This window comes from Podarcis liolepis, assembly GCF_965112155.1.
Source record: "Podarcis liolepis genome assembly, chromosome: 2".
Lineage (NCBI taxonomy): Eukaryota > Metazoa > Chordata > Lepidosauria > Squamata > Lacertidae > Podarcis > Podarcis liolepis.
Genome location: NC_139555.1, coordinates 55,648,916 through 55,709,863, shown reverse-complemented (window position 1 = coordinate 55,709,863; position 60,948 = coordinate 55,648,916). Strand labels below are relative to the sequence as shown.

The window sequence follows — 60,948 nt, the reverse complement described above, 5'->3', positions numbered from 1 at the left end:
AAGCTTCTGTTGTATGGACAGCTACAAAGGACTTCAATGTGTCAGAAGCACATTTTAATTTAGGCTACATCTTTCCATCATCGGTCTTTTAGAGGAAGCTAAAGTAGTTTAAACCAATCTTATTTTTTGTACTGTTTATCATGTTTTTCTATGCAAGACATTAAATAGCTGTTAAGCAAACACACTTTGCTATGTGCCTTATATGCCAGCTAAAAGGGAAAGCCAGTCTGGGAAGATACCCTGGAAGTACTCTGAGCAAAGCTGCAACTATGGACCTTTACCATTCTACAGGAGCTAAGGGTATGATATAGGTTTCCCCCCATTAAATCCTCAAGCAATTATTCAACGCTGGTAAATCAAAAAAAGCATAAGAGCTATAAGCACCTCAGTACCACAATTGATGCCATCTCTTTTCCAATGTTTGTGTTTCAAACTTTAATTGTGTGGTGGGGAATGATGTAACTGGCTTAATAGTAAGGAATTGGTAATTATGTGCATATTGAAAACATAAGAGTTTTCCCCACTTGGAACATATGGGAGCAGCATACCACTCTGCCCACTCATCCTCAAACAGAACAATTCTTTCTGAACCAATGTGTAATGCTCTTGTAGAAAGGTCCATACAAAAGGATTAATTCAAGCACAGTGCTTATAAAGTTTAATACAGAAAATCTATTTGATATTTATTAAACTTAGTTTCTCCAGTTACAGTTTTGCATTGTACAAAGCATTTTAATGACACAGTAGTTAAAAAGATCTTTACAAATTGAAATGTGATACCCTTTTCTCCAAATATTTAATTGCCATAAATTTGTTTAAAAATACACATTAAACGCATATTTCAGACACTAAACTTTCTATAATCTCAATACCACAAAATACATAGATATACTATACAGATGTGGGGGGGAAATCTAGTTAGTATATAATACTTTGCTCACCATTAACATACGTGAAATGCACATACTGACTTAGAAATCCTAATTTGGAGCCCCAAAGTACCCTTTTGAAATTTCAAATATATTGCAAAGTAAAGGGGGGGATCACAGTTTTGTTTTAAAAGTTTAGTTTTGGTTGAAAACAGATGACTAATACATTGATAAGTAACAAAATGTTTAAGACATGGACATGTCATGTACAAAGCATACAACAGAGAGCCATCCTGCCAATCGTGTTCAGTACCAAGCTGCATGCTCAAGAAGGGATTTTTAAAATATTTTTTAATTGATAAGCCAAAGGTTAAAAACAACTTCCCCCTCCCAACACATTTGCCCCCAAAAGGAAAAGAAAAGCCACCTTTACCAAGTAATTTCAAATATGATAAAGGATCTTTAATAAATATATAAGCACTTTATCCTCCATATACAAAACTTCTTAAAACCATTTAAAAATGGAACCAGATACATATGCCAGCAACTGTGCTTGCAGAGGCTTTTGGCCTGGCTCATGAAGCCAAGTTCTATGTTATTTTAGTGCAACCATCTTGGAATGTTGGCTGCCAATACTGATGTGATCTATGAACTAGGAGAAGGAAAACGTCTGAGCCCAATTTGCCAGCACCAGTTCTGTTCAGTTACATTACCAGAAACAAATGTGTGGTCAATGCATCTACACATGGAATTGGGAAGACAAGCCAAAATTAGATCCACTTTGACAATTAATCTGAGCGGGAAGCAACAAAAGGTCTTCGGCTGAGTTTGCCTAAAGCCTCGATGAATCGGGAGAAGCCATTTTTGTAAAAACACTCGGGTTTCTACAAAAGTCTTGACTCCAGTGAGAATGTTACAATCAACCCATTTCCCATAACTGCTATTTTTAAAATGCCGTAAGCACCCCAGTACCCACCCAAAATAGTGAAACTGATTTCTCATACTCTGTACAGTTAACCTGCATTTTCTAGGTCTTGGGGGAAAGGGGGAGCACACTAGTAAAAGCTTTGGCTACACTCTGTTGAAAGATCTCCAACATTAACTTAGCTACCAAAACCCCAAACTTCCCACAATACTGATTTCCCCTCAATTTAACGCCATTCTGTCCTTGACGCAAATATTTATGAAATATTTGCCATTCTGGACTCTGCCATGTGGTCTGGTTGTTGCTTACTTCTTGTATGGGTAAAATGTATTCAGACTTGATTTGCTCAGGTCCATCGAAACCCCCTTAATAAAAAATACTGCAAAGTTTACAGTGCAGGGAAATGTTACTATATATAGCAAAAGTAGTCTTTCCCGATATTTGCCAGATTTGGCAAGCTTCGTGGTTATCTGCCTACAGCTATGTCTTACTTGCCTTTGGCAATCCCTCCATTATATCCAGACTCCCTACCTGCTGTGGCTGCTTATAACACACACTACAGGGTTTCTCGTGTATAAAATCACAGCAATCAAGCTTCAATAATCTAAAAGAAACTGATAGCACTCCAGCATAATATGCAAAGTTTATCACCATCACCAAAATGAGGATGGCTCAGCACTCAATAAATATATTGATATAGTCAGCTGTACTATAACCTAACACAAGTATAACAAACTTTGGACAGACTTGAGTTCATTCATTTATATATGTATGTAGATATATGTATTAGAAACATGTATATTACAAATTGCATACTGCTGTCAAAGGTCAAGAGCCACTTGCTCTGCTTTACAGCCAAGAGATTTAAATCATATTGAACTGAACACGCTGGGTCATCTTAGTCTGGTACCCTGAATGTTCATTTAAGATACAAAATGAAGTAGCTAAGTGTCAACAAGGTCAGTGTTTCCTAGGCATTTTATTAAGGGGATCTGCCATCAGAATGGATCTATAGTTTGGGGACGTGCTAGTCAGAATCGACTGATGAAGTGAAACGTTTGTAGCTTCTAATGCTACAGTGTCTCACCCACTCACTGCCAGCAGGCTGGTGAAACACCTAAAGAATTCCACTGGTGGATCTCGTGCCACCATTCATGAATTGCTCTCCTATGACCCTGCAACTTTTGAGAGAAAATTCAGAATTACTTGAACACCTGAGCAAGCCTAGTCCGACTATTAAGCAGTTCTAAAAGGCTCATCACTGGGATACACAGCAACATTGATATGTGTAAATACACAACCATAGAACCCCTTATTCCAGAGTTTCCACACAAAGACAACAGCACAATGCCAGTGCTCAAAATATACACATAATGCATCTTAAGGGCAGATGTTAAGCTTGCTTTTGCTCTTTGAGAAGAGAAGGAAAAGCTCATGATGTGTTTGCATTTAACAATTAACTTTGGCAAATTACTCATGCACTTCAGAGACAAAGGAATTCCAAGTTCGATGGCCTTTTGAAATTTTGTCTACTCCTAATTTAACTGGTTGGAAACTGCTAAACAGTTTGCATTCATGAAGGAAAATAACTGCGCATATTTAGGAAATACAAATAATACCTCTGGGAGGCATATATTACAAAAGATAATGCTTGCTAGCTTAGGTATACATTTAAAACTACAGAGGCCTTGCTAAATTATTAAACATACAAATGTCTAGGATTCATCTGAAGAAGCTTCTTTTTAAAAAATCCAATCTGATATAGAGTATTCTACTTCTGAAAACAATGTTTTTTTAAAAAAACGAGAGATTTTCCCACTGGCAGTTATGGTAACTGGGTACAAAACCAAGCCAAATCACCCTGCTGATCACTGCAGCACGACACAGCAAGTGAGCTTGTAATCCAACTCCTGCTAACAGTGTAGAGGCTTCGGTATGATAAGTGTGCCAGGCACTTCTGAATGTTAAGGAAAAACCTACCCATTGGATCTGAGTTAGCATCTGTGCTGTACCTCTTGGGACCAAAGCACATGAAAACGTGCCTGCTTTAAAACTGCTTCACGAGACTGGTACCTCTACACAAGCAGCTCACATGAAATGGACCACAGAAACCATTTCTTTATAAAAAAATAATCTGAAACTCTCTTAGTCTGTGTGCCGGGCACATACACAATAAACTGCTTGCCAAGGAAGCGGTTTAAATAAGGTTCCATACGACAGCAGTTGTATTTGCACTGGCCAAACAGCGACACCAAAAGAATATGTAGCCATTTAATACATCATCACCCATTACTGCTTAACTGAAATTCAGTTTGCCCACAGTAAATCATCCTAGGCTGCATCATTTTCTCAAATATTGTTTGATTTATCATCTTTTCTATGCATGGGTGCGACTTCGTATTTTTCCCTCCACTCTTACAATGCATTCTTGTGGATAAGAGTGCAACAGTAAACAGCATTAATGATTGTGAATACAGAACCAAGGGATAGTTGATTTCATCGGAAACAATTCAAAGTATCAAGGTAAGAGAACCTGTGCATTCCTTGAAGTACAAAACATCCGAACACAAGGCTCCGTTGACTATGCAAGCTATAGTTTAGTGACTATAATTTATGAAGTTTCTCAACGTCCCAAGGACACACTGCAGTACTAATCAATGTAGAATTCTATTCCTTCTTTCAACGTTCGCCATCATTTTGGCACATAGCTATACAGCTAGACATAAATTTAGTGCAATCATTTTCTTGAACATGCACATTTACATCTGGGGTAGGGTTCAGGGACAAGGGCAGGTAAAGCAGCATTCCACAACCCCACACTGAGAGGGGTTCAGAGTTTGACTCTAACGAACAACCAATGTGTGTATTCTCAACAAATGACAGCCACTAGTTATCAGGAAAAGGAAGTGGAATTTTACCAAAGTACTGCAGGAGACCAACTGGATACAGTATACCAGGTCCTATGTGTAAAACCTCTTGTAAACAGTATTCAAAATCTTCGTCTAAAAAGGCATAAGGCACACCAGACATGTTAGGGATGCTAAGCAGTATTCTTTTCGTCAGGCAGGCACCTCCTATGGAAAGGTGCTCTGGTTAGTAACCTTAAAGCAGTCACTTAGAATTCCACGCATGATTTTTGCTGATCACAGTTATTTCCTTGAAAATTAAAGATTCTGTTCCCATCACAAACACTTAACATTAAGGAAGGTGTCATAAAATGGGGTAAAATCAAGGTTTTAAATCAACTGGACGCTAACAGTTTAAAATGTCCCTGTAATCATAGGTCTACTCTCAACCCCATGTTGCCAACTGCGTACACCTAACCATGAGAAACCCAAGGGTGTTTAGTTACTGCTCACATTTTCTGACTTACCACTGGAAATGGACAAGCATCACTTCCATGTAGGAGTGAGTTAGTGGCTTCAGTGTCTAATAAAGACAAGCAAGGAAACAGAGGCTGCACCAAAGCACAAGATTGTCCATTTGAAACCATTTCTGGTCTACACCTGCAGACTGAAGCTCAATTGTGAGACCCACATCACTTTGATATTGCATTAAATGCAACTTCCTGGAAGGTTTTCATATTATTAGTGTTAAGACATGTGTTTTGAAGCTAAGTGTCCATAGAGATAATTTTTTTTTTTACATCTCACTTAAATAAAATGGCTTAATGTATAGAACAACATCCTTGGAACTTAGTACAATAATAAACCTGTGGCTGTCATTTAGGGGTTTAACTGAGATATTCATGAAAATATGTCCCTACACTTTAGAATCTATCAACCCTGACTTTCTCTTACAAGCTCTACCACCACAAGACATTACAGAATAACAAAGCTCACAAAATACTTAAATAAAGTGTCTACATTTTATCTTCACTAAGTACTTGATCAGGTAAAATTTATAGGAAAAATTGCTAAATCTTAAAAAAGCCCAAAAATAGAGCTTTCAAAAACAAATTAAAATAAATATGTTTTAAAACAGATTTGTTAGGCATAATTACTAGAATTCCAATCCAATTGCAGCTCAATGAATCCATCTTACATTAAAACGTTGCAGAGTTTAAACTATTTTTTAAATACCTTAAAAATGGAACAACTGAAAAAGTTCATTAACATGATGGTTGGGAGGTTCTCAAACACATGATGCTGGGAGACACATGAAAGCATTCCTTAATCTCAGTGTCCACTAAGCAATGCATTATGGCAGTCTTCCTTATTTTTTTATGACACAGTGTTGAAAAAAAATCAGAGGCAGCAAGAAAAGTATCTTCTATGCTTTAGATTTCTTCAGTCCAGTTATCACTTGGCATCCAAACGCAACCAATGCAGTCCCTGTCTGGTGTAACGTACTAGGTCTGTCATGACACTTGCATTAAAGATCAGAGGGCCCATCACTTTATCCAGTTCAGCAAAGAATTCTGCAGAAAAGAAGAAGCAACCAGATTGACATACACCTTTATGCAACATATTCCCCAAGATTAAAACGATGGAAAATTCACATTAAAATTGTATTTTTTCTGACTGCAATGCTAAACAAAATAAAAAAGCAAGGAATGGGAACTTTGATTCTCTGAATCTCTTAACTACTCTTGCAGGGATTATGCTCAGTCAGAGAACCTTTCCGGGCTCTGAGCAACTGCTAACTGATTTGTATGTTGGGGCATCTGAATCAGATGTTTATTTAGTGATAGTAGGGTAGAAATCTTTCAAGTACAGATAACTGAAGGTTTGTATAATAAGTGTTCACAGAGTGGGATCTTAGAGTACTTTAGATAGAACAAAGTGCTTAAAGTTTCATATAACATTCAAACAATACACTCTAATATTGATCAATTTTCTCTAAGCCTCAGAACATTTCACATACTTATATAGGGGAAAAATTGGTGTGTGTGTGTGTGTGTGTGCACGCATGCGCGCGCACACACACACACACACCCTTTCAATTGAAGATCTCAGGACAGTTCACAAGATCAAAATACAGGATAAAAGCACAAATAAAATGTTAGAATACAAAACAATAAACCCACCTCCCACAAACATATTTAAAAGGCCATAGAATATTAATCAGCCAAAGGCCTGGTTGAAGCGGAACGTTTTCACCTGGTGTCTAATATATATATAATGAAGGCGCTGATGAAACTCCCCGGGGAGAGCATTCTACGAATGGGGAGCCACTGCATGAGCTGTAACAATGGGGATGGAGCTGTCTCCTAACATCCACTGGCCTTACAGGCTGGTCCTCCAGACAAGTGAGGGTCTGAAGAGGGTTTCAACTGAATGAGCTTGGAAACGCTCTCTGTGATCTGACTGGGTTCCTGCTTGTGGGAGGGTTTACAAGTGTGTTCTACTGAATGAGCTTAAAACCCACTTCTGATCTTTGTGCATCTGAAGAGCAGCTTGCACGCTTGGGGATGAATCCTGACTCTGGCACCAGCCCCCATTTTGCAGCTCAAGTGCTCCAGAAAATGCCTGAGGATGGCTTCTTAGGGGCTCAGTGTTACTGGTTTCAGTTATTTAATTTTCCTCCTCCTTTCCCCCCGGTTTTAAAGTGTATGGGCAAGGGCTGGGGAGAGGCACAGGTCTCTTGAGGTCATGGAATGTACCAACGAAAGTGCAGACATTTTACAGTCTTAAGTGAACCAGTACCAGCAATAATGTAAGTACCGATTTTTAAAAAAACTTTAATTGTCATGGTCTATGTGACTAGACCTGATGGTAGATTAATGCAGCCAAGTCTTACCCTTTTGCTCTCTAGCAAGCTGATCAGCTTGGTCCCAAATTTCAGTGGCATACAGAAAATTGGATGTAACCTGGACATAGCTGGCTGCCATCTGGTGTATCCGTTGTGGAATAGTAACTGAAGACGTGCTCCCTGAAGGGTTGGTTGACCCTGAAGAGTAATTTCCTGAATTTCCCGGAGACAACTTCGGAGAGACTGGAGACGGCATGCTGACTGGTTTGCTAATAATTAAACAGATCACAGACATTTGTTTGCCGCCATCAACATTCAGCCAAAAGAGAAGATATGTGATACTGACAAAAGTTATGTAATATTAAAACTATATTCTGACATTCACTCTATAGGGACAATTAGAACTATTAAAATTGACGTCACCCATTACTTATAGATCTAATTCAGCACATATCACATTGTGCACAGTCCAGGATGCTAGATATGGGATTAACCACCCATATAGCATCTTTTTGCATTCATACACCCTGATGCAGATGGGGCTAAATCTTCCTGGAGGTTTATGTAACACTACATACAAAAAATAATGCCAATATATTATTGCTACTAGATCCAAGTGTGCAAACTCTTATATAAACCATGTAGCACTTCCAGTAAGTGCCACGAGTAATATTAATGTTGTGATAATCTTGTCAGTTAATTATTAGTGCGTTTCCCTCTCAATTTGTGGGAGTACAGTCCTTTGAGAAATGGAACTAAATCATGAAAATCTGCATGTTTTTCTAGAAGAAAAAAAGTCTACCACATTAAAGCCTCAGAATGCAACAGTGCACAGACCCTTAGAAGAAATGAAGGAATATGAGAGAACACAGAAACCACTACTAGATTTCTCATTTTGGTTGTATCCAACAGTGCTGTTCAACTGACTGTAAGGCTTCCATCAGCAAACGGGGTGGGGGGGGGTAGTAATTTTCAGTGTTTCCTCATGCTGCTGCACCAAACCCCAAATCTGCTCCAGAAGCTTGTGTGGCTCTCCAGAGGCGACTATGGAGCACAGAATGGAGGAGTAATTGCTGAAAAATGCTTCCCTCCCTGTTCTGCTGACGGAAGCCTTTCTGAATGGCATCATTGGATACAACCTAGTATTGTGTATTAAAGAAACACTTACCTTCCCATACCAGGTGATGGTGCTTGAGAATTGTTATAGGAATTCTGTTGAGGAAAAACAACCCATTCAATAAATTGTACAATAAAATCTGGAAAATACAGCAGTCACCAAGTATGTTGATGCCAGATGTCGGGGATAATGGGAGTTATTATTCTTCATTCAATTTATTAGTCACCTAATACAAAATGTCTTTCTTACACAATTCATCAAGTTTAACTACATCGCTCCCCCCCCCCCCAAAAAAAACCCATTCCTGCATAGAGAAGCATGATGATCACAATGAATAACCCTTTGGGTTAGGCAATTTCTTTCCAAAGCTACAATGAACATGTTTTTTACCTTTAGATGTTCAGTCAATGTCTTGGAATACTTCAGGGCACTCTCCTTCTTCAGTTTGAAAAGTCTTAAGTATAACAGGGACTGGCATCTAAGACTAGAAAAAGAAATAACACCATCACTTTAATTATTATATATATAATTTTCTTGTTATGAAATTGTGCAAACAAATAAAACACGACATGACTAACCAAAAATCGGTCTGGGGGATGTAAAATACTAAATGTATTATTTTATAGTACATAATAATGAGGTGACTACAGTAAACTAATTATTACTTTGGAATATTGCCAATGGCAGTACAAATAATAACAGCTATGTGATGGGAAATGTACAGTGCACTTCTGTAACATAACCAGGAGTATTAGAACATTTGAATTCAAAGAAGATTAAAGTGATACTAAATCCCAAGTAGAAGTGTGGACTTCTCCTTGACATCTTGAAAAGCTGTTGCCAGTCAAGAACTAACAGCATTAGGCTAGATAGTAAGCTTTGGTTTTTTCCTTATCACAAAATGTATATTACACAGGTATAGTCTGCCTTCAAAGCTATTTAACTGTAATTGCTCAAACTGTACATACCACAGCACTGCTAGCCTTTTGTCTGCTGCAGTAGCATCTGGTGCTGAGTAATTCTTCAGTTTCATAGTGTACCTGCAACCAAAAAATGATGTAAGCAACTGTCACGTCAAAACATTCAGTTCTTATTCACAATTCTTTAATAAAAAATGTGAGGTTTGTGCTTTATCCTTTGTGCCAAAAAATCTGCAGTTAACCCCAAGATGAAAAATACCGAGAGTGGAATATTTTTGTTCAATGTTTTACTAAGGCACTGACACCAGAGCTCCTAATCACCATTTTTATTACAATGCTTGTTGCATGTTCTGTATCACTTACTTGATCAGCTCCACAGTTTCAGAATACATAGGGAACGGGGACTTTGATTCCTGAGCATTTTTCTCTAATGCATTCCCACATTCAATGAATGACACGACGGCATCAAGGTAGTACACAGCTTTCTCAAACCTGTCAGACTAAAGAAATACAAAGCCTTTTGACAATCAACTCATAAAAGTGAGGATTACTATTACAGTGTCAGGCAAAATAGTTGGGGTGGGGGGGAGAGAATCATGCCAACCTAGGACAATAAGCAATGCCTCTAAGTAAACAACAGTTTAGCATTTTCCTTACCAATGCATCAGCATTGTGCTTTAATTTCTTTGCTTCTTGCAAGTAGTGATCTGCTGAGTAAGTCCTGCAACATAAAATGAAAACCTATGAGACTGATAAAATCAGAGCAGTCTTACCCTTTGGTGCATTTCCCATTTATGGAGGGTTATCTAGGAGCTCTAAGCTGCTCTAGCAGCATGCAGGATACAGTGTGAGAAGCCTTAATTTCCTGGCCTGACAATGCTCACAACACACCCCTCCTGCACTGGCACAATGCATTGCATCCACACAGTGGCAGTTTGGCTTACAATGTGTTCTCACTGTACTGGAGGCAAAGGAATGACGTTTGGTTTGGTACTGGTTTGGGTCTGTGTTACTAGCTTTGCACAGCAGACATGTAGTACTGGCCTTCAATTCCACAAGAAAACATGTTTGGACTGGTGGGCATGGTTTAAGGGAAATGGCTTTGTGGGTCTTCTGGCAGGCCAAGATTGGGCTGCAGGCTGGTGGTCCCAGCCCCTGATCCCAGCCCCTGATGCAGAAGCTCTCCAGGGTTTCAGGCAGGAATCTTTCGCAGCCCTCCCTGAAGGAAATGTCTGGGATTCAACCTGGGACCCGTCTCATGCAAAGCATATGCTGTGCCCCTTCTCAGGAGAACAGTGTCTTTTTGGGAGGAGAGGGGAACTAATTCAGCTCAGAGAAGATCTGCAGGTTTGCAGAAATAGACGGCATCATGCTGCATTTCACTCCTGGCAGCTGTAACTCCTTGCAACAGATGAGCGCAAAGGTACCCAAACTATCATGTCAGAAAGACAGAGCAAAAAGACTAAAATGGACGACACACAGATGTCAGTATAAATATTCATCACACATTCTTGGTAACATAGAGACCAACTGCCTGACTTCTATCTGTTCTCACCTGTCATCAAACACTAGCTTTGCTCTCCGGGACTTCGAGTTATCTGTAGTCATGGTGGAGGCAGAAGGGCAGTTTGAAGAATTATTTAAAAGCTTCTCCTTGAAAGAAGACAGACCACAATTAGTTAAAACACTGATTTTTGGCGAACAAATATTCACTGCTTGTGCTTCACTTGCTGAGCTCAGGCTGGCTAAATGCAATCCAGATGTGTAGCATCATTCATGTTTACCACATATACAGCTTGACCGACACAGATGTTGCCATATGGACTCCAACAGATTCAAAACACAACAGGGGCACATTTCAATTAGGAACCCAATTGTTATTGTTTGCATATAATTAATTAATACAACCTATTAGGCATTTTCTAATGCTCACAGCTATACAGCTTTGTTAGGTCTCTTTCTCAGTGCTGTTCCAACCTATGCTGCAGTAGAACTATGCAGGAAGGGTCAAATTACAGTCAGATGCCTGAGCAACGGCTGAATATTGCCATTATGTAACAGTGCAGCATACAACCAAAGATATTTTACTTTCCAGACGAAGTGCAATACTTTTTTCCAAAGAAAGCCACAAGTTCCAGTGTGGCCAAAGTTCTGAAATCTAATAACTACAGCGAGCTTTTCAGATGCCCACCATTCTTATCACTGCTCCCACGTCCCCAACAGTTCTCCGTAATCACGGTTATGTCTCGCTCCTTCTTCCAACCCTCCAACAGCTGTTTCCCCTATTGAACTTGAACTTAAAATACATCACAGTAAGGCAGAGGTGCAATGGGCCAACCCCGCTCCTAGGGCTTTTAGCACCTCTCTGTTCCTCCCGTACTTTTGTGCTTGTGAGTAGAGGCGGCAGCAGAAAAGCAGTCTTTCTAGCTGTCAATCTGCCCGGGAAGGGAGGGGCCCATCTGGGAGGCTGGGGGTGTCAAGGGCTTTGAGGGCGCTGACCTGTCCCACCCTGTCAGGATTAAAGAGCCACAAGCAGCCAGCGGGGTGGGTCCTAAAGCTCACCAACAGCGAGAGACTCTGGAGGGAAGTGGAAGCAAAAAGAAGGAAACCCAGCAGAACAAACAACTGTGTGTGCTTGTAGGCACAGAGAGAGGGAAAAGGAAGGGGGGGAATGGGCTGATTGGCTGCTGGGAGAAGCAGCGGAGAGAGAGCTTGTAAGTGAGGAATGTAGAGAAAAATAGCTAGAGGCACAGAAAGGTATGGAGTTGGGGTGCGAAAGCACGCAAATTGAAAGGTTACAAGGAATGAAACCGAGAGAGAGAAACCTTGTGTGTGCACTTGAACCTGCGAGTCTGTGTGAAGGCACGGGGAAAATGAGAGTTAGGTGTAAAAGGAAGGGAAGGAGCTTCATACAACACAAGTTTAACTGGCTTGTACTTCCTCCATGAGAGGGGGAAAACCAAGGCAGGGAGTTTACAAAGGATCTCTAGTGTTAATTACGCCAATGGCAGCTGATAAACCAAGGAAACAGAGAAGCATGATGACGGAAAAAAGAAAACCCTCTAGCCTGAGACTCCTAAGAGTTCACCTAGAACCGGGTTCACAGGGGATATGGGGAGCAAGAAGCGTCACACTGCCCTTTTAACATCTGAAGGGAGTCAACAGTCTTCTTTCTATTCAACTTTAGTTTTTCTTTCAATCATCATATGTATGTTAAATCTGTTTACAAAACAGATAAACCAAATTCTGCTTCAATAATGAAACTCAGCCAACTAGGCTAATGCATTAATAGAACACATCAATACTACCCTAGCAGGAGAATTATTAAAACCCAGCAGAACTATGAGGGGATACTAATTAGCCTAATTTTAAATTGGTCCAGACATGACTCAGTGTACGCTTAAAAGAAGGGTGCCAAAAAATCTATTAAAAACCAACTCCTGCCACATACACAAGCTCTTTGGAATTTCCCCCGTGAAGGCACTGTTTAGTCCAACTCTACTTGGCTCAAAAAATCAAGACTTTTGCAGCTACATTCCTTGGTGAAGTATTTAGCCACTTGTTTACTTTCTAAGGTCCTCCCATTGTCCTAGTTTCTACAACGCTCCAGTTTTGCCTGAGGCATAAGCAAATTTACTTTCACTTACTAGTTTATCTACTACAGTGGTACCTTGCAAGACGAATGCCTCGCAAGACGAAAAACTCGCAAGACGAAAGAGTTTTTCATTTTTTGAGTTGCTTCGCAAGACGAATTTCCCTATGGGCTTGCAAGTTTGTTTCCTTTTTCTTGGGTTTGCGAAGGTAGGAGCTGTGCTGCCATTCCTATGGGAAACCGTGCTTCGCAAGATGAAAAATTCGCAAGACGAAAAAACTCGCAGAATGAATTAATTTCGTCTTGCGAGGCACCACTGTACTATGTTCCTATTAAGGAAACACTGACCACTGATGAACAGAAAACCTCTAATTCAGAGTAACATTTGCAGTCTAGGAACTACCAGCAGGCAACATACCAACTTCGTTGTCAACTTAAAGGTGTGCTCATGTCCACAAAGGTTTCTCTAACACAGGGTGGTACAACTTTTCATATCAAGTTTACTTCAGCATACAATCCACGGGCTGCATACTGCCTTGTCACGTAGGGTGGGGGGAAACAAGACCAAAATCTGATCCCCCTGCCCAACCAGCCCTTGTGCAGCCTTCCCAAATCCCAGTAAAAGGGCGCTGCACTTTAGGAAGGAGGTGTGAGGCTTTGACAGGGTCCTAGAGTCCTCATACCTCCTTCCCAAAGCTGAGAAAGCACTAACTAGGATTTGGAAAGGAGATGAGAAGACTCTAAGGACCCTGTGCTCGCTTCGGCAGCACATATACTAAAAAAGAGAAGACTCTAAGGACCCTGTCAGAGCCCTCACACCTTCTCCTTTGGAGGGGACATCAAATGTTGCCTGGGGAACACCAAAAGGCATTGCAGGTCATATACACCCCTGGGCCATGCATTGGACCACCCTGCACTAACAGGTATCTTATAAACCCCAAGCTGTCGTGTCTCAATTAGAGAACTCAAAAGCTGTGAAATTCTAGCCTTACCCAGACAAAACAGTCAAATACTCCTACAATGTCTGAGTGGAAAACAAGCCTCTCCCTCTGACGTCTAAAAGCATAAAGCATGAATGTCTGCAAAGAGGAACAGCTGTACTAACAAAGGCATCCATGCAACCTGAAATTCTACTGGTTCCAGATTACATGGATGCCTTTGCTGGTACAAGACTACACAGGAAGGTTAACTCTTGCAAACGTTTGTGATGTAGGCATGGACAAGAGGGCAGGCCAAGCTAACGTGTGTATGTCAGGTCAGTCAATGCAGCCCTGCTCCCATTTTTTGTTCAACATGTAAGGGTTTCTTCTGAAGAGGGCTTATATGCTTGGTTTTACAAAAAGTGCAAACGAAAGGTTATGGACAAGGGGAAACTATGATGGAAGTATAATCTTTTTACCTTTGCTTCCTTGGTATTACTTGAGGCCTTCCCTTCAGTCTTCTTTTGTTTAGAAGAGCTACCTTTGCTGCTGCTACTCTCCTTGTTATTGTTACTGCTCGATTTCAAGGAAGACGACTGACTGACAGTTCTCTTCCGAGACCCATGCTCTTGCTTGGAATCTTTCTGGGTGGCTGGGGTTGTGGCTGGAGACGGAAGAAGATCCTTCTCCTTAACAGCACTCTGCTTTGATGATCTGCCCCATAAAGGAAAAAAATATTAACCAGTGCAAGTTACTGCCACCATGAACCTATGCAAACCTATTCCATGGTTCAAGTACCACTAGCAAAAATATCTCATGTAAGAATGAAGAAAATATGGCAGCTCTAAAAGTACAACATTAAACAGAAAAACCCACCAATCAGGAATAGGAGCTTGTGACACCCCTGTCCCCAGATGTTGTTTGATGCAAATGGTTAGAGATGATGGGGGTTGTAGTGCAGCAACATTTGGAGGGCTACAGATGCCCCCTCCCACTCTACAGCAATGGTGGTCAACCAGTGGCCCATGGCCATTTTGGGACCGGTGCCCAAAGCATTCTCAAAATTCAAATATGCCCACTGTTTTACCCCGATCTAAAAAGGTAGAGATAACGAGCTATGATCCAAAAGGTGCCCACTTACCAAAAAAATGGAGCTCTTATAAGCTGTCTCTTCAGAATGGACAAATTGCAATTTAAACTACCAAATGTTATATGTGTGGTGGGGCATTTGACATGGCAGCTTTTTTGTAAGAAATACTTGCTAAAAGCAGGTATACATTTCCCCCCTAATTTTACCTTTGAACAAGTGCTGTGTCAACCCAAAATTGAGATTTCTTTTAAAGAAAGCAATCTGACAATTCTGCAGGGGTAACTGATCAAACAAAAACTGGAACTTTGTGTGCAAATGGATCACTTTTAAAACTGTGTGCTCTGAGCAAACTTCTGCTTCATGCATTTCGGATCTTACATAGTGTAAACAGGCACTCACTCTCTGTTACTGGAAGTTTTGTGCGCTGAAGGAGCCTTTTCTTCTAGTTTGGTTTTCTTGCTTTCAACGCCTCGGCTTTCCTCTGCATTCTATAATGAAACAACCACAAAGTTTGATGATCTCACATTAAATAAGTGCAGCTATGTTTCACAGACCACCACAATGATTTAACAAGCCACTTACAGGATTAAGATAATAATACAGCAAGTAATAAAAACATTCCCTGCAGGAACAGTACAAGATAATGTCAATAAACCTTACTGACAAAATGAACATAAGGCTGAAGTATTGTAGATGTCATACTCCTGCAATACAAGGAGATCTAAGTGTGGCTTTAATAGCTTCATGCATGCAAAAATGTGACAGCTCAGTTTACTCCCACTATAGACTGTCAAAACAGCAACTGGTCTTGTCATGCTGACACAAGAGTCTCTATACTGGATCTCACCAGCGAAAATTTATTCCTATTGACTATGCTAAGAAATGTACAATTTAAAGGCTCACTTTAATATTTAGCAAAATACACATTTACTATTTGTAAACTGCTCCTTGTAAATGCACGTTAAATCTTTCATAGCAGAAAAAATGAAACATTAAATTACTTTTTAAGGGTGTTCATTAATATGGTAAAAATATAAATGAAATAATATAAATGCGCTAGGTACTGTGCCCCTGCTCACTCCACTTACCAAGCCCCTGTCATTCCCCTCCCATTAAGACCCTAGAGCTTCCCCTTCCCCTCTATTTTGCAGAACCTTTCATTTCCTTGCTTTAACCCGTGCCTATGCTTCCTATTAGCTCCTTTTTGCCACCCCATTTTCACATTCACTCCTTTTTTCCCTTTACTCTTCCCACTTTTTCAGCTCCCTCTTGAACACAGATCACTCAATTTCCATGCCTTCTTCTCTCTCCTATTCTGCAGCTCCCTTGGAGCACACATCCCATAATGATACATGCTACTGCATCTTTTAGATTAACAGAATCATAAGGAACTAGCCTGTCAGCTTGTTTAGTGAGGGAAAGTTAAATTCAGCTGAAGGATGTTGTCCAAATATTACTATATTGAATATGGAACTTCAATAAGGCAACATGTGGTACCAAGAGTGAAATGCTTTGTGGGAAGGTACTGTGGAATACTTGAGGGATCTATATCACATGAGGCAGCTAAGGAATGGAAGAGGAAGAAGGTTAAAGCAGCCATTCTTCCCCCCTCATTGCTTCTCTCTTCTCGCTGTACTCAAACAACGGCAGAAATTTAAAGTAAAGCAGGAAAAGAGGGACACTGAAACGAAGTTTTAAACAACATCAGAGGTTTAAGTAAATCAGGAAGAAGGGCACACTGAGGTGTTTAAAAAAACCCCAACCCCTAATAGTTTTAACATGGAGAAATAGCAGATAAGGAAAAGAGAGAAGAAAACACCAAAAAGTTAATACAACAGAACCTTTCCTAGTTTCATTTTCACTGTACTCAAAACGTTTCAACCTGCCACTTTCCCATCTTAGTGTTACTCCCTGTTCACTCTACTCAAATCTCTGCCACTGTTTAAAATCACCACTTTCCCCCCTCAGTTTGGTTCCATCTCTGCTTTACTCAAACCTCTGCTGTTGTTAAAGCTTCCATTTTCCTGTGTGTCCATCTTCTACTTTCTTTTTTGCTCCTTTCCTCTATCCTGATTTCATGCAAATCCAGGATAGTGATTTCATGCAAATCGTCCCATGGAGGTTATTATTTGACTTCATGCAAATAAAGGGTTGTGATGCAGCACTACAAGTCTTCCAATATATATAATATATATAGATTTCAAGTCTGGCATGCAAAATTGGAAAATAAGCCAGATTATGCATGGGCTGGTTTAAAGTTGGCTTTTGAATCCTGTTTATTTGGATGCTATTAACCATGGCTCTCAGTTCACATATAACTGAAAACTATGATTAACTGCTTGTCTGAAGGAAAAAGTCAAGAGGCAACAAAAGAGAGAAATTGTCAATGCACCAAGGTCATACATGTCCTGATTTATTAACCCAGGATTTGGTCATGCAAACACAGCCACCGTAAGAGGGATGTGCCTGCTAATTTGCTATCTGACCTAACTTGCCCCAATGGCTCTTAATTGATTTAAATTACTCTTAAGATCTCTGCTGTTTGCTGTTCATGAAACTTGTAGGAGATTGGTGGAACCTCTGGTAATTCCCAGTCACCTCCGAGCATAGGCAATAAAAGCTGAGTACTCCTGAAGGCAAAGGGAACGCTAGCCAAGAATTGGTCCAATGTGAGTTGAAGGCTCTGGAAACACTGGCGAAGACAGAATACAGGGAGACGGGAGAAAGAATAGTTTCTGGGAACACTGCAACATGTATGTTCTGTTTTGTAACCACCACCATGAAAAAGTGGAGGGTATCTGGTGGGCCAGTGAAAAAAGGCTTGGCAGGATGGTTATGTGACACTAGTTCTAGTCCCCCTTCCCTACTTTAAAAATCACTGTTGTCTGAATTACTTTTGTCTGCAACAAATTATTAAGGTGTAGAGATATAGGAAGATGGCCACAACATAAAGTATTGGGAGATAGCGGCAATCCCTTTGGGGCTGAGCTTGATGATTTCAACATCTTTCTCTCTCTTGCTGTTTCTGGCCTGCAATGGTGCTTAGTCTCATGTAGTCTTAGAAGACTACGAAGAATCTTTTGTAGTGAGGAACAGTTGGAAGTTAGGAAGTGTTTGAACTGGAATGCAGCAATGTTCTCCTGCCTCCTTTGTTTATACCTTGGCTTATTACTCTGACATATGATGTGTATATTAACGTCATTTTGTGATAAAACGTGGCTTTTAAAAATACATACATATAATAGTATTGCTGTTAGACTGGGCTTCACAAATGACTAACAGAAAGGAATGATGCCAGTCAGTTTGTAAATTCCTGATTTTGAGAATTTTTGAGACATGCCTTAAACACCCTATAAAGATCTTATAAATTCTAATTACCCTTTAATGCAAGATTGTGCATATAGTTGCTGAGAGGATTTTGGCAACAGCTGTTACACAACTGATCCAGCTTAAATTTAGTGTGCCCCACCAACACAGTCACAATAACAAGAATAACTAGAATTATTTAATGAAGCCTTTTACACAAGAAAAATAAAAAAAGTTCACTGTTAGAATTCATATATATGAGAAGTGGAGTGTGAACACTTTGCGCACTCATTCAGTTAACATTTTGCCCCACTTTTAAAATTAAAGGCAAAAGAACTAAGTGTATTTAAATTGTTGGAAGACAATCAGAACAAGCAGCTGGCAATAGCCAGTGTTCAATATTCCCCAGGTGTGTTTTGCTACTGGCATGGGTCCAATTACGCCTACAAGGATATTCCTGGGCACCAGGTTGGTGATCACAGTTTAAAAACATCTGCCTTAGTTCACAGTTAATATCATTTCCATTTCTACTGTGTGTGTTTCTCCTTCTTGCATACTGGGACAAGTGAATTGTTGTAAGGACAGGCTACAGTCAAGCAATGCAGCTTGAATCGTAGAATCATAGAATCGTAGCATTGAAAGGGACCCCTAGAGTCATCTAGTCCAAGCCCCTGGCGAATAGACATTCCATTGCGGTGACAGCAAGCTAGGTTTAATAATACACCTGAGTTTCTTGCTAATACACCTGAGTTTCTTAGACTGACCATAGCCATCACTGCACAGTGGTCATTCTCTTATTTGGCAGGACTTCCCATTACTCCTGCAGTCTTCCCCCAGATCCCTCCCAATTTGCTCCACAGGATCCCCCAACCCCCTGGACAAGATTATGGAGGTATGCAGAAGATGTAGGGAAGGAGAATCTGGAACTTCTTCTGCCAGCAGTGCCTGCTCTGCTGTTGGACAGATGCCACTGGATTTCAGCCAAGCCTCTCAATCCTTTACTGTGCTGTTTTTTCCTTCCCAACTTTTAAGACACTTTGAGTCCTCGGAACAATAGCTAGCTTAGCTGTGGATCAACTATCAAGAGGGAATGGTTGAAATGCATGCCATTAATTCCAAACAGATGGCCATGTATTTGTTCCAAATTCAGCATAGTTTTTAACATGTATAACTTTCCTAAGACACCACCAACTCATTGGTTGTGTAGCTGCTTTACTATAGCCACTGCACAGTGACAAACTCCCAAAGTCTTATCTTGGGTCTGCAAAACATTCACAAAAGAAGAATAACCAAAGAAATTTTCAACCCAAGCCTACAAGTGTGATTAAGGCTCCCTTGCGTAACTTTCAGGCGGACACTTTTATCCATGTAAACAGGGCATCTACTGGCATGATGCCATAAAGTTGCAAAACTCTGTAATGCAAGAAATGGATAAGATCACACAAGCCCATTTTATTACCAACGCAGGACTACATGTAACAATTAAATCTTCTCAGCATGTATCTATAAACTATGTATGGGGTGTAGTTTGCCATATTTCACTACCTTCTAAACCGATTAGCTTCCAGTTTAGCACATAGATTATTGGCTAATGGAAATCTTGCTCCATTCACATTAAAGATCAAGCAAATACCAACATACATTTTAGTCGGACTGCTTACTGACTGAAGTACTACTGGCAACATTTATAACCAACCACAGAAATTTGAGGTGAACTTAAATGCAAAAATCACATTTAAAAGGCCAAGTTTGCATACTAAACAATATTTAGTGGCTTGGATCATTTGCTCAGTATTACATCCAAACAAGGAGATCATAGTAAATCAAGAACAAATCTTGGCTTCACAAGATGAAACACTAAGCCAAGGACTATGGTTTGTAGCTCCTACTAAAAAGAACAAAGCAGAAGCCATATGCATGCTCCTGGCAAACTTTTAATTATGGTTTAACAACAGGGAAAGCCAGACATTGCTGGACTACAGTTCCAATCAATCCTGACTACTGGCCATGCTGGTTGGGGTATGAGTTACACCTATTGCTAGTTTACAGCAATATGCAAATATTGCAACTGAATTATAATGTTTTCTTATTCTTTTGTTTATTTTTTTCCTTGCCTTCATGGAAGTGACCTTAAAACTTAAATTAAAAATGCTAAATCAGTTCATTACATTTTTCTACACATCTTTGATTCACAGAGGACACTAGGTTTTGAAAGACTACTCCCTTAACCCTCCATTTAGATGAGGACACTAAAACGACATACTGAAAACTGACCTGACATAACTTATGCTTCCGCTTGCCCTTGGTAGAACCTTTGTCGGAGGATGTTTTCTGGGGCTCCCTTGGATGCTTCTCGGACACATTCTTCCTCTCAACTTTTGATGGGTCTGTGTCTTTGTAAGGCTTCCCTGGTATTCTGGTTAAGAGGCTCAAGTCAATCTTCACAATAAGGGGATACCTTTCATCAGGATCGCTGAGTGGTGAAAGGAGTTCCTTCTCTTCCATAGGAGAGAACATTCGTTGCCGTAAAAAGCTGTCATCCTCCTCCATGGAGGGTTTAACAGGAGTCCTATTGCTCTCAGAATATTTGGGGGTTTGTGATGAAGGAGGCAAGCTCTCATTCTCATCAGAATCAGAGGATGAGGTATCTGTTTCTATGAATTCCTTGGATTTCTGGGAGGACTTGTTTGCAACCTTGCACTTCTTTTTCTCGGTTGTAGGCCGAGGTGAAGATTTGGGCTCCTTCTTTATGTTGGGCTTTCTAGAGCCTTTTGTGGCTGCCTTGTGTCTGTTAGAGGGTATATTTGCTGTCATGTCCACTGGAGTTTCACTTTCTATTTTCAGCCCCCCTCTGGGCTCTTCCACAGATGGTTTGTCTGTCTTTTTGGGCTGTTTTTTACCTACAGTCCTCCTTTGGGTCATACTGTCACTCTGAGCAGGTGACTTTTGTCTGCCCCGATTGCTCTCTGATCCTTTCTGGCTGGTTTTTGAATCTCTCCCAGGAGTGGAAGAAATTGATTCTTTAGATCCACTCTGATCTGCATATCCACCCCCTGTGCTCTGATCTCTACCCTCATTTTTGTAGCCTTGTGTTGATGGGATGTTACTGTCCACAGAAGAAGCTGGTGATACTTTATGTGGATTCACCTTGTTCAGCCAGTTGTCCAGCTGCCACTTGTTCGTTGGAGGTGGTTCCGGCTAAAGAACAAAAACAAGGAATCTTAAAAGTCAATACCTACATTCCCTCCATTTCCCGAGTGGCTAACAAGCTGAACCAAAGAATAAATAATAAACATTTTATTCCAAGCTTGCAAATTTGGAACGTGGCCATCCATTACTGTCAAGCTGCATGGCTGACTTAGTTAACTGTAAAACAAACAAGTAGGCCCTGCAGCAAAATGTTAAAAGGATATCCCACTCCCTGGGAACCACATTAGCGGGAGCCTTAAATAGGAATACTATGGAGGCCCCCAGCCAGCATAGAGCAGAAGCCATGTTCTGGCTGGCTGACAGTTTTATTGCTCTATAAGGTGGTAGTGGTGCCTAGAGAGTGGGAAAGGGGAAATTCATATTTTCATCTCCTTCTGCCTGAAACAAACCTGCATATGTCAGTGAAGGGACATTTTTTAACCTCACGGCACACATGCTCCCCAACACTAATCCCCCTCTCCAATATAGTTTTAAGCTGCTAGGCATGAGCCCTTTGCCTTACATTTCTCTCCAAACTGCCAATGTAATATTCCATGTTTTGACTGCAGACTAAATCATCATCATCATAATTATTTTTAATTTGTATTACATGATTCAGAGCCTGCCTAACTTCTGGTCCACTTGGCCCCTTTTTGTCCCATTCCCAAGGACGGAAGCATGAAACTGCTCACAGAAAACAATGGTGATTTGCTTCATTGTGATAGGCCAGCAAGGTGGAAACAAGAACAGGCGTTCAGTGTGAACTCAGATGATCTCCCTATAGACAATGCACTAAGCATTCCACAAGTCCCAGAAGCTCAGAGGCCATGCTGGATTGTGTTTCTATGTATACTTCTGAACACATAGGAAGTCCTGTTCCACCTTAATTCTTGGATATGATTGCTTCTAAAATGAAAGAAGATCAATGAACATTAATAAGCTGGGTATAAACAGTGCATAGTCTCTAACATTCATATTTCCCCTTTTGTCACATTACTGCTGTGCTATAGACACATATGGGAAATATGAAGACCACATGCAAGGGAGAGAAAAAAATCGTACCTCAGGAGACGCACTCTGGGATGGCTCATTTGCCTCACTGTCACTTGAACTACTTTCACTTTCAGAGTCGGAACCAGAACTGCTCTCAGATCCGCTATGGCTGCTTGAGTCATCTCTAGAATTATCGGCTCCTTCACTTGTATGCTGGGAAGGTTCAGAATTACTGGGGGGGGGGGGGGGAGGTAGAACAAAAATCAAAGGAAGCTATAGGATTTTATCCATAGTTACTTTCAAACTACAAATAAAATAATTTATGCATAAGGCTATTAAGAAATATTTTAATGTTTAACCCAACCAGTTGAAGACCCATGGCAATTCAATTGAAGATGAAATCCTAATTGGCTCTTGCTTTAAACAGATATATTAATTCCCCACAGTTAAATTGTTCTACCAGTTCAACATAGCTTTATAATGCCAGGTGTATCACCAATATTTACCTTCCAGGTGTACCTCTTGGCACAGTCTTATCAGAATCCTATAATTGAAATAAAAGATCCAAACTAGAATTAGTTTCCTTGTAACAGGTATAACACACTCAACAAGGGTACTGGAAAAACATATTTTGCTGTCTTTCACTGACATGAACATTATCCATCTATAAGAATGAAAACTAGGGAAAATACTGCATAATTGGCCAAAGTTTACAATAAACCTATGGACAAACATAATATGAGATCCATCAGCCATCCTAGCAGGGTTATACTATTTCAAATGTTGTTTGACAGGTTTTGAATGTAAATTGGCATGTTCATTTGCAAGTATTTTTCTCCCTTTCACTTGCAAAGCAGCCCAGCTAGCCCTTCCTACACTCTCAAAACTGAGAGCCAGCGTGATGTAGTTGTCCAGAGAACTGGACTAGGAACTGGGAGCCCAGGGTTCAAATTCCCACGCTATTTTAAAACAATGTATTAGTTGCTTGTTTCTATTCATTTTCAGTTTTTGCCTTTTTAAATGTTGTGCTTTGTATTACTTTATTTTGATGGTGCTTGTCAGGACTGGTCGTTGTCCTCTTCAGATCACCACACAAACGCTTCTTGTTCTTTTATAAAACTTTTTATTGCATATTAACAAAACATTCTTATAAACAGTTCTTAACTATTATTCCTCAGAGTCACTTCTTTCAGATACCTTCTGAGCTCTGCTTCTCCATGACCAGCCACTCTCAAAATGGCGAAGGCGCCTTTCCCTTCGCTTTCCCGCTCTTTTTTCTAACCTCCTGGCTAGAGCTGGCCTGTATCTCCCCTCCTCCGAATCTGAGCTAGAACTTAACCCTTGCCTTTCCTGTGAACAACCGGTCCCTCCCTGTTGTTCCTCTTGCTCCCTTCTATTAGATTCACTGCTCTCCTCCCCCCCTTGGGGAATGCTTTCTCCCTCTGATAAACTGAAAACCTCTAATTCTTCCCTGACAGTGCTGTCAGCTCCCCAGTGTAGCTTGGTAGAAAGGCAGGACAGAATTTTTTTTAAAAAAACACAAAAATCACCTGCTCGACATCACTGTCTTCGCTGCTGCTGATTTTCAAGTCATTTATAAGAACACTAGGAACAAACAGAAAAAGGAATGGTTTGGTGTGTTTTTTTACGAAATAATACCGTACTATCCTAACAATTTAACCTAATTTGTGATGATTGCCATTAATAATGGATTGACACTCCGTTGAAGAAGCATACTGAAAATCCTGAAGTGCTTACACCATTACAAGGGCAACAGAAGAAATTAAGACACTTAACATCCTTGTGGTGGGTGACAAAATGCAATGAGCAGATAGGCTCAAAAGAGCTGTTATATTAAGTAGCATAGTTGTCATGATGGAACAAGGAAAACACACAAGATATTGAATCACTGTAGGAACACTGAGTGGGGCACCATGCAAGTCACATATAGGCAGAGAAGAAGGAGAACGCTGTGGGCCTGAATAAAGCAGAATCCTATCCCAATTAACAAGGTTAGGGAACTCATAGGCACCAGTGCAATGCTGCTGCAACCACCACAACCCATTAATACTATACTGAAAATGCAGTCATCAAGTGCAAAGGCCAGTACATCACAGACAAAATGTACTTTGAAAAAAGCTAAGACTAAACTTTTAAGAGCATAGACTGTGCGTGACCACACAACACCAAAAAGGTAGGAGACAGGGAAACTAAATACAGAGTAGGCTTCATAAATTCTGGCATAAATTAATGGTAAGTCATTTTTAGTTTTACCATTTGCTTAAGAATCACTGCTATGTTTTTAAAACATAATTGAAGGATATTAACTTGAATTCTTTCATGCTTTACTATGAACTCTTCAAGAGCTGGGCTGTGAATTAACATTCTGCATATAACAAAATATGAATAAAACACTTCTTGGATTAGCAAGAATTTAAAAGCAAAACTTAACATCAGTAACAAACATAGCATCTTACTTTGTCTGGTTTGATTCACACCTGGGGGGGAAACAGAAATATGGTTAAAATTATTCAACCTTCTGGGTAGTTCTGCAGTAAAATAAAAGTTGCTTGGCAATGTTAGCTTGCTATATCTAGTTTAGCACTATTCACGCAGCTGAATGATGTTCATCTAAGGCAGTGGTTCCCAAACTGGACAGTACTGCCCCCTAAAGGGCAGTGGGATTACCAAGGGGGCACTAGGAGAAAGTTGGGCACCCCAGGTGAGTCTCTCCAAAAATGCTGATTGCTTAATATTTAATGAAATGAATTTGCAGTTGCAAGGAAATGAGGTCAGTTTTATTAAGGCCAAATATGCCATCTCTATGTTTATTTCGAATACAGGATTTTTCTAGATTGTAAGCTCCTTGAGCAAGGACTTGCCCTCTTATTCCCTGCATAGTGCTGGGTACATGGATAGTATTACCAAGAAAAACTAACTATCAGACATTATTTCCTAAGTTACGTTGTTGGATAAATTCAGGGGAGGGAGGTGTGCTAACTCTCAATACTTCTGAAGGTCAGTTAGGGGGTCTGCCATTCTGCTCAGCATGCTTTTCATCACCCTCTGAGCAAACGTGACAATAGAGGTCCCAGCTTAGAACTAGAGAGGAACTGGGGTTCATCCTCAAGTTTAGAAGAACAAGACAAAAATTGAGGTGATCTTTCAGAAGACGACTGGGGTTATCCTTTTGGTGCCGGGATACCAAAGTCCTTAGTATATCTCAACAGCCCGGTGCCCAATCAGTTCTATGTTCTCCCTCAGCTTCAGGTTTGGAGCAAAATTGGGGACAGACTGACTGCACAATTGTTCTGGGCTGCCAAGGTGATCTAACTGTTTTCAATCCCAGTGCAATTGTGGGAATACTCAATATGCCATCTATGCTCTGCCTCCATAGCTCAACACAGTAATGCTTCTGAATACCATTGCTGGAAACCATAGGAGGAAGAGTGCTCTTGTGCTCAGATCCTGCTTGTTTCCCACAGACTTCTGGTTAGCCATAGCTGGATTAGATGAGTCACTGGCCTGGGCCAGCAGGCTATTCTTATGGGAACAACCTCTGGGCTATTCTCCAGCTCCAAATCTGAAGCTGGATTGGAGGAGATGGTCTTTGACATTCAACAAAGCAATGTTATGAACAAAGGACAGATGGGGGGGTGGAGATCACAAAGCTTTGCTACTCAAGCTAAGCATATAATTGTGTAGCCTTGACCATAATAGTCCTCCTTCCTCAAGTGTAAACCACGTTCTTTTATGGCTGTGAAGTACTGAGAATTAAGTGCACCTGGATATACAAAGTTCAAGTGAAAGTGATGTCCTTGTGCAGTAAATAATCAAGAAGCACCACTCAAGATTTCATGTTGAATTACTAACATGATTAAGAAATCCCATCACTTATAAACATATACTGAAAGTGAGCATGTAAAGAGATGTTCTATGCAACTATATAGATTTTCTGTCCGTAGCAGTTCCATCTCTATGAATCAATATGGGCATTTCCATCATATATATTTTCAGAATATTACTGTAAATATTGCAAAGAAAATTATAGGACATACTTACGATTTAGACTGGTGGACATTAGATGTTTTTGATGAAGAATTGTATCTTTCTGGAGGTGAGAAAGATAAAATAATTGCTGAACACTAAGTTACAAAAACATATACATCACCCAAATGATATACATGGAGGCAAGCATGACTCAGATGTAGACTGCAAGAGTGGGCTAACCCACTGCATTCAGCAGCCCTTTCTTTTCTGACTTACATGCTAAACTTACTACTGTACTATGTACAGCTATGTCTTTACCTGGTTTCTTAAAAAAAGGAGAGTGAAAGACTAACATTAAATCAACTACTGAATTCACAGTCTAGGAAGTGATTCAATAGTTTGACTTGTTTGTTTTACAAATATAAACAAGTTCTTCCCTTAACATAATGTAGATATTATTCCAGACAAAAATGTGCTGTTTATTATTTCACACAGCTAGTTAATGATTTGGCTAGTAATGCTGTTATCTTAGCAGCAGTTTCATTATCACCCCTGCTTGCAGAAGGCGAGTAATGAACCTTTTGTTCTCAAAGGCAAAAGTAATACGCAACATTTCAAAATACCTCATCCTATCGTGTTTCCTAAAGTTAAAATATCACATGCTTCAGACCTAGTAACTATCATCATAAGCCTAACAATGTCTTTTCAGAAGTAAATCCTATTTTAATCAATTGGGTTTACTTCTAGGGAAACAGGGTTAGGACTGCAGCCCGATGTAACTTGTTTTGAGCTTCTTTGCTATCTCAATGAGAAAATGTTTACACTTTGGGGATGTTGAGTCATGCAATGGTTTGAAGAAATTGGACAATGTTAGCAATTCATTGGTCAACGCAGCAACTGTGTTGCCACCAGAAGAAGGCCTACCATTTTCAGGAATCACTTAAGTAGATGGAAGCAACTGACAACAGACCATATAAACAGAGTGGTGCTTTTTGAGACGGAGGAGAAACAAGATGCACTTGTTATGGATCAGAAAACAATGCACACATTTGTTGGAGGTTCTGATGCAAGATACAAATACTAGGTTGGGGCCCAGTGACCTTTTCAAGTTCACTTTTCCAGTAAAATTCTTCTAATAAAACAAGAAGAGCAGCAAGAGAGGCAAGACTTGAAACTGGTGCTCGAAAATGGAAATAATCAAATATTGATCATCTGCCATTCTAACTGCTGGTATAAAGTCCAGTTAATCTTAGAAATAACCATTCTGTCTGATTCAGATGTCATTCACATGTAATAAAGCAACAATTATCTCATACTATAGAACCCTGTGAGGAAGAAGGGGAAGTAGTTTGCAAGCTTACAGACGTGTGCCCAAATGCCAAACTAATGGTTTGACAATCAGCTCTGTGCCATCTAAATGGAGTCACAGTATATGAATAACTACTTATGCTTTTACAACTTAATCAATTAGTTATCCTAGTTACAGAAGACATTAAGTCAGATGTTGTGAATTAAATGGTGCAGTCCCGTTTCATTCACAGTGACTGCATTCCTAGTCATAATTATTATTTTGGAGAAAGCCAGTTCTTAAAAAGAACGGCCTTTGTTTAAAGAATGGAAGCACTCCAAGGGCAGAGAATAATAGAAATTGGCACAGTCTCACACAAGCTACAGAGGCAGGCAAGGACTGCTCTGAGTTATGTCCCAATAAGGGAAGCACAAGTAAGCTAGAGTGAAGCTGTTCTGTTACTTATCCTTCTCACCTAGAGATTACTTTAAGCTCATTCTCCAGGGTGCCTTAACCAGCTGAACTTCCTTAATTCTCACATACAGGAGTTATGAAAGCATTCAGAGCGTAATGGCAAAGATTTCTCAAAATGTGCTACAACTTTCAAAGGGAACAAAAACAACAAGCACTAATTCTCAAATCAAACCTTCCTAGTACAGTAAGCACACACACAAAAATAGATAAAATGAGAACACATTAACATTCTGATTCAGGTCTTTTATTGGGCCAGGCATCCTAGCCACGAGACCAGAAAAACTATCAATAGAACTTTTCTTCAAGTAAAGCATCCAAAAGAGAATTTTACTGTAAATTCTTTTTTTAAAAAAAACAGAGAAATAATTCAGTACATAATACAAACACACACTTACTTTGTTCTCCAGTGCCAAAATTAGATTGCTGAGTTTCCTGTAAAAATACAAAAAGGTTACTTATCTGTTTAACAGAGACTACTAAAAGAGGAAGTGCTTTAGTTGTGCTTGTGCTTGATTATTTAAATTTTAGAAAAAACTACAATTCTTTTGAAGTGTTATCCAAGCCTATCTGAATCTTCCCCAGACTTTAGAGCCAAGAGAATCCTAAAAGACGAAGCCTTCTTTCCTATGGTTTAAGGCACTGATCACATGGTAAAGTTTCTCATCCTTTTTTCTTTTTTTTTAATGAACACATACAGTGGTGTCCCCCAAACATGTTTTTAAGTGCAACCCACTGAATATGAATAAAATTTAAAATGATGATAGTTGACTATTGGAAAGGAAAAAGGAAATGCCTACTTTGCACATTAGGCTAGGGATTCTCCTGGATCAAGCTTCCACTTCTAAATTCTGAGGTTACCACTTTTGTGCTACATGACTCATGCCATGCAGTCATTTATACAAGCTAACATTTATATAATGCCAATTTACAACTACATATGACAATTTACAACTATTGCATGTAAGATAAATATCTACACTGGGCACCCACATCAGTCCAGGGCCTAGGGATTCTCTACAGAGGTCAGCTGCAGCCAGACGTGAAGGAGCAGCAAGAGATAATCAGAGGAACATCTGGAGAGCTAACGCTGCAACACCAGCCTATCCCATCTCCCAATATTTGATGTTCTCCTAACGATGAGTAAACTGCGGTGGTGCAGTCCAGAGTGTACCAAGATGCTGATTTGTCAGCTTCTAGTGGGGAGTAAGAAGACCTCATCTATACCAGCTTAAGCCCGACACTGTGTGAGTCCCAGAATGGCCAAATACAAATTACAGGCACAATTTATATGAAGGAAACAAAGAAGAATTGATTTGCTTTCTCCATTACATTTTCCAAGAGTTGTCCAGCACTGTTGTTCTGACTAGTGACTAGACAACTGAAATCCAGTTCAGATGAAAGGTCACTGGAACCCTCTGCCACAAACTGCAACAAATTCGGATACCACTCACTACGTGGGGCAGTGTAGGAGACACAACATCAGAGTGTTTTCACTCCAACCCACAGGGTTGATTCCAGAAGATGGTTTGGGGAGATGGGACTTCTGCATGAGTCCAAGGAAGTTGGTCCTAAGTAGTATCTAACATAAAAATGAAGCTGCTGGGTGAGGCACTCAAGGCAACTGTAATAAACTGAATCCAGGTAAGACGAAGATGCTATGATTGGACAGTTCTGAGGCCTAGGAATTAGGTGTTTTGGATGAGGTTGCAGGCCTCTTCAAAAGAGCAGGTCCTGCTCCTAGGGTATTCCTTGATTACACTTTACCACTTGAGTCCCAGGTGTCTACAGTGGTGTGGAGTGTATTTTTCCGCTCAGATTACTTTTCCACAAAGGATCTCTTCAGCATTCTACCATCATCATGGGGGCAGGCCTTTTCTGTTGCACACCCCAGCTTTAGAACTCCCTGCCCTTTCCAATTCAGCTTCTATGCTTCTGTCACTTAGACATCAAAACCTGGCTGCTGGCATAAACTTTTGGTAACTGATTGGTAACATATGTTCAGCTGAAAGATGCAAAAAATGCTGTGCTTTTTGTTACTTTGTTATGGTTGTTCTACTGAATAACTATTATCCATCCCGAGTTCTTTGAATTAAAAATATACATTAAAATGTACTTAAAAATAGCCAACAAACATGTACTAGTCTTGTGTGTTCTCACAGATGCCTATGTTAATCAAGTATGGTAAGTAAATGGCATGAAAGAAATAAAGTAATACAAGACACACTTTCTTCTAAATAGTCTTTCTACAAAAGTTTCCATGCCTGGAGGTGATTCATATTTGTCATAATCATGAGGGTACTACATACTGTGTTTATGCTTGATTACATGGAACCAATGAGCCTAGGACTTTCCTTTTCAAGAACAGTAGAAAGAATGCAATCATAAAACTAAGCTATTGCCATTGGTAACCGTCTAAGATGACTTTGAGAAATTCACTACTGCCAGTTCTTCATGTAGTTATATGAAAAATTGAAGTTGAATAACAGAGTCTATTAAGGACTAGCAAACACTAGGTTTATGAAATAACATATTTATGTAAGTAATAAACCTTTGCCCCAGGCACCACCAGAAACCATGTGCCAAGAATGATACAACTGTATCATGTTTGTCTCTTCAGGATACGTTAAAACATGATACTGAAAAAAATACATGCTATAATCTTTTGATGAGTTGTCAGAAAGTCTTTCAAGCAAAGGATATTAGAGTTTTCCCACAACATGATCTCTCTTAATATGGAGAGATCACTCCACAAACTAATATTTGAACTGAATAAAAATGAAAGCAAATAGCACGGTAACATTTTTTAAAATAAATGCTACAAAACAGGAGCATTTTGAAGCAGTCCGGCCTTCTTTGGATAAATTTAAAGTCCTCTTGTTTGATAATTTCTGTACATTTCTAGCCTCCAATATGCATACACTGTAGACAGCTACTGGGGTATTTGTAGGAGACAATAGTTTACCTAGGAAAAGGGTTTTCTTAAGCATCAACTCAAGTCACCTGCTCAATACAAATTGCTGTTGATAAACCTCACAAATCAACCCAGGATCACTATTGTTGAAGTGGCTGCACCAGATTTTAAGATGTCTAAAAGAACACAAAGTATTGTGTATGGAAACAGCATAGCTGGAGCTTCCTGACAGGAAGAGAATTTGAACAATTCATATGACCTAATGTTCTGAATGCATGAAATAACATGCCTGTTAAAAAGGGTATGTAAATTTGTTCTAGATGAAAGAACAGGACACAATTATAATAAGTTCAATATGAAAGGCAAACAGAGTTAAGGAAAAATAAAGCCAAAGCAGAAGTTTCAAGCAAACAATATAACATGAAGCCAATAAAAACAAAGAGTGAACAATGCTGTAAAAATTATAATTAAATGATGAAAATCTTGATCCACCAAAGGTAGCTTCCTTATCTTAGAATCAGCCAACTGCCATGTGCAATCATGATCTTTCTGTTATCCACTGACCTTTGTTGGGAATGGAAACTTTGAAGGTTCAGTTTTGCAAGGTGTATGAATAGCTGTCAATGGCGGTGGCCAAATATGGGTCATCTCCTGTTCAGAACACAAACCAAAGATTCCAGAAACCATTATACCTTTAACTTATTGCAAACCAAAAAGCACAGCTTACAAGTGTTTTAAATTAAAATAATGTGGAAAGATGCCAATTCATGTAATAAGATTTACTCTTCTCCTGCCCCCTGCAGTCTCCTGTCCCCTACTGATTGACCGGAAGATTCCCCAAATGCTCCGAAGTGGATTTTACAGGGCTGCAGGGGGCTGCGGGGAAAAGAGAAGGGGGGGTGTCCTTGCACAAGCCGAAGTATTTGCTTTACTACAACGCTATCAATGACCAATCCCAACAAAACTTTGTGATCAGAGAATTAAAAAAATAATTGTTAGCCTTGTGAACAGGGATAAATTGTACCAACTATGGGTGGAATCCAATGGATGTTGTTCTACTGACAAAAGGCATCCATCAGGAAAAGAGATGGAGACATTTTTAGCAATCGTTCCTTGCTTTCTCCCTTGGTCCCATCTAATCATGACAGTCATCACTCGTCATCACCCCGCCCCCCCCCAAAAAAATGGGGGGCTTCAAAGGAGAGAATGAATTGTCTCCCTCACTGTCCTGCTGGTATATGTCATTCTTCAGAATAGTAACACCCATGGGATTCTACTTCATTTGTACAAAGAGTCTTAAATGAAACTGCTATATTTACCAAATAACCTAAAAGCTTTAGGTTTACCAGAGAGAAATGGAAGGAATAAGTGGAGAGGAAGTTACAACATAATCTTCTTTCAAGACTGACTGTGATTAGTCTTTCAGAATTACGTCAATGTCATTTTCATGCAGGATACACAAAAATTATTTGATTGACTTAAGGAAACCTTCCAAAGAAAACAAAACATCTATTTATTTAATCCATCAGTTTTATTGCTAATTTAATATATTGATATGCTTTCCCACTATGCATATTCAATCAATTGGGGGGGGCGTAAATAACCTTTTAATTTAATATCTGAAGAGAAAATACAGTAACAAAACATACTGATTTGCATATGCAGGAAAATATTGTTTTAAAATATTTTAAGACTTTACCAAAGGAAGACTTTGGAAAAATAATCCGAAAGTATTATTAAAAATAGAGAACAAACTGGTGGATACCAATGGTACACAGAAGAGAAAAAAAGGATAATTGGTTTTTAATAAAATGTTAAGCAATATACAGGGGCAATTGATTTTGGATTTTTTCCAAAAATTCAACACATTTAAGCAAGAAAATCTCAAAAGCCAGAATAAGAGAGCAACTTACTTTTAGAATTTCATCCACACTGCTCATGTCACTGGATGCTGATGCCTAAAAATGAATGATCAGAACATAACTGGCATATTTGTAATTAAATGTTATGAAACTTCTAGAAAATTCAATTATTATAAAATTACTTAAAATGGGATTCAAATTCAGTATTAAGGTACAAAGAGCAGCTTTCATACTGCAGATGAAAAGAGACTCTACAAACATCTTTTCATAACTTGTTCACACCTTTGTAATTCTCATCAAAGTTTCCTAAAATGTACGCAGCTGAGGGAAACTACTGTTAACTTTTTAAATTTCTGAGAAAAATGATAATCTAAGCAATATAACTTTAACGTTCCTCTGTTTCATGAATGCTTCACTTACGCACTCATTGTTAAAACCGTGTTTATGGAAGACAATCTTACTCGGCTACGAGTGATCGCCAAAGAAGAAGAAGGTAGAACCCAGTTTCTCATATCCATTTCTTTTTGCACTGTCAGATCCAGCACAAAAAAAGAAAAAGGAAATAGTAATCTATGAAGAATTAAATGCCCATATGAATACTGTTTCATACTTGAAATTAAGTGCCAGATGGCATCTTAATTATATTTTAAAGTGCAAGACACTGCAGAACAATGACAGTACACATTCTCTCACTTTTTCTTTTCAAACGGTGTGTTATGTCCAAGTCAGTTATATTCACAGTTGACCCACTGAAATCAATCTATTCAAATTAACCTGTAATAGTTCAATTACATTGTTTTCAATTATTCTACTCTGAGTATGACCAAGTAGGAGGGTTGTATCCAATACTTTCTCTGTGTGAGCAGAATGGACTTTTGCTTGTGCAATGGGACTTCATTTGCCCCTACAGTCTCCTGAACTTCCCTCAAAGCCTGGAAACCCTCCAGAACAGTTTTAGGTACTGGAGGGGGTGGGGCTTGCAGAGGAAGGAAAGGAAGGGAAAGTCCTGTTGTGCAAATCCATTCATGTAGCAATGAATTCCAACCAGTCATTTGTGACTGGGAAGTAGATGAGGCTGCTATACGCTTGTTAATAAAACACCGTTATTAAAAGTCAATATTTAGCACAACTTTATCTTCCACTGTGGCGGAGCAGAAGCTCAACTGAGTTGTAAATAAAATAATAATAATAATGTCACATTAGTGTTTATTTAAAGCTGAAACACCCAAGCAAAAACATGTGCCGGGCCACACCAGCATAAATGCCCAGTTATTAGAATCATGGCAGATCAGAAAGCTGTAAATCCTTCAATTGTCAAAGAAATTGAAATTAAAAGAAATTATTGCATTTTAGTTAGGTGTGTTCCTTACATACAACTCAATAAAAGTATTTTTCTAAGCAGTCTCTCTTATCCATGGAATAAGCACAAATGAGCTTTATTTTATTTTAATTTTTTTAAGGCAACTTACGTCAAGCGGCTGAGACGGAATTTTCAGCTTTGTTAGATGTGCTTTACCAGGTTTCAGTTCATTCATATTGTTGCTGTGTGTCTGGCTACTGTAGTGTTCAGAAGATAGCTTTGGTTCCATGGACTCCTGACCATCCATAGGCCTTACATAGGCAGTAGGCTTCTGCAACATTGTGTTAGATTTAGACATAAGCGAAGGAGGGAAAGCCTGACTACCACTAGAAAAGGAAGGGACACGGGAGGGTGAGTCCCAGTTGGCATCAGGGTCTCGCGGAGATTTGGAGCGCTGATGTTCCTTGCTGTGATGATCATTTCCATGAGACCTGGAATGACTGGAGTTCAGAGAAGAAACAGCAGGTGGTTTTCCAGGGCTGGAAGAACGGGACTTTGAATGTTCAGATCCATGCTGGGCTTTTTTACGGCTACTGCTGCTCCCACTACTGCTATACGAGTCACGGTCATGCCTTTGCCCACTACTGCTAGTGTTATTGCCACTGTTGCGCTGGCCACCATGTCCACTCTGTAAACCTATGGAACGCTTCTGCGACTGGGAAGAAGTGCTAGGTGCTGGACCTACAGGCGTCCATTTGCTGCTCTGATGAGAGCCAGTACTGTGCCTCTGATCACCAAAGAAACTTTGGTTTGATTTTTCATCTGTTGTTGATGGTACTGTTGGTTTAGGAATTTCAACAAGCTTCTGGAGGGACCGGTCACCTATAAAATCCTTCATTTCATCATAGTTTCCAAGCATACTTTGGATACGGCTAGATAATTTATCTTCTTTGCTGGTCTGTGTAAGGAACAAAAACACGATGCAGAAGTTTATTTTAAAATACACTCCTTCTACAATTAAACTTTTGGGTCAGCTGAATGTCCTTTATGATAACATATATTTGAAATTTACCTACAGAATAAAGCAGTCAGTCTTTATTTTGCACTGAAAATAAAATTAACTTGGGAACCACTTAATCTGCCATCCACAATGGCTAATGCTTACTGATTTCACCAAAATTCATTTTATCATGAATATACTAATAGTACTGTGCACTTTTATTGATTAATTGCCACCAGTAAACTAAAGTTTAATTAACTGATTACTAAAACCAATATAAATTATATCTAGCTCTTCAATCATATTGAATCATATTGTTTCTTACTAGAAGATGGAATATTCCATGACAAAATATTCAAGATCCAGCAATTACTGGTTACTTGTTTATTAAAATGCAATTTATTCTACTCCTGTGAAAGTGTCCTTTCCTTTAGAAAGCTCAAAAGAAGCCTCATTTCAGATGTGCAGTATAAATAATATATTAGAAACATCTCTTTTCTAAAACAGAAGAACATTTTCATATCATACTGACATCCTATACAGCAAGGGTGGCAGACTGTTTCCCCCAGCAGTCTAGATCAGTATCTGCTGTACCCCCCACAAGCTAAATCTGAGCTGTGGGTGGGGCTACCCATCTGTCAGTCAAAGGTGAGCCCCTCTGAATATGTGCTCCCAGTGCGCTTTCAAAGGGGCTTGATTTAGGAGCAGGAAGCAGTTTCAACTAACACCAATGCTTAAAGTCTCCCATTTTAGCCATGATTTCAATGCAAACTACTTGCTGATCCTGGAGCATGTCTTGTTCCAGCAAAGGCACAAGAGGGAACTCACTTTAAGGTTCCAATTGTTCCTCTGACACCACATTGATACCTGGGCCCACATTTGATATCACATATGACATATGGGCCAGAGGTTCCTCACCCCTACTGTACAGAAACAAAACTTGCAGTTAAGGAATCCAACAGCGTAGTCATTAGGAAATATCCAACACTGCATCAGTGAAATTCCCCTTTCTCTTGTCCTCCCCTGCAGCCTCAGTGCCCTCCAATGTACTGGAGGGTTCCTCAACTCTCTAGAGCAGACCTGGGGGGCATGCAGGGAGCTGTAGGAGGAGGAGGGAAGTGACACTGTTCTTGCAGAAATATGTTCTGCTTGTGAATTGGCACCATTGGATAGCACCCATTATATTTATCATTCCAGAAATGCACAAATGATTCTCTGTAAAACCCTAACCAGATTTTCCTTCTAACGCTACCATTCACCAAACAAAGTGGCCATGACAAGCGGTCCCTCTACATGTCTCTCAACCAGAACATTTAAGGGTCTTTCCTGGTTCTGCGAAGTAACTGTTCAAAGGACCAAAAGGCGAAATCTCCATTTACGGATGCTTTCTTAGGAATTCCCAAGACGTCACATTCATTAGGATTTGTATGGTTCTGGGAGAAAATGAGAAAGGCTCTAAAAGCTTCTTATGCTAGAAGAAACAGTTTGAAAACTGGTTTTTGCACATTTAGAAACCAATCAGACTTTTAAAAGTAGTAAAGCTCAAGCAACAAAGATAAATAATTTAAAAAATCCTCTTAAATAACTGAAACTCATTTATTATTATAATCTCTACTCACATGCCTTTCAGGTAGTTTAAGCTGCACTCCTCTTACTTAGTATTTCAGTACACTGTATCTACCTCTTTCCATCATGCATGCACTTTTAAAAAACAAGACTAAAAACATAAATGACTACTTTCCCTTCTTTTAGCTTCTTCCACTCCTATGAATATTTTTAAAGGATAGAAGAAGCAAGTAAGATTTCAGTTTTTCTGTCTTTCTAGTGACTGTTAGTCAAAATCAGCACTGGTCAATCTTATAGCTGGGGTGAATTCAGCCCTTCTAGAACTGCCCTCGTTGCCCAGGCCAAACCATATATAACATGGCTAAAAGCCTATACTAGAGCAGTGTTATAGATATCTTAAGTGGCATTTTTAAATGTAAGGTGGCTGAAGGAGGAACAAGATCAGACAGACAGGTCATTGTGCCTTCCTTCCGTCGTGCTTCATGTATTATTATTTAAGAAATTTATACGACACTTTTTACTATGTATCACAAAGCTGCTTACAAAAATAATTAATGAAGCATGAAACCGAAAAAAATTAAAACATAGATTAAAATACAAGAGAGCAGAAAACAGCACCCATAATGCAAAGGCCTCCTGAAAGAAAACCATTTTAACCTGATGTACACAAAAATGGCAAAGGAGACAATGGGTCTCCTTACTCACACCTCACCATGGATAGATACATACATAGATTGCAATGTATTCTGTAGGCTGCCTCATATCAAACGTGCACTAGTCAACACAAATCCCTTCGCCATATGTATTTTTTTGTAATAAACAGCACAACTTTGAGACAAGCACCTTGAATGAGTCGCTAACTACTAAAAATCACAGACCAAAATAATTAGATGGTATTGATTGTCCAGTAATCACACCTTGAAGAACACAGAGAAGGAATATGGTATTGAGAAGGATAGGAAACATGTACCCAAGTTAACTTTAAATTCAGGGATATGAAGAAAATGTCACTGTTAGTGAAATGCACATGCTAAATGACACACAATTAAAAAAAATTAACCTTTAATCAATCTGTTGCCAGAAAGAGAGGTGTACGGGGATACATTTGCAGCCTCACAAAAACAAGTCAGTATTTAAAACAAAACAAAACCCAAATTTCTCAAACTGACAGTATTTCATAACCCAGTCTTCCTTGTAGTTTGGTTTCAATCTTACTCACAACAGCTACAATTAGATTTAATTGCATGAACAAAGCAAATTAGCAGTATTAACTAGTGAACCTTACAAATAAAGAGCTAGACTAAAAACATCAAGCTCCAACAATTACTTGTAATTAATAGACTATTGTCTACAAAGTTAAAAAATGTTAATATGCTGTATTACTCTTTTACTACAAAGGCAAGAGTACTTTATAACAATTATCTGTTCAAATACTTTAGGGCTCTAATTCACATTTATCATTTCTATAATTTCAATTTAGGCTGTTCAACTGCAAGCTGGTTTCAAGTGTGGAGAGTTAGTGATATTAGAGTAATGAGATATTTAATTCTTTCTTTTTTAAAAAAAATGTTGATACAACGTCCTTGTGTTAAAACCAGAGCAGTCATAAAATTCTAGTAATCTTATATTTCAGCAACATTACTTTAAAAATGTTCAAATCATAACAATACAACTTCCAGGTTTCTTCGTTTTTTCTAGATCTAGAGCAATAGGTCTTAATCTCTTCCACAGTCAAGTCTCTTGCCTACATCACAGGAATTTTGAGGATGTGAGACTTGGAACCACTATATAAATGACATTTATTTGTAGTTTAATGAAACCATATGATACTGAAGTTGTATTACAGCGGAAAAAACTCAAACCATTTTAATTTGGAGTGAGATAAAAACTGCATTTTTAAAAAACCTCATGCACTTACAACTTTATATGGTTCAGCAAAGAGAGGAGAGTTAGGTGGAAAGGCTTCTTCACCCTGCTGAATTTCTTGATTACGCCTCTCTCTTTCTTTGATACGCAGCGCATTCCGGTCTTCACGGTTCATGTTGCTATGAACAAAAACAATTTGATTACCTAAATGGGTACAGAGGTAAAAGAACTGATGAAGGGTTGTCCCCTGGACAGTCTTATGAACCCCCCTCCCCTTTAACACCATCCGGTGCATTCTTTTTAAGATAGGGAATGCCTCAACACTACAACTTGCCTTACAGGTATGACACTGGTATAACTTATGCAATTACTTTGATATGTAAAACCGCAAAGCATTATTTAAACAAACTCCTACTCTTAGATCATGTTACCTGCATAATTAGAATAGGCCAATCGAGAAGAGAATCAAAGGTTTTTATCAAATTAAACACGTTATTAACTTCAGCTTTCTATTTTTTATGGTTATTCAAATCACCTCCCACCAGCCAGCCTATGAACACACATTCCCATATACAACAATTGCCATCTACGTTTGATCTACCTCATTTTTCTTTCTTTCTGTCCCCAACAGAGCCTCCTTGGTGTCCATCCTCCGTAGCATGCTCTCAGCTTTGCTGTTTCTAGGTTCCCTAAAAATGACATTTCTACTCTAAATACACATTTCAGTAAACATCTCCAAATTTACAACAACCTCTAAAAATGCCTACACTTCCTCCCTGAATAGGAGCTTCTGATCCTTGTGGGTTAAGAACTTGGAAGGTTTCCCTTATAAAACAGGCTTACTGACATCTGACGTAACAGAACACTGCTTTAATTTGACCTACTGCTCTAAATATAAGCCATAAATCTAAAAGGATTCCCCTTAAGCTCAAGGAAGCATCTAAGTTAAGAACAAGATTCTACTTACAAGAAAGTTTGTGAACACGGTGTGTTGAGTGCAAAGTCACACTAAGAGTGTTTCATGTTCAGAACACTAACTTACTTTCAATTAGGGCTGAGTTTTAGTTTGGATTTCCAAGGTGAGGGCAGGGTAGACAACAAATTTGGAAGGGGGGATTAATTCACAGCGGCCACCACTTTTCTTTCCCAAAAGTCATCTAGAGCGATACCATGTGCAACCTGCCTCCATAAAATTTTTGGTCATTGCCCCCTCCCACTGCAGCCCATGTCACTGTACTGGGCCTTTCCTGAGTCCTAAAACCTTCAGTAGAGGCTTCTTGAGGGTGCATGGGCTGCAGTGGAAAAATGGTGGCAGGAAAACCTCATTAAATGAGTACACTTCTGATCACAAAACTGGATATCCTCTTAGGTCAACTTCAATTAACACTATTTTCACAATAATTTGATTTCTGCCTAGGCTGTCAGTCTATTACAAGCAGAAGGAAGTTAAGTTGTGGAATCTCCATGAATTTCACTTACTTTATATAGTGTGGGTGGGGAACTGTAGGCCCAGAGGCCAAGTATAGCCCTCTAGGCCTCTGTCTCACCCTTGGCATTCATCCTGGGCAAGTCCCTCTCCCCAGTCTACACCCCTCCCCAGGCCTGCTCTGCACCCATATTGAGTGCTTCTGCCTGGCTGGAATATGTCCTTGACCTCTAACAATGATTCTTGGTAACCTAGATGGAGGGTGTGTGGATATAGAACCTCTGACTTTTGTATGACTGGAGAGTAGCCTACTATAGAAGGCAAGTGTCACAATCCATTCTTGCCTCTGGACTCATCCATCAGTGGCATGAAGCCCCCAGAAGTTCTTCCATGAGAGAATGCAGCCCTCAGTTCCCCACTCCTGTTATAAAAAGAGATTATTTAATGTGCAGTATCTTCTAAACCAGGGGTCTGCAACCTTTAAGACAAAAAGAGCCACTTGGACCCGTTTCCGAAGAAAAAACAACAACTGGGAGCCGCAAAACCATTGCGACATTTAAAACAAATATATCTCCAGAGCCACGATCTGACAGCGGGCGGGAAGGTGACGTCAGGACGGTGCGTGACTAACGCACGCACCGCCCCCATGTGACGTCACAGCCAGTCCAGCGCCCGCCACAGTGAGGAGTGTCGGGGCGCACAATGCGCCTCCTCCCCTCGCTAGTATCCGCCCCGGAGCCGCAGCAAAGATGCAAAAGAGCCACATGCGGCTCCAGAGCCGCAGGTTGCAGACCCCTGTTCTAAACACATAGGTATGCGGTCACCCCAAGATTTCCAGAGCAATAAGTTTAACTGCCACTAATAACCACTTGATGGGGCACAGTGAAGAGCTTCTTCACAAGAAACATCTGGCTGATGACTTATTGCACAGAACATTTATAGTCAATCCACTCCCTCCCAATCACAGATTGAGCCGAGTAAACTCTCAAAGGTTCTGGAAAGCTCACAACGGTTCATCGCAAAACTGAATCTTTCGTAACCATTAACAGCTAGTGGAATAAATCTCACTTTACGCATTTTGTATAATCCATTGCCTTCTCAGTAACATCCTCCTTTATAAACTAGAATGGAAGTACAGTCATACCTCATGTTACGTTTGCTTCACGTTGCAGCTTTTCAGGTTACGAACGCGGCAAACCCAGAAGTGTTTACTTCCGGGTTCAGTGCATGCGCAGAAGCAATCTGTGTGCTTTGCGCATGCGCAGTAGCAAAACTCTACTTACAGACTTTTCGGGGTGCGGATGGCACCCTGAAATGGATCACATTCAGAAGTTGAGCTACAACTGTAATGGATTATATCTAATGCTAAGTGTGACTTATGGGACTTCCCCTCCCCCCCACACCATCAAAATCTTCTCCAGAGAGTCTTGCAACCCTCTAGAGCAGATGTAGAGGGTATGCCAGGGCTGCAGGGAGGAGAGAAGGGGAAAATTTTGTTGTGCAAGTGGAAGTCTGTTGCACTAGCGGAATAGCAGTGTTGGATACTACCCAACATTTTTAAACAGAATGCACCATTTTTCCAGAATGAGAAATATTACTATGAATATTAAAGACAGAATGCGTTAGGAAATCATGAAATTGCTCTAGCTATGATGTTTAGCTTTTATATTAAAAAGTATTATTTGAAACATGCCTAGAAGGCAAACAATTAACTTAGTAACTTTAATTAACCTTTAAGCAGGCAAAACAGCAACAGTTATTTACTAAATTAGAAGCTTTATAACAAAAGCAAAAGCAAACTTCAATCAGTAATTATCTTTAAAAACCAAGATTGCTGGTGACTTTTCAAACCTTAAGCTTGCCCTCAGGCAAATATAATTGGAAGGTAGAAGAATAAACATCACTGAAGATCAAATGAAGTGACATACTAAGTGTTAAAACCAGAGTTAAATACATTCTTTCACTACCATCAACTATCTATGAAAGGGTGATTTTCAAAAATTAAACTCTACTTATTTATTTTAAAGCTGCAAGATGGTCCAGGAATCAGCGTGTTTTTACATGAATAGAATGTGTCCTTTTATTTAAAACGCATCTCTGGGTTATTTGTAGGGCATAGGAATTTGTTCATTCCCCCCCCCCCCCGCAAAAAAATACAGTCCGGCCCACCACATGGTCTGAGGGACGGTGGACCGGCCCATGGCTGAAAAAGGTTGCTGACCCCTGTTCTATGACAATAAGAACATTTATTCTGAAACACTTAGCATTTTGCCCAAAGGCAGAAGTTTACATATCAATCTTTAAAAGTCATTCTACCTTCATTTGACAAAAAAAAAAAATCACATATACTAGGAAATTGGTAGGATAAAGGATATCAAGATGTCAAAGGATGTCACCATTTTTGGATGTGGTTTCATTTCCTCCTACTCACCCCTGTCATTACCTAATACGTTCTAAACTACAGTACTGTCCTCTTAAGAACATGCACAATTGCTATACGGAGTGATACCATTGGTCCATGTAGTTCAATACCGTTCACACCGACTGGCAGTGGCTCTCCAGGGTTTAACACTTTCAGGGAGTCTTTCCCAGATCTATGTCAAGATGTCAGATTTAACCTGGAACTTTTAGGATGCAAAGCACATGCAGTATCACTGAGATACAGTGCAGTGCTATTCAAATCAAATGAATGTACTGTATAGCCGACTGCCATGTTTCATGCCCAAAACACAAATATAAGCATTTACGCATTTATATATAAGGCTTTTTGAAAAACAAGATTTAAAAATTCTATTACAGAATGTTAGTGAGTTTTGAAGTATCTCCTTGAGAAGAAATCACCATTTCAGTGGTCTTGAGGGCTTTTGAATGGTTTGTTGTTTAAATGCTTTCATAAGCAAAAGCACATTCAGTGCCAGTGAACTAGACATGATGCAACATGAGCTATGTTTGCCAATATTTGGCTATGAATGATAAATAAGCTCCAGCACAGCTATAAATAACTAGGTCTTTGTTATTCCACAGGATGCCTATCCACCTAACTACCACCAGAAGTAGTTAGAAGTACAGCAGATCTAAGAAATCATTTCAAAATACCATGTAAATGCTGAGCTAATACAGTTCTACACAAACTTGTATAATCTAAAATGAGCAAATTATTTATTTCATTTATCAGTTACTTTTTACAATAAAGTCTCAAAGTAACCTGACAAAAGTATGTAAAAGACAATTTAAAACCAGGAAAAAACCAAAACAACTGACAATACAAAATCCACAAGATATTATTAAGGACTAAGTTCTACCCTCCACTCTAAAATATGAGCACCACCCTAGGAGGCAACATTAATTAACTGAAGGCCTTTGGGTCATTTCTGATCTATGCTTCTGAAAGCTAAGGGTAAATACATTTGCTCAGTAAGAAATTCAAAAAGTCTTGAAATAAGTGATGTAATATACCCATTGTGCACAATAATGTGTCCCTATCTTTCAAAGGCAGGTATCTTTTAGTTTGGTATCCAATGGTTGGCTCTGATGCACAGCAAACTTGTATCAATGCATGTATCTGATATATACAGGCATTCATGTCAGCATCAGTTACAGACTGCCTCACTCATAGCAATAATGTTGGCATAGGGCTGTTATAATCTTGAGCATAAAAGGGGCTTTTAAAAATCGTACTTCAGCTGAAACTGCCAGGAATGTAATAATGCAGAATAAACATATGAGGGCATAGTTTGCCAAGTTCGCAATTAAATGCCATAATCTGTTATGTTTATTTCTCTCACCTTTAATACCAGGTGTGAAGCTCTGTCACTTTAATAAATATCAGTTTATTTGATAACAGGATAAAATATGGCTTCATGTGACATTCTTTGTCAAATAACAATATAATGAATTAAAATAATTAAGTCTCAATATTATGAGAGTATCAGAGATGACAGTTTCTCTATAATTGGAACCTCATTGTTCCAAAGGAAGCATAAAAATGCTGCCAACTTGTTTGGTTGCAGTTACGAGATTCCCCAGTTATGATAAGCCCTGCTGACTGAAGTTAGTAAAGTTATAGTTGCACTGGTCTGTTTCCAAAAGTGTTTCTACTTCATTCAAAATACACAGGATTATTCTAGCCTGGCTGTTCCTTGTTTCACCAACAAAGCAAAAAGCAAGCTAAAAGACAACAAAACAACATTCAAAGTTGGCTTCATCCACTTTCATTCTGCAAGCTCTAATAAACCTTTATCAGCTTTGTCTATCACTGAAATAAAACAAACTGTCTTTGGTTTCAACAGTTTCCTGTTCAGTTATCCTTATACCAGTGGATGACTTGAGCTTCACTTAATTCATAGGACCTACAGTATTCAGGACAAAAGCCACAAGACAAAGAAATTAATATATCAACACTATTTGGAGAAAAGCTGGATATTATTCCAGAGAATTTGATATTTAGGGTCATATCCAGTGTGAGTCATACTCAGAATGCACTTAAATTCTACAAGTTCACTGATTTCAATGGTGCTAATCTGAGTATGACGTACTTAGATATCACTCTTAGTTCTTGTAGTTACAGAATGATTAGCATGCAGAGTTTCTGTGGGGCATGCTTTTACATGCCCAAGTACATAGCTCTGACAGTTCCTGATGCATTGTCTTATTTCCATAATTAATTAAACTCAAAAATATATGTGAACCAATAGTATGTAGGTAGATTCAAATACACAGTCTGTACATTACTATCTACTATAGCTTATTCACTGCCTTAATGTAACATTAGTCATATAATCAAATCATCAGGTTAAGACTATTTGATATATGTCAGATGACTGAGAAACCAACTATGGCAAGAAGTGGAAGTACTGTAGAAACACAATGGAATTAACAGCTCTCTCATTGCTCAGGAATGTGATGCCTACAAAGGTATCATCACCTTCTTAACTGAGCAGAACTTCTTATGAATACATCAACAATTTTAGTATCTTCTCCAATGTATTATCTCACTTAACTGCAAAAATGAACAAGAATTTGGCTCAACTCTCTTGAAGCAGAAACTTTTCCAAAGTCATATGGCCACAAGCTTAAGTCTTAACATATTGTCACAATTACACTCTGCTAACACTTCGGATGGTGACCCTCTATGCCTTTCTGTTGCCATTTGATGTTCCCATCCCCTTTCCTCACTGTCCAATTTCCTTCAAACCTCAGCCCAAAATTTGTCTCTTCTATAAGGCTTTGGGCTTAAAGCTGCATTCCAGTACACATTTAGCTGCAAAGAACTCTCATTGAAAGCAATGGGACTTACTTTTGAGTAGCATAGGATTGCACTAACCTTAGCCCACATTCCCAACTAAAATTAAGCCATGTGCATGTAGCTACATTTGTTTGCATCCATTTCCCCCAGTCTAACATTTTTACTATAACTATTAAGAACAGGAACCCATCTTCTGCTTCAGTAATGATGAACGTGTGCATGGTTGTGTGTCAATTGGATGAATGTAAAATGGTTGCTTCCAGTACACGGTTATTCAATTGGATTTTAATGTTAACCATCCTGAGATTTTTCGATTAAGGGTTCTACATATTGTTTGTTTGTTTGTTTGTTTGTGTGTGTGTGTGTGTGCGCACACACACACACACACACACACACACACACCTGCTTTTTCTGGCAGTCTGCTCAGTATTATGTTGTATAGGAGGGCACATTATGTTGTATAGGACAGTGTTTCCCAACCTTTTTTGGGCAAAGGCACACTTGTTTCATGAAAAAAATCTCGAGGCACACCACCATTACAGCCCCGTGACGTCAGCGTGCAGCGTCACGCCGGGAGGGACATGAATTGCTAGCAAATTACATAATCACCTCCTTGAGGGCTGGCTCATCTTCTCCGAAGGCAGAACCCCATTAATTAACAGCACAGACTCACACCATAGCCAAGACGAGGGGGGAAAACCTCAGTCATGCACAGTCATGCACATGTGGGGGCTAAATGAGGACGAAGACCGGGCAGAGAGCAGGGTTCAAATCACCCCACCTGGCCAGGACAATCCCTGGGTGCTCCCTTGGGCCACTTGCCTGACCCACCTCGCAGGGCTGTTGTTGCGAGGATAACACGGGGAGAACCACGCGCGCCCCCGGGAGCTCCTTGGAGGAGAAAGCGGGCGATGAATGCAATGCACGAAATATATGAGAGGCGACCAGGTTTTGCAGGTGAGGGGCCCCCGCCAGCCTCCGCTTCCAACACCCGGCGCAACGACGCCGAAGTTTCCCCCCGGGCTCGGCTCAGGGAGCAGCGCTGCTCCCCCCCGGCTCCCCTTCGCCCTCCCGGCTCTCTCTGCCGCCCACTGGGGACCCCCCATACCTGCCAAGTCCGGAGCGCCGGTGGAAGTTGCATGCATGCATGCAGGGCGCCGCGTTGCCATTGCATTGCACTGCACTCCATGCAACGCCTGCACGCATGCATTGCCTTGCACGCCCGCCAAGGGGTCTCCCCGCGGTCCGATGCGTCCCCTCCGGCGTGGATGCAGCATTGCAAAAATAAAAAAACCCCGATGCAGCCCTACCTGGGGGGCAGCCTCCGCCTCCGCTGCTCCCCCTCCGCGGGGATCCCCGGGCTCCATCCTGCCGCCCGATCTCCGCGGGGGCGCAGGCAGGCTGCGCGGGGTCTGCGCGGAAGAGCCCCTGCCCGCCCGGCCGCTGCGCTCATTCCATGGCCGGGAGAAGAGCGCTTCAAACAAAACGCCCGGCCCGCCAGGCCACGCTGGGAAACGTAGTTTGCGCACCCCGCGCGGGCGCGGAGCCCAAGGGTGTGGGGACTACGGATCCCGGCAGCCCCCGCGCCGGGGACGGAGGGGGAGAGGCCAGGTGCAGGGATGGAGGGACGGGTGGGCGAGCGAGTGAGTGAGTGGCAGCCGCCAAGCCTTCGCCGAGAGCCAGGAAGGGCCTCCCCGGAGGAGGAGGAGGGAGGCGGGAGGGAGGGAGGGAACCCCAGGGGTCATCTAGTGACGGCGCCCCAATCGAAAATTTGACTTAAAAAAAAAATCTTTCGAATTTTTTAATTTTTCCCGCGGCACACCAGGCAACATCTCGCGGCACACTAGTGTGCCGCGGAACAGTGGTTGGGAAACACTGGTATAGGAGGGCCTCCTCCTCACCTAGAACTGAAATCAAGGAGTCTGTCAGTGGAAGGTTGGGTTGCTATGATAGTCTGCTAAGCTTCTGTTCTGGACACACAGAGAAGAGTGCTTTGTTCCTCGTGTGGCTCAACAAAGAAACATAATGAGCTGATGAAGTGACACAGGGACCCATGCCTTCACTTACAAGCCTTCTATGCTCAGCAACCAGGCAGTGAAGCCCCTTTCTGCACATCCGGCACAGAAACCAGGTGAGAGGAGAACAAGGCAGGAAACATTCTATGTGCCCTCCACTAGTCAGCTTCATTTAAAATGTTTTCCTCACCTACTCATAAGAAAGCCTAGAAAGATCCCTCTACTCTACCAACTCCTCTTGTAAGTACAAGGCAGGTACTGTACGTTGGTTGGTTATTTATTTATTTATTTATTTATTGGCTAGTAACTTGGATGGGTAATTCAGAAGGCTCGTACACACACTGCCTTACTTCCACTTCTTTATGGATTACCCAGTAAATCTTATACAAATCCTTCAATTCCTCAATCCCTTTCTGCCTGAGTGGCTACATTTCCTTTGCCCAGACATTTATAAGTATGAAGCTTATGCACCTCCCATAGCATGATATCTATGGTCTGTGCCAAACAGAACATGCCTATTGACTCAAACGATTTAATCATACTAGCTGATGTCTTCTAGCAAACCATACCTGTTACTGCAATAAAATGCAAAAGCAAAGCATAAATTAAGCAGGCTTTTCATCAAACCACTGTGACCTGAAGGGAAAATCTAAGACTGAGCAAAAAATCATGACTACATGAACACATTCCAGTTGTTGACAAACAAGACTTAACTACTTCACCACAACGTTATTCCTTCCTACTTGCCAATATTGCCATCTTATCTGAAAGCAGAATAAGGATGGGAAGCATATATTCAATACTGCTTCAAAAATAAGACAAAAAGTCTCATTTATATATAGGACTATGTGAGCTATTATATATATTCACTATGTAAAATATGAGAAGGATATAAATAGGTACCAGCTTTTCAGAATTTTATATATAGTTTTATATTCACAGTGGATTGTGTCCAGTGGTGTTGCTCAGCTGACAGTAAGACGTCAATCAGTGGTACTGGGAGGAAAGAAATTTCACCCCCAAAAGGTATTTATTAAAGCAGTGGTTCTCAAACTTTTTCTCTGTACCAGAGAAAATTTGCTCGTGTTTAATTTATAACACAGAATACAACTATTTTATAATATGATCGTGGGACATCCAGAAAGTGTAAAACAATGCAGCTACATGAGAACTTGAATAACTCCCCAAATATAATTATAAATGACAACTAGGATTGTCCTCAATATACTTGATGCTCTTGCTCTCATTTTGAAAAAATATTTATCCATATTCTGAAAATAAAAACATATTATGATCCTATACTACACTGAAATGTTTAAATGTTTCTTTGATTATCCTTGAATCTTCCCACTATACTTGATGTCAAATGCCACACCATTTGAGAATCACTGTATTAAAGGTTTTTTTAAAATAAAACAATTCAAATCCAATAGTCACAGTGTGATTTAAAAGGTAATAATAATAATAATAATAATAATAATAATAATAATAATAATAATAATTTATTAATACCCCGCCCATCTGGCTGGCTTCCAACAGAACACTAAAATACAATAACCTATTAAACATTAAACAACTACCAGACTTGTCTTCTAAAAGTCTGGTAGTTGTTTTTCTCTTTGACATCTGGTGGGAGGGCATTCCACTACCAAGAAGGCCCTCTGCCTGGTTCCCTCTAACTTCTGGGAACCACCAGAAGGCCCTCGCAACTGGACCTCAGTGTCCGGGCAGAACAATGGGGGTGGAGACTCTCCTTCAGGTATACTGGACCGAGGCTGCCAGCACCAACACTTTGAATTGTGCTCGGAAATGTACTGGGAACCAGTTTAGGTCTTTCAAGACCTGTGTTATATGGTCTCGGCGGCTGCTCCCAGTCACCAGTCTAGCTGCTGCATTCTGGATTAGTTGTAGTTTCCAGGTCACCTTCAAAAGTAGCCTCATATAGAGTGCATTGCAGTAGTCCAAGCAAGAGATAACTAGAGCATGCACCACTCTGGCGAGACAGTCTGCGGGCAGGTAGGGTCTCAGCCTGCGTACCAGATGGAGCTGATAAACAGCTGCCCTGGACACAGAATTGACCTGCGTCTCCATGGACAGCTGTGAGTCCAGAATGACTCCCAGGCTGCGCACCTGGTCCTTCAGGGGCACAGTTACCCCATTCAGGACCAGGGATATACAAATGCAAAATATATTTTCCTGTTACAATACAATGATCACTAAGAAACACAATGAACAGGTAATTTCATATCCATGTAACTCCACATTGTCATATGGTGCAGTGGATGCAGGTGAGTTATTCATGTAACTTATAAAATAGGGCCAGACCTTATCAAACCTGTCATGTTTCACAGTGCTGATACCTAGGATCTCCTTTCCACATCTCCCGAAGACCTCTTGCATTACCCATTGATTTGTCAATAAGCAATTTGTAATTTTCAAAGGCAGACTCCCTCAGTTCCTTGCTTGACAGACTGGAGGATCCTCTAGAGCAGGGGCATCCAACAGGTCGATCGGGATCGACTGTTTGATCCCTGGAAGGTTCCAGTTGATCACGGTCTCCTTTTCCTTTGCATTGTCATCAGAGCATCCAGCACCACCCCCTTGGCCTGTCCTCCATTTTCGCATGAAAGCTGTAATGGAAGACAGGCTTTTCGTTGTGAGACAGATTATTTTCTTAGCAATTTTTTGGTGAGTGAGTTTTCCCCTTTCCTCAATTTTGACATTTTTGTCCCTAAAAGAAGCTCAACAACTTTGACCTGAACACCCCAAAAACGGGGTAGATCACTGCCAGTTATTTAATCTGTGAGTGGATCACAGTCTCTTGGCCTGCTCTAGAGCAATCTTTTTTTGGGGGGGCGTAGAATACAGAGGGAGGTTTTCCTCCCTTTCCCTCTGATGAAAGTCTTACTGTCAGCAGAGTGCCACTAAATTTGCTGCACCATGGTTTCTGGTCAAAGCTCATTTCAGAAATTTGGTATTAGTCTAGTATTTATTAGGATATTATTTAAACACTTTAATAGTGGCAGTTCATGGCCTTAGCATTTCCAAACATTACTAAATGGGAAGCAGCTGTTGATTATGCATATAGTTCATTTTTAGTTGCATGTTCAAACTATGATCACCTGATTCTTTAAACAGAAGAGATAAATACTGTTGATTATTTATACAGTATCAGTGAATATAGTGCCTTGCAGACAAACAATCATAAAAGGGCAGGGTACATTCTATAGGACTAGGCTGGACTAGGGAGGCCTATGTCTATTCACTGACCTCTATCATGGGCTTGCCACTTGCTACTGGGAAGTCACATATTTTAAAATGACAACGACTGCAATCTACCTTAGAATAACTAAACAGTGAGAACACAGCAAGACACAAGCACTGGCAGGGATCTCCTGTCAGGAAGTATATAGACCCTTCATCTAAGTTTTAGCCTAACCAAGACAACTCCCTGTCTCCCAAAAAATGCATTTGACAAAGATCTACGGACAGGTTTTAGTTCACCATACCATCAGTTTAGAACTGAAGATGAGGATAAAATCACTAAATGGTTTCCCTGCTGCATACCAATTAAACTACAATTTAACAGGTCATTTTCCCTAGAAAGCATATATACTTTGCAAATTAAGAATCACACACATTATACGTAAGGAGAAGAGAAATAGTTTTCTAATTCAAAATTACTTAGAAAACTTACATCAACTGGTGCTGGCTACCTGACCTGGCTATCAATATACTGATGAAAACTGTCAACTCCTGGTGAAGCAGTGTCATCTCTCTATTCGTCTGAGGTCAGTGATAGAGAAGATGAGGATGAATAAACTTAAGTTCCATTCAGGTAAAAAAATAAACCTATATATGGCATGTGAGTTCCATGACATCTTTAAGGAGGGGGGCAATTTGGACTTGCAGCTCTTTGCCCCTGTGCTGAAGGCCAAATTTAAATTTGCTCCAACCTAGAGGCTATTATGTGCAGAGAGGAAAACATATGGGCTTAAGAGCTTAAACCAGAAATCAGCCCCCACTTGTGGCTACAGCAGCTTTGAGACAAGATTTAAGTCAGGAGGAAATCATAACTTTATTGACAATAAACAGTGTAATCACATAAGTATTGGTGGAGTCTTTGTTCAACTTCTGTTCTGGTACATCCCATAGTAATAGTCAAGTGCACACAAAGTAAGCTAAGAGGTTCTTTAGCCTTAATTTTGTGATATATACAAAATTTAGTCCAAACAAATTGTGGGGCTTAGGTTATGAACTCACCGTCACTTAAAGCAAAGTATTTAGATTTAAACTAGCTTAATCCTATTATTGTCAATAGGATTCAACAGATTTAAATCCAAATGTCCCCATTAAATTATCAGCCTGATAAACAACAGTCATTTGCTGAAGGTAACAGGCACAGTAATAAACAAAGGAAAGAAGTGTGATACTTGTCTGAGCAAAATAAAAAAATTCCTTCCAGTAGCACCTTAAAGACCAACTAATCTGAAGAAGTGTGCATGCACACTAAAGCTCATACCAAGAACTAACTTAGTTGGTCTTTAAGGTGCTACTGGAAGGAATTTTTTTATTTTGACTATGGCAGACCAACACAGCTACCTATCTGTAACTTGTCTGAGCAGTGTTTTGCTTGGAACACTACTCTTTGCTGAATGACTTTCGTTCCTCTCACTCTCAACACCATACATTTCAAATCATAGTGCAGGGATACTGTCCTGATTCCTTAAGGCAATATAGTAAATTGTAAAGTGTTTCTTTTTTACATTTCCCAGAGTCAAGCTCTTTCAACGGATGATAAGGAACTAAGTCTGAGTCATTAACATCTCATTCCTGCCTAGAAAGAGATCAACACAATTGAAAGCTTCTTCTATCAACACTGTTGGCCCAGAGCTGTATCATCCAAGGCTTTCTGGATCCCATCCAAACTATAGCTACCATTCCATACTTGTACACAAGCAGTTCAAATACATTTTTTGCACAAGTACTTATGATTGTTCTTACTCAGGTGTACATACAGTACTGAGATCAACACAACAGTTGAACTGTGCCAGCAGGAGTTCCAGTGATAGTAGACCTTTGGGGAAGGACTGCTCTGTTCACAATTACCCAATTCACATGTTATATTTGTTAATACTCATTGTTAAGGACAGTTGGGATGTCCCACAAATACAGAACTAGTATTATGTAAACCTGCCCTCAGTATTACAGTTAAAGAGTTAATAGTTTTACAGTTAAGATGTATCTTATCCGTGTTACATTGGATAAGACATTTCAAATTCAGATTCTGTGTGGGGTAACAGAGATCAAGACAGTACTTCCTTCAAATGGTGAGACTACTGCAGCTTTGGGTATAGTAACAAAAGAGATGGTGAAATCCCCATATCACTTTTAGAGGAACTTCTGCTGACATAGACAGATAGGATCTGCCAGAAAACTCACTCAAAAAGCAATCTACAGAATCTACAAATCTACAATCGCTTTGCCTGATCTGTCCTAAGAGCTACTCAGTATTTCAACAACATAACAAACTGAACAAACTGCTGACTGATCACTGGAGTGAGTGGGATTAAAACCCAACTATTGCAATAGAGGAGGTGGTGGTGGTTTAGTTAGCAAAACCATCCAAGAACAAGCTCAGATGCACATTTATCTCAATCTAGGGGCACTTCTGGGAAAGAAAGGCAGTGCCGTCCCATCTCTGCTTCCATCCTTCGAACACACAATGTATCAGAAGCCCTCACGTGTGTGCATTTATGTGATACGGCATATATACGTGATGGGGGGGTGAAAGAGAAAGAGAAGCGCTAGTAACCAGGTGTGCTTATCCCTATGCTAGCAGTCATTCTGGGGATGCCTCGCTTAAGGATGAAGTACGGAGAGCAATAAGCGACAGATTAGGAAAGGGATCCAAGGGAGAGGAGCTCCCCTGAATTTCGAAGGAGGGAGGACGGGGAGAATCCGGGGCGTGGGAGAAGCGAAGAAAGGAAGCCCATTCCAAAGTAGAGAGGGAGGAGCGGAAGCAGAAAATGCCTACCCATCCACCACCACCACCCCTCCCGGAAGAAGAGGGAAAGAGCGGGGGAGATACATCCTGAGGCGACTTTCGACGCTTTCTATGGGCGGGGGGGTGTCTGGGACGGGGGTGTAATAAGAGCCTGCTGCCCTCGGCAGCGACGAGGGAGGGGCCGTCTCACCCATCCCCGGGGAGGGCTCCTTCTTCCCGCTACCTGAGGGGGGGGGGTGAAGCGGGGCCTACCTTACCTTGCCTCGCCCCAGCCCAAGTGCCACCGACAGCGGCGCCAGCTCCGCCCCGAGCCGCCCGGCCACTCACCTCCGCTGGCTCCTTCGCTACACCCCGACCATTTCCCGGTTGCCGCCACCGCCGGGCGGGCGTGAGGAGAGCCAGGAAGGCCCCAGAAGAAGCAGCAGCCGCCGCTGCCGCCGCCACAGGCGAGAGGAGGGGCAGGCCGAGGGAGATCACCGCGGAAAGAAAGGCGCGGAGGCGGAGTTCCATCTCCGGCTCCCCCGCCGCTCCATGTCTGGGGGCCGCCGAGCCGGGGCTGCGCTGAAACGCGAGAGGGCGGCGGTGTCAGGGCCTCCCCGACGACGCCAGTCTCCGCCGCCGCCTCCCTCCTTCTCTTTCCCTCTCTGGAGTCGGATTACCCAGCAGCCCCCGCGGCAAGCACAGCCCCACCGCCCCAAAGCCCAGCAGCTGAGAGGAGGGGCCTAAGGCCTCACCACGTGACCCCCCGGCGGAAAGCAGCCAACGCCGCCGGGAGAAGGCGAGCACCGCCCTCGCCCAGAAAGGAAGCGCAGAAGGATTCGGGCACGTCACGTGACCAGGGATCTCTTCATTTTCTTTTTTTCTTTTTTTGAAGTCGATTACAAAAAACCGTTGCTCTCCCGCGCCCCCTACAGGGGAAAGTCGGAGCAGCAACGTGGGCGCCTGTGTTGTGGTCGATCCGGGCGGATAAGGCGAAGTAGGGTCTGGGTTTGCATAGGAGTCTGGGAGTCCCACTCAAAAGGATGGAGTCCTGCAAAGCTCAAGGGGCGAGTAAGGGGTTTAAACGCTTGCCTAGCCGCCATTGAGAAATGGATTCACATCGGGTATGGTGCGCAATTCTTCCACGCAAATGCCCAAGGAGGTCACTGCTTTCTGCGGGAGGGCTTCTCCTTCAGATTCCCTGCAATATCAGTAGCCTCCTCCTCGTTCTCCGCAGTCATTTGCCTGCCCCTGTTTTGAGACGCGGCATTCCTGCTGAGATCCGACAGGCGCCCACTAACTTAAATTGTGGTTTTTATATATATGATTTTATTCACTCAGGTAAGACATATTATTAACCAAGAAAGCTATCTAAAGCCTTCATATGTTACCAAGTATTGTACCCTTACTAAGTTTACGAATAATATAATTGCAGGTTCTGACAGCGACAATTGTCGCTGCTGCTGACAATTCCTTCCAAAGAGAGTCCCTAGACAACATTTTATAAGTGCAACGGGCTCAAATCTCAAGAAAGAGAAAGTTGGTAACAATATCCAGCTTAAAGAACAGAAGTAAACATGGGTTTAGCTCTTCATTTCTGGGTGTTTTAAAACCATTTTTGAAGAGAGGACACTTTGCATGCAGTGCACTGACAGGATGGACAGGAATAACAAGATCCTCCTTCTGTTCATAGACCTAAAAGGACAGTTGCCTCGCCCTGCTGCTTATTATCAGACTCAAATGCCTCAAAAAAGAGAGGTAAGTGTGTGGTCATACAACAATGGAATTTCACATTAAGAGTCCACTAACACACTAGCATAAATCCAGAGGTGGTGACTAGAAATCTATAATAAACTAGAATAATTTTATAACATTCAGTAAATGGAAACAGCCAGATAAGAGCAAAACAACACAGAGAATTTATTGTTCTGTACTACACACACACACACACACACACACACACACACACACAGTTTAGGGACAGCTTTTTACAATATCTGTTTCCTTGTGATAGCCTTATGGAGAAGATGTTGGACTGGACACCTAGCACTAGCTTGTAAAGCAGAATTGGTTTTCTCAAAAGAAACAACATACTGTACTTCTTTGAATTCTGCCAATGTCCTCTTTGTCAGCCAACTGCAGAATTCTGTTTCTCTTTTGCCGGCTACTTTCAAGAATGTCAGCCTATTTCCTTCAGCATTGCCACCCCTCCCCACCCCAGTAGGTGAGATGTATCTAATATAGCAAGTATACTTGGCAATCAATAAAGTGTCTCTATGTGGACGCGGGTGGGTTAAACCATAGAGCCTAGGACGTGCTGATCAGAAGGTCGCGGTTCGAATCCCCGCAATGGGGTGAGCTCCCATTGCTCGGTCCCTGCTCCTGCCAACCTAGCAGTTCGAAAGCACGTCAAAGTGCAAGTAGATAAATAGGTACCGCTCTGGCGGGAAGGTAAACGGCGTTTCTGTGCGCTGCTCTGGTTCACCAGAAGCGGCTTAGTCATGCTGGCCACATGACCCAGAAGCTGTACGCCGGCTCCCTCAGCCAATAAAGCGAGATGAGCGCCACAACCCCAGAGTCAGACACAACTGGACCTAATGGTCAGGGGTCCCTTTACCTGTATGTAAACAACAGAGGATGATATTCTACATTTTCCCTCTATGAATGTCCATAAGAAATAAAACTCTCTTCAACAGAGACTGTTGCTTCTATATTTTACCACAATTCCAAAGACTAAATATGTTTGTCAGAAGGGCTTCATCAATTAATGTTCATCAATTAATGTTCTAAAAGCAGGAAGTGATCTTTTACTCCCTACCACATGGTTCCCATTTAATGCCCACATTTCTCTGAAACTCTAGCTACTGGAAATATAGCAACCACAAACAGTTGGTAGACATAGGAAAATATCTGCACACACAAAATTGCTTTTCTTGTGGTATATAGAAAACAAATTACACCAGTTGTTATATTTATTTCAGATGAGGGGAATCAACCAAATATGTACATAATTCAAGAAGTAAAATAATCTTTTCATGCAGCAGAACATGTTTTATAACAATAGAGATGCTAAATACAAGGAGAAGACAATGTCACTTTGATTCACAGTGTGGAATCCACCCCCCTTTCTCTAAAGAGCCTGGTATTCAAATGACCCCCTGCTGTTAGTGATAGCAAGACAGAGCTTGATAGAGACCCCAAAGGGGTTAACAGGACTCCACATTCTGTCAACATCTGTGCATACCACGCGCTGGTTTCAACTGCCCTAGGTTAGGTTAGGATATTAATTGCCCTTGACAGAGACAACAACACCAGCTTATGGATTGCTTTCATTTCCCCCCCTTTGATGTTCTTTGTCCTCTCCTGTAATTAATTATTGAAACCAATTCAAATTGTTTGTATGATATATAACTCATTCCCAGGGTGAAAAACAACAATAAAAGGTTCAAAAACAAGGTACAGTTCAAGTAATTTTAAACCACTCTGTAATGACTTTAACAAATCAAGAGGTATGCTTGAAAGGGTTCTGAATACATATTCTAAGAATAAAAACATGCAAACCAAGAAGGAAAGCCTCTGCGGTAGGCTCCAGTGTACATTCTTCAAAGTGTCTGTGAAGCTGTATGATGCTCAGTGTTGAACACTAAAATAAATGCCTCCAAGTCTCCAAATGGCTATCAATAACCCATAAAATCAGTGCAATAAGATCTATTCATCAAATAAAGTCTATTCTTTTTCTCAGTGGAATGAGTAAGGTTGAATAAATTGAAGTTCAATTAACAACATCTCTTTAACATGGTCAACTTAAGTACACAGGACTTCATGCACAGATAATTAAAATATCATAAAGGAGTGTCCTTAAATATTGCCCCAAATCTATGGTTGTAGATTTTTTTGGCACTTTGTCAGTCCAAAATATTACATACCGGTACTTCACTTTCAATAAAGCTCTTAGCAGCCTACGTGCCTTTACTCACAAAGTTTGTCAATTTTCCCATGCAAACCATGTCCCTTGTCTCTTAACAACCAATCCATAACGGGGAAGATTCAGCATTTTCCGGTTATAGATTATAGCTATTTTAGCTGCTGTTGAAAAGAAAGATAACCAATTCCATGTCCTTGAACAAATTTATCTTAGGTTTTAGACAAATTTCTCAAATTAAATCTGTTTCTAAAAAATTCACTGTTTTTGACATTTGAAAGATACCTGCTCCAGAGTTTCTATGTCTTCAGCAAACATTGTTGAAACCCATATGAGATAATCTATCTGGTAAGGAATATATATTTTAGGTAACATGAATAGCTGGAAGTCTCTTTTGCACATAAGCAGGAAAAGCCACATCAACATTATCATTACAATGACGTATGTTTATCTGTTTAGGCAGGAAAATCAGATCTGTGAGAATCTCTCCCATTTGTAGCCCAGGCATCCTTGCGCATTACCTTGGGGGAAAGGGTTAGTTAAAACACTTTCATGCTTCACATTTAACTGTGTGGTTGATGCCTAATCTTCACTGGGATAATTTACAGCAGGTTTGATTACACTGACAAAGTCGGCATGAAACCTGAATAAGCCACTTAAAACCGACCTATACATTTGGGAAAAGCATATAGTACCATCATCTCCAGGCAGTAGCAGTTCAAAATGAAACATGACTGAATGGTTTGTCATGTAAAATCATTGTCCACCAGAAAATACTAGACTAGGCTCTTTTTCCACGACATAGTTTTCGATAAACAGCAAACTACTAGAAGACCAGTAATATACCACCCCAACCTGTAATCTGGCGTGGTAGAGAAGGGGTGGTGCACCTTTTGTGTGGGGCCAGAAGCAAAAGTGGGTGAATCAATGGATGTACCTTTTGCCTTTGTACAGTAGGCTAGTTTCTAAACACACACACACACACACACACACACACACACACACACTCCTCTGTCCTCCATTCAGGCAAGCAAGAGGCATCACCAGAGTTCAAGGACATATTCCAGTCAGGCAAAAGCACACTCCAGGAGGGGACAAAGTAGGGCGAGTGAAAGCTGTGGCCTATGGCAAGTTCCAAGGGCCAAAAGCAAAGCCTGGAGAGCCACATTTGGCCCTGAAACACAGGTTCCCCTCCCCTATGGTACATTATCAGAAAAACTCTGTCTTGTGCTTTTTTAAAAAAACAACAACCATGTAGATTGGCCCCTAATCTAAGATGGTAACATGCTCAATAAATAACGTAATGAGCTATGACCCAGTTTGCATGCAGTGGTAAACAACAGTTAGAAGCAAACAATGGCTTACTGGGAATGAAGGTATGGTGCACGGTGCTTGGTTTCACTTAATCTGTCTTGCCCGCTTCCAGGAGGAAGGACCATGAACTTGGCTTAGCATTACATGCAAAGCACCACTCACAGCTTGGTTCTCTCCAAACCATGAGCAGAAGCCATGTTTGTCTGGAGAGCTACAAACCACAAGTGCTAGTCTACATGTAGCACTAAACCAATTGCCATGGTTTTCTTCCAGAGGAAGCAGGGCAGAACGAGTGTGATTAAGCAGCATGAACCACACCCTGCTCATTCATAGCAAGCCGTAATTAGTTTCTGACTATGGTTTGCCATCAGGCACCAACAAGGCCATTAACGACTCTTACCCATTTCAATCTCATCCATACAATCTCATCAATGTTTTCTTAAGGTTTACATTTCATTTCAATTTTGATAGCTATTCTTTTTTTCTCCTACCAGACCTTTGTTGTTCTTCATTGGAGAGTTTTCTTAGCAAGACCTCATGCTTATGAAACAAGAGAAAAGAGCCTTGGCTGGAGCAGACAAAAACTCAATTAGCCTGGAATTCCGTACCCACCGTGGACCACGACACCTCTGTGAATTCCACAAGCATGGCATGAAGCAAAAGCCCGCACGCTGCTGTATTGCAGCTACTCAATTGCCTTTGAACTAATATTAAGTAGCATATTGCATACAAACTATTAGAGCAAGCAGCCATAGAATAACTGTAATGAGTCTCCTTGATATAATCTCCATACCACTCTTGCTCCTCTCATTCTCTTCTGTAAGTGATTAGCCAACAGTAGGTCCCCAACTTAAGATATTATCTTCATTATTGTCCATGGCTTCAGGTCCTTAAGACTAGAATCAGCTAAGGAAACCAACCAATACAGTGGTACCTTGGTTGTCAAACGGCTTGGCTCCCGAACAAATCGGCTCCCGAATGCCGCAAACCTGGAAGTGAGTGTTGTGGTTTGCGAATGTTTTTTGGAAGCCGAACATCCGACGCAGATTCTGCGGCTTCCTATTGTATGCAGGAAGCTCCTGGAGCCAATTGGAAGCCGCACCTTGGTTTTCAAATGGTTCCAGGAGTCGAACGAACTCCTGGAACAGATTCAGTTCGACAACCAAGTTACCACTGTACAGTATTGGCACTGAATCAGCATTCTGTTAAAATAAACAATAAAGCCATTTATTTGCATTTAATAATTTATTAATCTTTCCTCTTAAATGATACATTCTTTAGCATGACTTTCAAATAGTTTTCTTGTACTTTTAGAATTACAGTATCTGAGTTCTGCAAAACATAGAAATGGTTACAGACTAAAATGCACAACTTACATAAACATTTAAATAGAACATTTGTATTCAAAAGGCATTCTACACACTACATTTTCATAAAAATATAAAAAATAGTTCAATAGTTAATTCATATTTTAACTAGACTAGGATATTTAAGATCTTCCCCCACATGTTCCCTCTTAGAAAGACTCCCATCAATAAGAAACTAAAAGGAGACTGTATCACAAATTAAGTGACTACTGCCAATTGCTAAAATTTATCACAATAGCAAGTTAGTTCACTTCTGTAACTAGCAAGAAATGTACTGCAATATGATTTTTGCTATTATGTACCCTCCATTTCAAAGTTCATACAATTATATATAACTTGTGCTATGCAAAAAAGAAATAATTCTAAATAAGTGATTGTAAATTAGAATACAATGAAAGTTGCTATATGACCAAAATAAATCAAATTTATCTTACAGTTAAGAATTACTATGCAAAAATAGCACAAGGGGAAATATTTAAAGATACTTTCTTTTTTTAAAATCGGGCTCCAATGAAAATAAATGTTTTTTCTTCTTTTTTCCTCATTGAAAATACAACATTTGTATGTTATTACAATTTCTCTAGCCTCCCAAATTAGATTATGGAAGATAAAACGAAGACTTAAAACTCTCCTCATTTTAACACCCTCATTGGGGAACATTTAATGTTATGAAAAGGCACAAAGATGAAACACTTCAGTTGCAACAGTTAACACTACTCTCCATGCGCAGTGCAAATGCAGCTTAAGGGGTGGCCTTTAAGCTCTGAACGGGTCTTGTTAAAAAAATTAAAGCATTTGACC

General features: G+C 40.4%; 2 protein-coding genes and 1 long non-coding RNA gene across 5 annotated transcripts in view; 1 reads left to right on the top strand and 2 right to left on the bottom strand.

The window, feature by feature from the left end:
• Positions 1–634: 634 nt before the first annotated feature.
• Positions 635–54,292, bottom strand: AFF4 (ALF transcription elongation factor 4). Of its 3 annotated transcripts, none has more exons than XM_083487851.1 (23): positions 53,893–54,292; positions 39,474–39,561; positions 38,925–39,051; positions 34,610–35,398; positions 33,192–33,236; positions 31,843–31,929; positions 28,763–28,799; positions 26,678–26,726; positions 25,093–25,113; positions 24,166–24,220; positions 23,122–23,159; positions 22,685–22,847; positions 20,708–21,631; positions 15,527–15,615; positions 14,517–14,751; positions 11,081–11,178; positions 10,183–10,246; positions 9,889–10,025; positions 9,574–9,645; positions 8,996–9,089; positions 8,657–8,700; positions 7,537–7,757; positions 635–6,214 (listed from the first exon to the last, which is right to left on the bottom strand). In XM_083487851.1, the coding sequence occupies exons 2-23, from the start codon at positions 39,476–39,478 to the stop codon at positions 6,096–6,098; spliced, it is 3,513 nt and encodes a 1,170-aa protein (XP_083343977.1). In that variant the 5' UTR covers positions 39,479–39,561; positions 53,893–54,292; the 3' UTR covers positions 635–6,095. The 3 variants fall into 3 exon arrangements, with proteins under 3 accessions (XP_083343977.1, XP_083343976.1, XP_083343978.1); XM_083487850.1 differs by having other exon boundaries at positions 53,823–54,228; XM_083487852.1 differs by lacking the exon at positions 39,474–39,561.
• Positions 20,515–30,606, top strand: LOC310699686. Its single transcript, XR_014522201.1, has 3 exons — positions 20,515–23,666; positions 24,094–25,582; positions 26,278–30,606. It is a non-coding gene; the product is annotated as an uncharacterized lncRNA (long non-coding RNA).
• Positions 54,293–60,006: 5,714 nt separating the features above from the next.
• ZCCHC10 (zinc finger CCHC-type containing 10) overlaps positions 60,007–60,948 on the bottom strand; it is a 14,198-nt gene continuing 13,256 nt past the window's right edge. Inside the window, exon 4 of the mRNA XM_083487932.1 lies at positions 60,007–60,948. This exon is cut by the window's right edge and continues 1,224 nt beyond it. The gene's annotated coding sequence lies outside the window, so the exon portion shown is untranslated.

Coding starts and splice junctions, on each gene's coding strand:
- AFF4 (XM_083487850.1), bottom strand. CDS start 54,075: ATGGAACTCCGCCTCCGCGCCTTTCTTTCCGCGGTGATCTCCCTCGGC. Junction 33,237..34,609: donor TTCCGTCTCAGCCGCTTGAC/GTAAGTTGCCTT, acceptor ATTCATTTTTAG/GCATCAGCATCCAGTGACAT. Junction 31,930..33,191: donor GTGTGGATGAAATTCTAAAA/GTAAGTTGCTCT, acceptor TGTTCTGAACAG/GAGATGACCCATATTTGGCC.